Genomic DNA, 72089 nt, shown 5'->3' with positions numbered 1-72089 from the left:
GTAACAAAAGAAATACTTTTAAAATATGAAATCCCATATGTATATTGTAATAGGGTAATTTTCAACCTTGCCAAGTTTGGCCCCTTTATTAATTGATCTTAATAAGGGCGCCACTGGAAGATAAGACTCGGCCTTCCAGAACCGGAAATGTTAAATTTAGAAAATTCAGGGTCGTTGAATTTTACAAGAGTGAGAAAGGATGAGAAATTAAATTTATTACACAATACTTTTATTAATATAATTAACAATTTTATTTATCACACACAATTTTACCCCACCGGGTTTTACTTTACTTATAATTATTTTATTACTACGGAGTCCACCGGACTTTATTACATTAATTACTTAGTCCCCTGGACTTTATAAATTAAAATATTTACTTGGTCACTGGCCTGATCGCCTGGATCTTAATAAAACTGAGTCCCCTAGACTTATTACGATAAACTTGGCTACCGGCCTGATCCCCTGGATCTTAAATAAAATTAGTCCCCTGGACTTTATATAAATTTGGCCACCGGCCTGATCCCCTGGATCTATTTAACACTGAGTCCCCTGGACTTATTTATAATGGCCACTGGCCTGATCCCCTGGATCAATATTAAAACAAAATCGGCAACTTGCCAGATCCCCTGGATCTAATTATTTCAAAATAATTAATTAAAAATTTCCCTGGAATCATTTTATATCGCACACACACACACACAAGTTTTATTTAACCAATTTACTGTCCACTGGAAATAACTCACACACACACACACACACACACACACACACACACACACACACACACGCACGCACACACGCACACACGCACACACACACACACACACACACACACACACACAATTTAAATTTGCCAAATTACAAATTCCGATGTTTAGAGTTAAATTTAGTGACTACTAATTTTTCCTTTTTTTATAATCATTATATGATCAGTTATAGATCAAATTGAACGGAATATAGTATAGTGCCGGATAGCTCAACTGGTAGAGCACTCGGCGCGATACCGACATGGTCTGGGTTCGATTCCCAGTTCGGGCTATCTATATTTTCTCTCAATTTATCTATAAATTGTCTTATTGAGAAGGTTTGCATGTTTTAGGTTTCCACTATATTAAATTGGTGTAATACCGTACGATGGACGGTGTGGCTCAATAAGTTATAGATGAAATTGAACGGAATATAGTATAGTGCCGGATAGCTCAACTGGTAGAGCATAAATTGTCTTATTGAGAAGGTTTGCATGTTTTAGGTTTCCACTATATTAAATTGGTTCGTTTGGTATAGATGGATTATAATCATTTACTTTAATTCACAAAAATTTTCCAATAAAAATTTTCCATCAAGTAATAGATTTTCTGACTCGAGTAACTGACGCTATCCCACTCTACTTCACGCGTCTCAGTCTATCTCTCTCTATTTCGTGTCTTTCTTTCTTCGCGTTCAATTTCAATTTCTTGAAGAATTTGTAAATTTACTGACATCAATTTATTCTAATCAAATTTAATTAATTAAATTCTCAATCTTTTATCACGATTTCCACAGCACTTAATTTTCAGTCTTGTAAATTTTATCTTATTAAATTACCGATTGATTTATTATATAACAATGACTTAATAACTATTATAATTTCTGGCCTCCTGCCGAGAAATTTTACTCCTTAATTTACAATTAATAAATTCTGGCCTCGCTGCCAAGAATTAATTGACCAAACACGTGGATAATTATTATTCTATTTCTTTACAATAAATTCTGGCTTCCCCCGCCGAAAATTTATTCTATTGAAGACGCAAAGTTGCTAACACTCCTGATAACTTTATTCTCGATGTTAATTAATTTAATAATTCTGGCTTACCCGCCGAGGATTAATTTACGCCCAGCACTTCGATATTAACACTAAACTTTGCACTTATTCACCGGATGACACTATTGGCGTCTATCTAGCTTCCCTTGGTCTTTCCTTGCTTTCCGGTCTTCTGGATAAGGCTCACGGCAGATGGACGTCCGTTAAGCTTGTCGGCTCGACCGACTCTCTCCGATTTTGCTGCTGTCCTGTTGTTATATATTTTCAGCTCGGCCATTTTCGGTAACTTCCGGAAAATGGCCTCCCCACTTAATTAATTTTGGGACAGAAGTCCGAGTTTCTTCAATTGGCGCACCTGGCGACAAGTCGAAAAACTCTAATGGGTACTTATTTGGGGTTTCGGCTCGGGTAACTGACCAGCTGTGGGAAAACCACGATTTTCCTTGATGATAAATTAAATTTTACCCCGTTACAATATATATATATATATATATATATATATATATATATATATATATATATATATATATATATATATATATATATTAGAGTGCTTTTTTTCGCGGCTATTTTTTTTTCTTTCGCCCCCATCCCGAAATTTTATTGGAAATACGCCATAGAAAATTTTCTGAGAATTTGAGCCCTCAATATTAATATCAAGGACTTGACCACAGCGTGTGAAGATTTCCCATTCAAAATCCACGTAAACTTGGGTTTTTATTTTTTAAACTTTTATAACTCCGCGGCATTTTATGATATCATCTCGCCCAAAGTCGGAATTTCCTCAGAATTAAATGCTCCTTAAAAGTGTCCAGTGTTGCGAAGTCATAACTCATACGCGTGAGGTAGAACGGACCGCTCAACTGAATTTTTTCATTGAATTGCATGCCTTGAGCGCAAAGCGCTGAGGCTATGCTCTATACCCGCCTGAAAATGAAAATCTCGATTTCGTCATATTAAATTGTTTCTAAATTTATGAATACACTTAAATGATACAAAAAAATATATTGTTATAAAGAAAAATGATTAAACAACAGATTTTATACATTTTTACGTCGACTTATTACGATTTTTCTATAAATTTTCTGTTTTTAGTGACTTATAGCGTTAAATTACTCAGGAGTCATGGGCTAGTAAACACTATAACTTCCGAAAAATACAATTTTTCAACATAATTTTTTTTTTTTAATATCTTCGTATGGTTGATGCGAAGACTCCTTTTGAAAATGGCAGCTAAATATCGTATGGTTTAATTATAATTAATATTTTTAGATAGGCATCACACGACAATTTTTACCCTTTGAGCAGCCATATTACTTTTTTTTTCAAATATACATTTATTTCAAGAATGAACATGGCCAAGATTATTTTTTTGTAGTTTTTGTTTACTTATCGATTTTTATGTATCGATTATTTTTCGATAGTATTGATAGATGGCACGGGATATACCTATACTGAAGTATACATATTAGCAGCTGGCGTTTCTTAGGTAAAATGGCGGGCTCTTTAAAAACTTATAATCTAATTGTTTTTAATTAACAGTCGATACAAAAAAATATGTTAAAATTTAAAATAATATAACGGTTTTCAATGAAAAATTGTTGCATATGTAATAAACTTTTAACCCAACTGAGTATCATTCACATAAATGCTCAAGGCATGCACTTTTGGATTTTCCAAACTTTTCTTGGTTTTTATCTCAACAACCTAGACCTCAAGACCTACAGAAAAAATGTAAACGATAATTTTATAGGAAATTAAATTCTCTACAAAAAAGGTCCTTAGCACCGAATTACTCAGATTAATATGTTCTGCGATATTAGTCAAATAAAAAATCAATATTTTCTTAGCTTTGATTTGACATTTTATGGGAATTCAATGCTATGTAAAGTTTAATAATTAATGTCTCAGAAAATATCAATCTGAGTAATTCGGTACTAATGACCTTTTTTGTAGGAAATTAAATTTTCCACAAAATATTTACTTGCATTTTTTCTGTAGGTCTTCTTGTTTATGAGATAATGAGAGAAAAAACAAGAATTTTACGAAAAAATTCAGTTTAGCGGTCGGTACTACCCCACGTGTATGAGTTACGATTTCGCGACACTGGGCACTTTTGAGGAGCATTTAATTCTGAGGAAATCCCGACTTTGGGCGAGATGATATTATAAAATGCCGTGGAGTTAAAGAAGTTTAAAAAATAAAAACCCAAGTTTACGTGTATTTTAAATGCGAAATCTTCACACGCTGTGGTCGAGTACTTAATATTAAAATTAAGGGCTCAAACTCTCAGGTATTTTTGGGGGTATTTCCAACAAAATTTCAGGATGGGAGTGAAAGAAAAAAAAATAGTCGCGAAAAAAAAGCATCCTAATATATATACATACATGTTTTAGTTTTTAAGTTTGATTAAAAAAAATTTTTCTATTAAGAGTATGAGTCGTTACTACATTGACGCAGAATTGTCATCAATGATTGAAGAGCATCACCGTGAATATTTTATTTATGAGGTATTTCATTATTTATTAAACGAAGAAAATCAGTTAAATATAAGCAGTAGAAATTTTTTAGACATAACTCCTATCCTTATCATTTTGCCGTTATTAGTATTAAGACATCATTATTGTTAGTCTTGAATATAATTCATCGTACAAAAAAACGAAGATATTTTCACCTTTTTCACGAATTCTTTTCTCATTTATTTTATAAATTTTATGTGCACATTGTATTTTTAATCATGTTAAAAAAAAAAAAATATTTGCATTAAACTCAAAATTTCGATAAGTACATTTTTTTTCTAATATGGAGGTTTCGATAGTTTTTAATGTTTGAGTAAAGTTAAGACCATAATCAAAATAAGAGATTATGAGTATGAATAACGAGCCATGAAGAATCTACCGACAAAACTTTCTCTCTAATAAATGAGACTGAAAATTGGACAAAGGCTCTCGAAGTCCATTTAAAATTTGAGTACATGTACACATGCATATAAGCAATTTTTTTTTGAAAACCTGCATTGAAATGTTTTCAAAGTACTGAAAAAAGATGTGTGTAAAAACCAGACCTCTTAATTTTAATATTTAGAGGTCACGCATCACAAATTTCTATTTTCGATCTAAATACCATAGGAAAAAAAAATTTTTTTTATTTTAGAATTTTCTAGCTTGCAAACAAATCAACGAATTTTTATACGCAATTCATAATTTTGTAGAAAATTGAACGCTGTACAAAAAATGTCTCTTATCATTTTTAATAAATCCATCCTTTCAAAAGTTATTTGAACTTGAAGTCAAATTCATAGTAAATTTTGAGATCTTTTTACTTTTCCAGTGAAACTTTCAGTCTTATCACAAAACGTCAGAATCATTATTGTAGGTAATTTTATTTCTCAAGATATCTTTATTAAAGTTTTTTTCAGATTTTGCATTGTTCTCTAGTTATTTTCATTTTAATGTTGAGCTCTTAAAATCAATCAGAATACTATTTTATTTAAGAGCTTGACATTGAAATGAAAATAACAAGTAAACAATGCGGAATTTTACAAAAATTTATTCGTAATAACTTGTAAGGAATACAATGATCTATAAAAAGTTCCGATGACATTTTTTGATAAGATTGATAGTTTCGCCAGAAAAGTGAAAAAAACCCCAAATTTACTTTAAATTTGACTTGAAGCTTTCATTTTTTTTTTCAAACAAAGAAAATAATCGATTTTTTTTAAATCAACCTAATAGATATAGGGTACTCCATACCAAATCGACTACTTTTGAACCCGACCCCTTTCGGTTTGGCTGAAATTTTTAACTTCCCGCTAAGAAAATCGACGATTTTCAAAAATTTCGGGAAGTTTTTGTTTTCACCCCGATTTTCGAAAATCGAGTTTTCATCAGATGTCGACGTTTTGAGGTCCTAGGAAGCTATTCTGACTATTTTCAGAATAATGTCCGTGTGTGTGTGTGTGTGTGTGTGTGTGTGTGTGTGTGTGTGTGTGTGTGTGTGTGTGTGTGTGTGTGTGTGTATGTGTGTGTGTGTGTGTGTGTATGTATGTAAACTCTTCGTAACTTTTGAACTAATGAATCGATTTGGATGGTTGAGGTGGCAATCGAAAGAGCTTGTTGGCCATCAACTTTCCTGAAAATTTCAGATTATTTGATAGAATAGACTCGAAAATATTTGCGAATTACGAAAAAAAAAAAATTTTTTTTTAGTTTTTTATTGATTTCTCAAAAACGACTTACACGATCTACTTCAAAATCTAATCAGCTCTAGTAGTCAATAAAACGCGTCGATTGCCACCTCAAACATCAAAATCGGATAATTCGTTCGAGAGTTATCGCGGGAGAAAGAAATGGTGAAAAATGGTTTTTTCTAAATATTTTCGAAACGACTGACGCGATCGATTTCAAATTTTAATCAGCTCTAGAACTGAATAAAACGCGCCGATTGCCACGTCAACTATCAAAATCGATTGATTAGTTCAAAAGATATCGGCGTTGAAATATTAAAAAAATAACATTTTATGTTATTTTTTCCGGATAAATCATAATATAACGTACTAAAATGTGCCTGATATCATACCAACTCATCTTTTTTATGGTTTCTTTTGATCATATAATGTCATCGAACTTGGTTTTTAGTTTAAATCATATTATCAACAAAAAAATCGCTCTTTGAGGTCGAAAACAGCGGGAAGTTTTGGGGCTGGCCCGCAGGGTCAACCGACGCTCAGATTTTTTTTTCCTTTTCTACCCCATTAAAATCATTATTCAGGAAATTTGTCAATTTTCTTCGTAATGTCTAAAGATACAGAAAAAAACCTGAGTTCGGACTAGCCTGTCGTGTGGTACGTTATCGTGCCGCACGCTTATCCTTTATTCTATCCCATCTATTTCTGTACACTTATTTACGACGAATTTTTTTACCCATCTCATAAAAAGTTATGAGTTTTTCCAAAAAAAGGTTTTTATTCTTTCGAATCGCTATAACTTCTTCAAAAATGGACTAATTCGGACGTTTTTTTTTTTTTTTTACAAAATTTTTGTTTTTTTCTTTTATATTTTTTATTGTTTGAAAAAAAAAATTTCTCAGCTGGGCTTATTTCACAGAATATCACTCTAAAAATTTTTGAGGATTCATAGAAGACCCCAGATTTTGAATAATTGAGAAGAAAAAAAAATAATTAAAAGTGGTAATTCTCATAATCACCTCAGAATAATTTTTTTGTATTTTTAAACTTCCCGCTTAAAAAATCGGCGATTTTCATAAAATTCGGAACGTTATTAGCTTCAAAAATTGGGTTTTCATCATATGCCGACGTTTGAAGGTGCTAGGATGCTATTCTGACATTTTCGGAGATGTGTGTGTGTGTGTGTGGGGGGGGGGGGGGGGGGGGGTGTAAACCTCTCACATTTTTTTAATGAACGGACCGATTAAGATGGTTCTGGCGGCATTTGAAAGATTTCTTCTGAACTTAAATTTCTAGAAAATTTTAGTTCATTTAGCCAAAGAGACTCAGAGATATTTAAGAAATACCACAAAAAAATGTTTTTTTTTCGTTTTTTTGGATATTTTTAAAACAGTCGGATCGATCAATTCCAAAATCTAATGAGCTCTAGAACTTGATAAAAGCTTTCGATTGCCGTCAAGAAAGTCTCAGTCGGATGATCCGTTCGAAAGATATCGTTGTCGAAAGCATGAAAAAAAAAAACGTTTTTTAACTTCGATCCTGGCGGATTTAAATCACGGTGGGACCATGTTGGGTTTACCGTGAAATCACGGTGGGTATACCGTAGAATCACAGTGGTAAAATGGCACATACCCATCGTGTAACCACGGTGAATTCACGGTGGATCCACGGTTTTTTCACCGTGATTCAAAACTGCCAGGGGATTCCGCTAAGGAAATTGAAAGTTTTTAAAAATTCGGGAAGTTATTGGTTTCGGTCCGATTTTTGAAAATCGAAATTTATCAAATCTAGACGTTTCGAGGTTCTAGGAAGCTATTCTAACTAATTTCAAGATGGTGTCGGAGTGTATGTATGTAATAGGGCTGTGCGAATCTTGTTCGAATCGAATCGAGTCGAATATCGAATAGTTCGAAATTTTTTAAAATCTTCGGTAAATAATATTATTACATCTACGAAATTTAGTATTTATGGTTTTATTAAATCAAAAAACTATTAGAAGAACCTGGGGCACGAGGGCCCTCTTAAAAAATTAGGTAAATTTTTTTTTCATTTTCTATCAAGTTATGACCTCTAATGTTTTTATCATATTTTAGACTAATATATGGGGTAAAATGGATTACTCAAAAAAAAAAATTGCAACGAATAAATTATTTTTTTTATTTTCCGTTTAGTTAATTTTTTCGTTACAATTTTTTTAAGTGGTCCATTTTACCCCACATATTGGCCTTAAATATGATAAAAACATTATAGAGGTCATAACTTGACGGGAAATGAAAAAAAAGTTATTTTCTATATGTTTTTAGGGAGTTCTTTCGAGCTATTTGAACCTTTCGAACTAATCGAACCTTTCGAATTATTCGAATCTTTCGAACTATTCAAATCTCCCGAACTAATCGAATCTTTCGAATTATTCGAACCTTTTTAACTATTCGAATCCTTCGAACTATTCGAATCCTTCGAACTATTCGAATCCTTCGAACTATTCGAATCCTTCGAACTATTCGAATCCTTCGAACTATTCGAATCCTTCGAACTATTCGAATCCTTCGAACTATTCGGACCTTTCGAACTATTCGGACCCTTCGAACTGTTCGAACATCTCGAATATTCGAGGCGAATCTCGAGCATTCGCACACCCCTACTATAATTAATTAATGTAACGGGACGGTTAAGTCCACCTCCGTTTGACGGAAGGCCGATTCCTCACCCTTTTGGGCACACTTGCGCTGCGTAATCCCCTATCCTCTACCATAATATTATAAAATCGAAGTATGAACATAAGCTCACATTAGCTTACCCATTGGGCATGCAATGCATGAGGGTGCCTCACCAATAGCCACCACGAGATCGACCTCACTTGGACCCAAACACTCCTCCCATCTCAGGAAATAGAGAGACTCTGGTCGAAGCGGGGCTAGGAATGGGTCCCCCATGGTACCAATTCCATGTATTGGTAGACATGCTGTAGATTAGTGGTGAGCCGCAGCCTCCACTCATTACCCCAAAAAGGGTTTCTTCCATATTATGCTCACTCGAATTTTAGACAGCAGTTATATAAGCTTGCCCTCTGTCTTTGCCGAGTGATTATCACTGTATGCTAGTGATAGTGTTGTCTACGGGCTAGTATCCCTTAGAATTTTAAGACAGTCTGAAGAGTTGGTCTCACTTGCGCCGCGGTACCTATTGGCTTCCTGCAACTACGGAGTTGACGCATGTTACAAGGTGCAAAACATGCAGGCACCGCTAACGGTTGGAGTACTGGGCCCAGAACCCACGAAGAGGGTGGTACTCGCTAGTTTTGACGTCCCCTAGAGGGCGCCAAAACCACTTCTGGGATCAAAAGTACTTCTGGGAGTGTATGAATGTGTGCATGTACCTACGTAGGTATGTAAATATCTATAACTTTTAAACGGATGATGAACCGATTTTGATCGTCAAGGTGACACTTGACGCGGCTTGTAAATTTTTCTACAAGCTGTTCAAATTCAAGCTTGATCAGTAGGGTGTGTTTGGAGATATTCCAAAAATACATTTTTTTCAAAAATGTTTTTTTAGATAACTTTTAATTTACTCGATGAATTGATTCCAAAATTTAATCATCTCTAACTACATGAGCCCCGTCGAATGCCAGCTCAACCATCAAAATCGGCTCATTCGTTCAAGAGAAACTGTTAACGAAAGAATTAAAAAAAAAATTTTTTTTTAGTTTTTTTGAAATTTCTCAAAAATGACTAAATAAATCAATTTTAAAATCTAATCAGCTCTAGAACTCAATAAAACACGTCAATTGCCACCTCAACTGTCTCAATCGGTCAATTTATTTGAGAGAAATCGTTGCAGAAAAATAGTGAAAAACGTTTTTTTTTTTGAAAACAACGGCATACAGAAGTATTTTCGAAGTCGAAAATGTATTTACAACAATTTTTCGAGCTTAAGGAGCTCAAAAACAGCGGGAAGTTTTGGAGCGGGTCCGCAGGGTCAACCAATAGACAGATTTTTCTTTACACTACACCTAAAAACAAAGAGAATGAAAAAAAAATCCGGGCGTCGGTTGGCCCTGCGGGCCAGCCCCAAAACTTCCCGCTGTTTTCGAGCTCAAGGAACTCGAAAATATTAATGTAACTATATTTTCGAGCTCTTCGAGCTCGAAAATCGTCTTGCATGCGATTTTTTTTTATGAGGTTTTCAAACTCTAACAAGTTACGCTTTATGCTAAAGTTTAAAAGATCAAGAATCGAAAATCATTAATGAACAAGCGGTTTTTAAATTTTAATTTCCGATGATATTCAATAAACTAAACGTATTGAGGCAGAAATCAATGTCAGTGATCGAAATCAAGATTTAAATGAGTTTTGGCTTAGGTCAGAGCAATAATATGTAAAATATCTGGGAAAATTATTAAAAACTGGGTTTTTTCGATTTTTTCGTTGATAATATTGTAGTATTTCAACTTATAGTTAGTATCACTTATACTACAATGATAACACACCTATATTAGAAATAATAACACCACAATTAACAGCAGTAAAAGAATGCAAGAGCAATATATAGTTTATTGAATACAGATATGTTTGCTGTTAAGATGTCAATATAAGACTAACTGATAGTCGCTCATCTATAAAACAAAAGAAGAAGGCATTTGTTTTCTAGTTATTCAAATATTTTAAATCATCAATTTCACATTCGTTACACTACCCCCTTCTCAATAAATTATCGTCCCGATAAAGATTGTGTTGGGCGAATCGAACTTAATTGGAATTGAAATCATTTACAATTTTTGGTTCGATTTCCCTATGGTCCCAGCACACTCTATCTATCACCCTACAGGGAAAAAAACACCATAGCAGAAAAAACAACCCCGTAGGCTAACGCAAGGATAATAAAAAATTTTTAAAATAGTTTATAGTTTAATTGAGCTAAGAATTGATAAAAAAAATAAAATATTCTGCTAAGAAGTTAATCGACGCGCGTGACTCTATTTTCCTATTCAACGAATCAAAATAATAAAATTAAAAACTGTAAACCGCCGCTTGAATAATGGATCTTCAATGGGAATGGAAACCGGTACGGGATTGGAACAAGAACTCCTTCCTCTCCTCCTTGAAGGACTATGAATGGATTTCCGCCTTTTCCAATGAAATTGGAAATTTATCTGCACATAATAAAGAAAACAAAACGAGTATCTCTAACATTTTATTAAATTTTGTACTTAAACATATTTCATCGTTACATCTTATTATTTGTGAGTTGTTAATTTATAAACTTTCATTATGATCAATTCAATAATTTTCGATCTTACATGCTCAAGTTTCTACTGTTCGATTCATTCAGCTCATAAGCCGATATCGACGTTCTAATTAGCAAATTGCCTAACTTAATATTTTTCATTAGCTGATTCTGTGCGATTTTCAGATAGTAATAGTCAGAAAAAATATTATTTGAGTAATGTAGACAAAAATATTATGCATTTACTAGATATGGAATTGATTTTTAAGATTAATAGAAAATATATTATTGTGAACAGTTAATTACACTTAAATTAGAGTTTACCGTTTCCTAATCATATACATATATTAGGGTGCTCGTTTGAAATGGATATTTATTTTTTTTTTTTAGCTTCCCATTAAAAATCTTGTTCTACATGCTGAAATGAAAATTCAGTCTAATTTTAAGCTGTAACTATTTATTGTAATAACTGGATCAACGTCGTTGCAGTTTTTCTATGCTACAAGCATGTAAATCTCGATTTTTTTGTTTTTATTGAATAAAAATCAGCCTCATATTAACGTATCTTATTGGTTCAAAGTTTTATTTAGACAGAACTGTATGCTCTTCGAAAAAGCCACAATGTGCTTAGTAGTACCTTCAACTACAGTCCGTGTGGAAGCCTTGAAAGTTTGATTTCCTAAGAAATTGGTGGTTTTTTGTTAACTTATAACCGGTTAACTCTCAGGTAAAAAAGTACATTTTCTGTAGGAAATTTAATCTTCTACAAAAAAGTTCATAAAAGTTGAATTTCTAAAATCAATATTTAAAGAGATTTATGAACTTGAAGTAATTAAAATTCAAAATTTCAGCTATTAAATGTCAAGAGTCAATATTGCAAATTATTTTCATTTATTAACTTATGACAAATATTGATTGATATATTTTTGTAGAAAATATTAAATACTCATAATCATTTATTTAAATTATTTGGAAATACCCACCCATTTGCAATTCTTTTCGAAAAATCAATGATTAATAATTAGGTTTTAAGAATTTCCTTGAATTTTCAATTTCATTGAAAGCTAAAAAGTAAATTATGATCGAAAAACATGATTAATATGAATATTATATATTTATAAACCCGTTAATCTTCACATTTAGCTGAAATTTTTAATTTTAATTACTTAAAATTCATATGTCTCTTTAAATATTGATTTTAGAGTTTCGTTTAAAGCAAAGGGACCTGGTTCAGGCACTTTAAGAGTGACAGCTGAGGATATTCTATGATAACTAACATGAAATTTAATTTAAGTAAACAGTATTTTTTGTAATAAACGAGTAAAGAATTTTTAAATCAGGCCATAAGCGCAAAATCATTATTTGAAGCTAATTTATAATTTCAATTAATGTATTAAAAAATTATGCTTAAAGACCTAATTTCTGGCACTCAAAATTTCCTATGCTGTAGTTTTTGACACTGACGTTAGCCTAGTTTCTGACACTGATATTTAAAAATAAATTATTATTTGTTAAGTTTTGAGATGTTAAGTTTAAATAAACTAATATTATTGATTTCAAAAGATAATATTTTATTATGAACTAAACAATTTTTTTTTAACAACAACTTTTGTATCTTTTTTTCTCGGAGTTTTCTTTTTTTAATTTTTTTTTTTGGCTTATGTAATTGCTTCAATTTTCAATCTTTCTATGTTTTCCGTTCTTTATCATCTTCCAATTTCTGTCTCTTTACTTCTCTATTCTCGTAACAGGTTAGAATTTGAGGCCTATGAATGTGACGTACCTGGGGCATTCCACGCCAAATCGGACGGTTTTGAAAATTGATTTTTCCGATTTTCTTAATTTTTTGGTATTTTTTAGTACCCCTCAAAAGAGGTTTTCTGGTAAATTTTGAGATTTTTTTGATCAACGGTTTAAAAAGTATCGAATTTTCTAAAAAACTGCTCTTTTTATAGTTTTTTAACTTCCCGCTAAGAAAATCGACGATTTTCAAAAATTTCGGGAAGTTATTGTTTTCACCCCGATTTTCGAAAATCGAGTTTTCATCAGATGTCGACGTTTTGAGGTCCCAGGAAGCTATTCTGACTATTTTCAGAATGATGTCCGAGTGTGTGTGTGTATGTGTGTGTGTGTGTGTGTGTGTGTGTGTGTGTGTGTGTGTGTGTGTGTGTGTGTGTGTGTGTGTGTGTGTGTGTGTGTGTGTGTGTGTGTGTGTGTGTGTGTGTGTGTGTGTGTGTGTGTGTGTGTGTGTGTAAACTCTTCGTAACTTTTGAACTAATGAATCGATTTGGATGGTTGAGGTGGCAATCGAAAGAGCTTGTTGGCCATCAACTTTCCTGAAAATTTCAGATTATTTGATCGAATAGACTCGAAAATATTTGCGAATTACGAAAAAAAAAAAAATTTTTTTTTTAGTTTTTTATTGATTTCTCAAAAACGACTTATACGATCGACTTCAAGATCTAATCAGCTCTAGTACTCAATAAAACGCGTCGATTTCTACCTCAAACATCAAAATCGGATAATTCGTTCGAGAGTTATCGCGGGAGAAAGAAATGGTGAAAAACGGTTTTTTTTAAATATTTTCGAAACGACTGACGCGATCGATTTCAAATTTTAATCAGCTCTAGAATTCAATAAAACGCGCCGATTGCCACGTCAACTATCAAAATCGATTGATTAGTTCAAAAGATATCGGCGTTGAAAAGTTAAAAAAATAACATTTTATGTTATTTTTTTCGGATAAATCATAATATAACGTACTAAAATTTGCCTGATATCATACCAACTCATCTTTCTTATGGTTTCTTTTGATCATATAATGTCATCGAACTTGGTTTTTAGTTTAAATCATATTATCAACAAAAAAATCGATAAAACGTAGTTTTTAATATTTTTATCGGATATTTCATATTTTATTGTTTCTTACATGAGTCAAAACTTATTTAAATCTTGATTTTGATCCCTGACATTGATTTCTGCCTCAATACACTTGCTTTACTGAACATAATCAGGAACTAAATTTTAAAAACCGCTTCATTGATGATTTTCGATTCTTAAATTTTCAAACTTCAGCATAACAGGTAACTTGTTAGAGCTTGAAAAGATCGTAAAAAAACAATAGCATGTGATAGCATTTTCGAGCTCGAAGAGCTCGAAAATAGATCTACACTAATTTTTTCGAGCTCTTTGAGGTCGAAAACAGCGGAAAGTTTTGGGGCTGGCCCGCAGGGTCAACCGACGCTCAGATTTTTTATTGTAACTTTCGTAGTAATGGTCGAAATTCAATGATTTTTTTTTTTTCAAAATTTTCGTTCTTAGGTGGCCTTGACGGGAAAAAATACAAAACAAATATATGAAATGTTTTTAATCGATATTTTTGAATTTTAAATTTTCAACCGTGTTTTTAAAACTAGATGTATCCTTCGATTTTCTTGATAATTTTCTATCTAAAACTTCTATCCATCCTGCAACTTTTAAGTCTGGTCCGGTAATGGGCCTTCCACAGTTACTATTCTTTTTCGATTTTTGAAAATTGAAAAATTTTTTTTTTCGCTATAAATTATTATCAGTACCGACCCTGATGAAACGAAACGATTTGTGACGATTAAAACTGTTTTAATCGTTTCAAATCATCATGAATCGTCAATTAATGATTAAAGAGGATTAAAAACAATTAAAATTTTAAATCGTCATAAATCGTTTTTAATCTTCATGCAGGACCAAAAATTGCTATATATTATTTTACGATTAAAGACATATTCATGATGATTAAAAATTTCAAATCGTCATGAATCGTTTCTAATCTTCATGCAAAACCAGAAATTGCAATATTATTTTACGATTAAAGACGATTCATGACGATTTGAAAATTTTAATTGTCATAAATCGTCTTTAATCGTAAAATAATGTTACAATTCCTTGTCCCTTATGATGATTAAAGATGATTCGTGACGATTAAAAATTTCAAATCATAATGAATCGTCTTTAATCGTAAAAAATTTTTCAATTTCCGTTTCCGCATGACGATTAAAAACGATTTATGACGATTTGAAATTTTAATCGTCATTAATCGTTTTTAATCGTAAAATAATAAATCGTCTTTTGACGATTAAAGACGATTAAATCTTAAAAACCATGACGATTATGGCGATTAAAGACGATTAACGATGATTCAATTTTTAATCGTTTTTAATCGTCACAAATTGTTTTGTTTAATCGGGGGATTTTTAAGACTGTACACTTTTTTTTCTTGCATATTATAAATTGATTCCGATATTTTTTTGTTCTGAGTAGAGATTTAAAAGCAATAAGTAAAAGTTAATACTATTTATGAGCAGTCATAATAAATGTTTTTATTTATTAAGAAGCAACTATTTCGAAGCAAAAGAAACATTAAATTTGCTATGCAATACAGCTACAACCATAACCGGAGCTCAAAAATTTCATATAATTATTCGAAAAAGCGACGAAATTGTATTACAAACGTTTTCAATTCTTTCCGTGTTCTTTCGAAAATTTTACATTAACGATTGTTTTATGAACCATAGTACTCCCTAGTGAGTGTAGCTCCGTCGCTTTTTCGAATAATTATACGGAATTTTCGAGTTCCGGTAATGGTCTTAGCTGGATTGTATAGCAAATCTAATGTTTCTTTTGCTTTGAAATAGTTTCTTCTTATTAAATAAAAACATTTATAACTGCTCATAAATAGCATTAACTTTTACTTACTGCTTTTGAATCCCTACTCAGAACAAAAAAATATCGGAATCAATTTATAATATGCAATAAAAGCAAGTGTAGAGTGTTAAAAATCGGTACTGATAATTTATAGCGAAAAAAAAATTTTTTCAATTTTTAAAAATCGAAAAAGAATAGTAACTATGGAAGGCCTACTACCGGACCAGGCTTAAAAGTTGCAGAATGAATAGAAGTTTAAGACAGAAAATTTTCAAGAAAAACGAAGGATAAATCTTTTTTTAAAAACACGGTTGAAAACTCAAAATTCAAAAATCTCGATTAAAAACATTTCGTGTATTTGTTTTGTATTTTTTGCTGTAAAGGACATCTAAGAACGAAAACTTTGAAAAAAAAAAAAAAAAAAAAAAAAACATTGAATTTCAATAAAAACAAAAAAATCGAGATTTACATGCTTTTAGCATGGAAAAACTTCAACGACGTTGTTCCAGTTCTTACAATTAGTATGAAGCGTAAAATTAGACTGAATTTTTATTTCAGCATGTAGAATAAGATTTTCAATGGGGAACCAAAAAAAAAGAAATGTTCGTTTCAAACGGAGCACCCTAATATACATGTATAAGCAGGAAACGATAAACTCTTATTAAGGATATTAACTCTTCAAAAAGATATATTTTTTCTATTAATTTCAATTACACGTATTCTCCATTTTTTCTATCGTCATTGATTGCAGTTGATCCGCTTAAGAAATAAGCAATAGTTTTTTATTTATTAAATTTTTATCATTCTCAACCATTGTTAAAACCATTGTACTTACTCAATTGTAAATATCAGTCATTACCAATTAGTGTTTGATTTCTTAAACATGTAACTATTGAAGTTTTCGAATTCTTCCAGCTCAGAAACATTAGGATTTTTAGATTGCCTTACAAAATCAACTGTATTCCAGATTTTTTTTTATTTTGCTATGACCATTAGTACTAATATTATTTGTTTTAGTGCATGAAACTATTACTTATTTTAATATTTCTTAATCATTTTCAAGCTGAATTTCAGTATTGGCGTAATTTCCCTGACGGTTTTAAATCAGCCTGGAATCAGCCTGGAAACACGGTGGAATCACGGTGGATCCAGGGTGGTTACAGGGTGGGTTGGTGCCATTTTATCACCGTGTATACACGGTGGTTACATGGTGTTTCTACGATGGTAACACGGTGTACCCACCCTGATTCCACGGTGTATTCACCGAGATTCCACAGTGTATCCACGGTGATTACGCGGTGTACGTGGAATCACGGTAGGTACACCGTGTAACCACTGTGGAATCGCGGTGGATACACCGTGTAATCACGGTGAATACACCGTGTAATCACCGTGGAATCACGGTGATAAAATGACAAAATACCCACCGTGTAACCGCCGTGATTCCATCGTGTTTCCGGGGTGTTTCCAGGGTGAATCAAAACCGCGAGGGTTATATTCAACATTTTACTTTTTGCATATTTAACGATAAAATTTTTGCTTACTTCTTAGTGTTCATGGTATTGTTATGAACCAAAAATTCCTATTCATTTGATTCTCGTTTTTTTTTGATTCTAGGAAAATAAAACCAAGTCAATCGTCAGTGGAAGTTTTAAAGAAACAATTGAATTATTAGATGTTCAATTTACTGATGCCTTACATCGTTTATTAAATCGTATTATTACATTAGGATGTAATAATGACTTTGAAAAATTACTTAACGTTTTATGCAGGTATAGTTTATACTGAATTTTTGTGTGGAATATTGTAATAGTATTTGACTAACCCAAAAAAAAAATTATAAAATATTTACAGATTGGACTTTAATCTTTTTTATACTGATTCGATGGCTGATAAAAGTTCTGAGGTAACACAACAATATGAAATATCTGGCTGACAAATTAGAAAAAATTCTTTAATTATTAAAGATAAACGAACGTAACATAGCACTAAAAATTGCCGAAGATAATTTATTGTATTAATATTTTTATGGCAAAATTATTTTTTTAAATTACGTTTTTTATAAAGTATTAATAATAGTTATATTATACATGCTTAAATATACTATGCTGCAATAATATAAAAATAAATCCTCTGTTTGAACATCTATACTGTAATTTTATATTGATTTGCTTACTATTATATCTTATATCTTATATATATTATAAAAGAAGAGGTGTTTGTGCCTATGTCACGATTTGCAGTCAAAACTACACATCGCAAACGAATAGTGTTTGTTTGTGTGAGTAGCTATAAGTCTCCCGCTGTGCACTGGGATAGTTGGGAGTTGATGAGAGTGTAAAAGATACGAGGGTTCAAAAAAGATGAATTTTGGGAATGTGTCTATGATTAGTTGAGTGTTCTAGAAATTTCAGGAATAATCTACACTATAAAAAATAAGGTACTGACATCAAACTCCCTGAGAGTTTGACAAATTTCCTCTGTAGTGAAACCAAATTCGTTTGAACCAACGAAAACTATTTTATCTCGAGAAAATCATTTTTATTGAATTAAAATCTATTCCCGATTATGAGAAATTGCTTAAGCGTTTATGTTAAAGTTTTTAAGTTTGACCATAATTAAATTAACATTTGATTGAATAGTCAAATATATTTTTATTAAAGTTTAGATGTACTTGATTTAAAAATAAAAACTTGTTGAAGCAAACTTTTCAATTTTCAAAAATTTAACTGAAACTCTTGAAACATTAGGTTTGATAATTTCGTGTCAACCGACAAGTTTCTTGAGGAGAGAATCCGATGAGGTTGTAGAAATAATTTTACGCATTCACATTAAAACTGAAAAATATTCGACAAGAATATAAATGTATTCGTTACAATATATCGAAGGATATTTGAATGAAAGTCTTTATATTATCGATTCGATAGAAAAATTTATTTACAAAAAGAGGCACATATTTATCTCGTTTAGATCAATGTATTGGGAATCTTAACATGGGCGGAGCATAGTTTTTGAGCGCCTGGTGGTTTAAAGCGGAACTACTAATTGTAGGATAATTAAATCAGCTGATGTATCCTAGCACATGTAATTTTATTTTTAAAATATTTCAATCATATACATTTAAACAATTACACAATAAAAATGCATGTATCTATAAAAGAAATCTGTAAGTTTACATCTGGCACACCTACCAGTAGAAATTTTACTGGAGGAGTAAATATTATTGATAGTGGTCATGTGTTAAATTGTGGTAAAGTGGATGCGCATGGATGCGAGCGACACCAAAACGTCGGTCACTTTGTTCACGAAAGCGTCGACGTTTTAATAAAAAACGACGATGACTTAAAATATCAATAAATAAACTAAAAATAAAGAAGAATGTAGATGTACTGATTATAGGAATTGTTTTTGGTATAAGGAGAGGTATAAAATTCATATATGAATAGGTTAACAGTAAATAAAAAATGAAAACGATTAAACGCAAATGAGCGGATGTAAGTTATACTGAGCGTATAATATGTAGGATCGCATGACCGCTGACAAAGCCAACAGCGATATTATCGACACATAAGGGTACGACGATGAAATCAGAGATGGCGCAAGGACTTCGGAATTTCAGTCAAGAAAATATATATCAATTTAACATAAGATGTGCAAAGCTGTTAATCGATAGCGAGAAAAAAGCGCCGTCGTTTTATTGTGGGCGTCGAAAAAAACGTCGACTAACAATTATACTAATTTTTCATCTGTTAAATTTTCGTTTTTTTTTTTACTTTCTCTTGTCCTCTTCATTGAATATGCAATCTAGCTTCGAAATACCCGAAATGTTTAGGACTATAGACGTTATTATCTTGCAAAAATTGCAAAATAAAATTGTATCCAGAGCAAGAAAGGGAACTTCGTCGTTTTATTGAAAGCATAAAAAAAACGGCAAGTACAATTCCCAGTGAACACATGACCTTGTTTTTACGTCATACATAGGTCATAGAAATGTCACAGCATCTTATGTAAATTTGATTTCAATGTGACGTTTTACATGACTTTAATATGATGTAAAAACTTGACATCATATTGATGTAAGCTTGTCTCTTGTATGACGTCACAGTTATGACTTATGTATTACGTACGCTTGACATAAAATCTACATCACATTGTTATGTAGTAATAAAGTCATTACTGTATATCATAATGACGTAATTTTAAAATCATACATTTATGTCAGTAGCAAAGTCACGGTTATACGTAATGTTACGTCCAGCTCAAAAGCTGAACATTATTATTTCTCTTTTTTTTTATATATTTTACTTAAATTTATCCATTGAAAAAAAAAAATACGTGGCAACCAGATTTTATTTTTTTAATAACCCTAGAGTGATAAAAAATAATGTAGTTGTAAAATGTTTAGAATTAGTAAATTTGTTTGCTCTGACGCACGTAGAAATCCAAGAGCAAACAACCAAATGCATTTTTTTATGACCCCACGGGTCGCAATAGAATGAAGGCCCAAAGAACATTTAGAAACACTTTCATAAGAATTAACAAAAATATTTTATCAACAAAAGTGTGCTTAAAATATTTAAAAAAAAAGAAATTGAAGGTTTAACAATGACTCATTGTTAAATAAATAAAATAGATAAATAATATAATCTTTTAAGCCCTTAAATTTTTTAAGTGCATTTTTGTAGATAACATTTTTTGTGTGTCCACGTAAACGTAAAATTCAAATAAATGATAATTAAAGGAGAAAATTTTAAATATTACATAAATAATCGAATAAATTAATAAAATTCAAATAAGTGAAAATTAAGAGAGTAAATATAACATTTTACATAAATAATTAAATAAATTAATAAAACTCGAATAAATAAAAATTATAAGAGTAAATAAAAAATTCTTACATAAATAAATAAATTAATAAAATTTAAAGAAATAAAATTATGAAAGAAAAAAATTATATATCAGTAAATAATTAATCCAATATAAATAAAAAATTAAGATAAATAAATAAAAATAAATAGTCATAAGAAAAATTTATAAAATAGATATAATTATTATTATTAGAAATTAGTTACAATATTATAGAATATTGTGTATGTGGGTGTATGTGTGGATGCGCACGCACATAGGCCCGCATCGGGGTGGGCTTTTACCACTTCCCTAACGGAAAATCCTAGGGAAAGGAAAAGGACCCAAAGGAATTGTGGTCCGATTGGACACAGTTTTCCTCCAAACAATAGACAAAATAGAACAAAGAAGACACATAAAAAGGGCTGCAAAATAAAAAAGAATAGTTTTTGAGTTTTTTTCTGGGTAGCAGTTTTCTCAGTCAGAGTTTCAGTCTCAGTTCTCAGTCCTGGGTCAGTAAGGATGAGAAAATTTAAATACAAGTGTTCTCACACTTCTACACTAGTTCCGTACTAGTTATTTTATTTGCAAGTGTTTTCACTTTTTATTTTATTAATTATATCGCTAGCGTTTAGTAAATATTGTTTCAGTTAGTGAATAATTAAATTCGAAATATCAAGTTTACGTCAAACCAATTGTAACCGCGATTAGTACAGTACAGTAAACTCAGTGTAAACCAGAAAAATACTCCAATCTCCACAACTTCAGGTACCGTAATCTTTATGTATGTTAAAATATAGAACCATTTCCAACACACGGAAATATTATGAAGAACGTATTGTATTCAAAATTCTGTAGTCCTCTCTAGTATTTAAAATCAATTTAATCGTAACCATTTTATTGTAAATTAGAGTTGGCGGACTAGCCACCTAATACTTTTAATATCAAGTTTATTGTATTCACATCATCAAAATTTTCAATTGTATAATATATAGTAGTTAAATTCGTATATTCAACAGCTTTCATTTAAAAACCAACCTTCTAGATAATTACTCAGTGTGATCCCGGTCTATTGGTCAAAAGACTAGGGCTGAAAATAATGATTATAATAAATTGTCCAACATCACAGTACAAGCTACTAGTTGGACATAACAGTAATATGGATGTCACTCTTAAATTATATCTTTACATCAGTGGCAAGTCAGTATTTTGCGCAATGCTGATGTTATTTCTGAGTCATAGTGTTTTTATCATTTATTTATTAAAATAACACAATCATAGAATGAATTTTCAAAAATGTGTAAATGTGTAAAAATAACAACCAAATGTCGAATATTTTTGGGGCCAAAGTAATCGATAAACTCGGTAATAGATTTCAGACGTTTTAGATTAAAACATTAGCGTGAGCATGAAAAAATTAACTTTATATCTTTAGATGATATACCGAAAATATCATTGAGGATGAAAAAGAAAATGTAACGACAGTTCGAACTCTTTTGATATTAAGATTGTAAAGTGTAGTATTGTAATTTTTCAATCGATTAAATTTCATACAATTTTGTAAAATTATTGAATTTTTCACAACAGAAAATTGAAAAATTTGAAGAAACTTAATAAAATTTTTTATAATTATCGTCGAGGCCGACAAATATTGTTTTTATAAAATTTCATATAAGTTCATGGAGTTTTTTTAAATTTTGTAAAAATCCATCACAAAAATTTATGAACTCTGTCTCTACCGGCATTTCACTCTAAATACAACAATTAAGCACAAGACTTGAACTCTTGTGATGTGGACCAATGATCAACGTTCAGGACTACCAGCCAAGAGGAGCCGTGTTCGAACCCAGCAGACGCCCAGGATTTTTTCATCATTTACTGCTATTAAATCTTGTTTCCGAATTTGTAATGCGTTTGCGTGATAATAATCAAATCGAAAATTTGGTATTTAATTTTTTTCTTTTTTTTTTTTTTTTCAAAAATATTTTTTCCGGATTAATGACTTTGACATCACCCATATGTCATACTGACGTCATGAAGGTCACACAGACATCACATTTACGCCATGTATACGTCATTAGTTTTACATCATAATTGTAATGGGTCCACATGCTCAATTAATTAAGTTGTGGTCTTAATTAAACAAGGGTCCACACATATGTAAAACTTAAGGTGTTTTACGACCTTTGCTCAGCTAGTCAGCCTCAGGACAGGATTTTACTGTACTGGGCCACGCAGTATTAATTTTGGAAGAGAGAAATTATTATGAACTTATACTTATAGAAAAAAGGTTTAGGCAAATTTATTAAGTAAATATATGAAATTAAAATATGGAAAACTATGGCATTTATTTAGACGAAGTCGCCTTACAAACAAATGAATGAACGTGAACAATAAAATAAGATGGCTGACACAATTGACTATTCAGAATATTCAAAATAACTCTACTAGCTAGTTATTTAGTACTGACTCTACTGGTTTAATTAATCACAAATTACAAATGACTCGACCAATTTTTAATTAATGTTTTACAAAATGATTTTAACCAACAAGAACAACTCGACTCAATTTCAAATTTTATCAACTCCAACTATTCCGACCTTCTCTCGATCCAACGTCCTACAGTCCAATGACCTCCCAATCCTCCAAGACTCCTAATACAATTCCGCAATAATCTTAAATGTTCCAATAAATTATAAAATGACTAAACTTGACAATAAGCTTCCACACCAAGTGGGCTTATAGGCTCTTGGCTAATAAAAGGATATGGCGTATATCTATGTCAGTTGATGTTAAAGTAAAGTAGTAATAGTAGCAGTCCGGGAAAATGCGTCCGTCGCTGATGCGTGCCAGTCCCCAATAGTTAAGCTGGTTGCAATGACCAGGTAAAGCGTCCGTCCACCAGGGGCCGTTCACTCAATGCTTTTAGATGGGAGCGAATTTTGTCAGTCTGTCGACCACATCAGTACCAACTTCAAGTCATAAAATCTATAGTTTCTAGGTTTTATAGTAATTTCGTTTTAATATAGCAGTAACATCAGCAATGACGAGGTACTAGTGGCGCTACCTTTCAACTAAAGAATTTGAAAGATAATAGCGGCAAACTTTTGAATAGAGAAAAAAATTAAACAAAAATAAAAAACATTATTAATCAAAAATGAATTATTAATTAGTAACATAAAGAAAAACATATAATTGGTTTAATATTTGTTTAATATCAGATATCTTATACTGACTGCGGTTAAATGAACGATATGAATGGTTTTTTTTTGTTTTCATTGTAATTGATTTTTATCAAAATGAAACTGTAAGATATTTAATTTATTTTTTTCAATACAATAATTAAAGGTATTTAAAAAGTTGAAACAAAAATATGAATAAATTAATAAATGTTAATAAATTTTAAGTTTCTTGCGACATAAATGAAATAACATTGGTTGAGTCAATTTTATTTAAAGACACTTTATTTTTTAACCAAATATAACATAAAAAAATTAGTATTTTTAATTATAAGTAATATAATTTTATTATATCATTAATTTTTAAAAAATAAGTATAAATTTTCTACAAAGATTAGTACATTAAAAAGTGAACTATAAAACTAAATTATGTTAACAATTGCTATGACCTACATTAAAATAAAAAAAAATATAACAAGAAGTTGTAAAAACAAAATTGTTCCACAGAAAAAAATAAACTTTAAAAATTAGTGTTTGCAACTATAACCCGAAACCTGGGTATCAATATAAGAAATTAAGACATTCCAAACAATAAATAGAATTTTATAAGACGTGTCATACATTTTTTTAGTATCAATTACGATTTTTCAAAATTTCAACATAAATTTTTCTTGCAGGAATAATATTCCCACCAGAGTTCTCACTTTTGACTATTATTATTATTAGATGCACTGCTACCACTACAACGAAACTCGTTTGTTGAAACTTTTTATTTTATCACGTTGTTTACTTTCGGTCAACGGAATGACAAAATTGGGCATGGTAGGAGGTCAGAGTGAACGGCCCCTGCTGGTCGGGAAGCCGTAAACAGCCGAGAGAAACTGAAGCTGACAGGCAAACTAAGAGGAATATCATCCCTACCACGCATCCCGGAGAGGCATCACACGCACAGCTACGAACTGTTGGTGTGAATACTAAGAACCCGAATGCCGCCGAAGCCAACATCGGTTGCGCGGGAGAAAATGTACGCTTCAAATCTTTTTAACTTCCCGCTAAGAAAATCGACGATTTTCAAAAATTTCCGAAAGTTATTGTTTTCACTCCGATTTTCGAAAATCGAGTTTTCATCAGATGTCGACGTTTTGAGGTCCTAGGAAGCTATTCTGACTATTTTCAGAATGATGTCCGAGTGTGTGTGTGTGTGTGTGTGTGTGTGTGTGTGTGTGTGTGTGTGTGTGTGTGTGTGTGTGTGTGTGTGTGTGTGTGTGTGTGTGTGTGTGTGTGTGTGTGTGTGTGTGTGTGTGCATGTATGTAAACTCTTCGTAACTTTTGAACTAATGAATCGATTTGGATGGTTGAGGTGGCAATCGAAAGAGCTTGTTGGCCATCAACTTTCCTGAAAATTTCAGATTATTTGATCGAATAGACTCGAAAATATTTGCGAATTACGAAAAAAAAAAAAATTTTTTTTTTAGTTTTTTATTGATTTCTCAAAAACGACTTATACGATCGACTTCAAGATCTAATCAGCTCTAGTACTCAATAAAACGCGTCGATTTCTACCTCAAACATCAAAATCGGATAATTCGTTCGAGAGTTATCGCGGGAGAAAGAAATGGTGAAAAACGGTTTTACCTAAATATTTTCGAAACGACTGACGCGATCGACTTCAAATTTTAATCAGCTCTAGAATTCAATAAAAAGCGCCGATTGTCACGTCAACTATCAAAATCGATTGATTAGTTCAAAAAATATCGGCGTTGAAATGTTAAAAAAATAACATTTTATGTTATTTTTTCCGGATAAATCATAATATAACGTACTAAAATGTGTCTGATATCATACCAACTCATCTTTTTTATGGTTTCTTTTGATCATATAATGTCATCGAACTTGGTTTTTAGTTTAAATCATATTATCAACAAAAAAATCGATAAAACGTAGTTTTTAATATTTTTATCGGATATTTCATATTTTATTGTTTCTTACATGAGTCAAAACTTATTTAAATCTTGATTTTGATCCCTGACATTGATTTCTGCCTCAATACACTTATTTTACTAAACATAATCAGGATCTAAATTTTAAAAACCGCTTCATTGATGATTTTCGATTCTTAAATTTTCAAACTTCAGCATAACAGGTAACTTGTTAGAGCTTGAAAAGATCGTAAAAAAACAATTGCATGTGATAGCATTTTCGAGCTCGAAAATATATCTACACTAATGTTTTCGAGCTCTTTGAGGTCGAAAACAGCGGGAAGTTTTGGGGATGGCCCGCAGGGTCAACCGACGCCCAGATTTTTTTATGCATATTTCAGCCAGTAAATTTGTAAAATGTATAAATAATAATAATTATAATTATTAAATCTCAAATAGAATTTTTATATATGCTTTTATATTATTGTTTCAAGGCGCTCAGACAGACGCGCGACAAATCTTTTGCTCAAAACTCACTGAGTCGTGTATTCGAATTCACGACTGAGGCGATTTTTTTTTTTCATTTTCCAATGAAAAAAAAAACGAACTATAATTATCTTCTTCTAATTAAGTTATCATTGCTGATTTTCAAAAAAAATCCAATGTAAATTATTTCTAGTATATATAAAAACTAAACCCTCCGATTATGCGGTTGTCAATAAATAATATTTATGGCGTTATTCAATATTTTGATTACTCCGGATAATATTAATAATTTATTAACAATCATCATTAGTCTTAGTGGTTATTTGAAGTTCTAAATACAATTCTTGTATAAGCTTTTGTCTTATAGCTGTAACGTGTTACAATGGTCGCGCGCTAACTCTTTTGTATCAGACTCTCTAAGACGTCTGTTCGATTCCCCGATTTTTTTTTTTAAATTATATTGCTTTTTTTTAATAATTACTTACCTGTAATTCGATGTTACTACACCTGAAAATCTCACCATTTATATAAAAATTTAAATGCCCAAGGTTTTTTGAAGTGCGCATAATTGATAAATTATTATAATTTTAAGAATTCATTTACAATCATCATTAGTCTTAATTAGTTATTAGACTGAAGAGGAGAGCCCGTATATATTCTGTCAGCAAAAAATGTTTCGACGGTTTCTTACGTATTTTGGGCCGGGTATCACGAAAATCCAGACCATTTCCTTCACAAGTGATGGAAACGATTGTGAATAAAAATTGATTTATTTAAATAGGAATACATCCCGAATCGGTGATTTGATGGGGAAGCTTATTTGAAAAAAATTTAATAGAAAAAAAAAATACATAATGATATAAATAAATAGATGTTTTCTAAGTCCGAATTAAATAAAATTATCAAAAATAAGTTCTTCGGACTGTTACGTCCCAGCCTGTACGTCAGATGACGCGGGCATTTACTTCTCTAATTACCGACCTGAAATCTAACTAATTATATCGAATATCGATAACCAAGTAATTTCCATAGTATTTAATCGATTATATAAAATAATATAATATAATAATAGAATAACATTATTGAAGATATTCGAACGTTAAAGATATGAGTAATAATTGATAAAGTTATTTTTCTACATTTTATCAAATACAAATAAACGCTGACGCCTCGAGTCAATCCTCGAGACGTACAGCTGCACAAACATCTATTTTGTTCTAAGATAACTTTTGTTCATAGATAAGTGACACATTTGTTAATAACAAAAACGGAGAAAGCGTGAGAACGGAGAATGGATCATTGGAGAATATTGCTTATCACGATCCACCCCTCTATATCGAACGACGCGCGGGCCTGATGCCTAAGCGCCTCGTATTGATAAGAGACTTACTCTAGTTTTTCTCGATCAAGAGAAGTCAGTCTGAAATATAGAATCATAGAGAGCAGTCAGGCTCAATACTAAGTACTCAACTTCTTTCTCACCCTTTCGACGTTATTGTTAGACGAACTTTAACAATTTATAAATTGATTTAATTGTATATTTTCACATTATTGAAATTATTCTTTTACAATTGAATAAATCAAATTAAGATATAAAATAATAACCAGTTTATTTCAACCACCGAATGGTGGCTGTTCAACCCCTACTAAATAATTATTTATAATTATATGTAAGTTCTCATTACGTCCAATTCAAATCGACCGCTCAATCACGCCAGCGCCAAAACATCGACCAGGACGTAACAGGACGATACGTCAGAAAATCCTTTCAGACAAAATTCTGTCGATTGTTGGTATTGATATTTTGTCGATTTTTTTTTTCATTGTCTTTGATTTTTAATAGTTAGGGAAAGGGCAGGAGCAAAATGGGTCCCTAAGTGCTCAGAGGCCCATTTCGCCTCCAAGTCATTCGAAGAACTCAAAATTTTAGGGGGCCCATTTTGACCCCATTCCCCTAAATAAGATGTATCAAGCCGATTGGCATAAATAAATAAATAAATAAAAACGACAAAACCGAGCTTAAAGCTCTAAGTTTTTTTTTTATAAATAAATAAATCTCTGAACAAGAAGTGACATATAAAAAATAAAGTTTTTTTTTTTTTTAAGCTATTGCATAGCTTTTATCGCGGGCTTTGAGCGTGGCGACCGAATCAAGAAATTCCGTAACGAAAATAAAACCTAACACTCCCTTCTCCGCCTACTATGTAGCTCGGCCGAGCGTTCGCTTAACGTGTATGTATATGGTACGACTATACGAAGCTCGCACGGATTGAGTCGAACTGCTCCGAAATCGGACGAATACGTAAGCAGCTGTTTGTGAGAAAGCAGCCCTATCCAACGTTCCATCTAACCATGCACAAAAATTGAGATCACTATTGACCCTCGCCACCACGTGGCGCTAGTGTTTCTTTACCGTTGACAATATGGGTTAAAGAAAATACGCGGTTTCCAAGTTAGGTTTGAAAATATATATCGTACCGGCTATGCCATATTTAGCTATGAATTTTTTGAACTATAATATTAAATATCTCAACAACAATGAGTTTGAAAGGATTGGTATTACTTGTTAATATTATAATGCTCATAATTTTTAGTATCAGTTTATTTTCTGATAATTTTATACTATTTATTTAATGATTTTTTTTTTATTCAAATTATTTAATACAATTTTTCATTTACAAAATAATAATGTAGTATGAGGAATAAAATATTTATATATTTATGATTAAATTAAAATTTATATCGATAAATAACACACAAATTAAAATACAATCTTAATAAATATCACAAAATGCAGATCATTTTATCCATAATCACAGCTTTTTTGAAAAAAAAATCGAAACAAAGTGCAAATTTAAATTTTGAATTCGGTTGTTCTTATGTAGAATAAAATTTTGAAATTTTTTTCTTTTCTTGATTTTTTTTCTATGCTGGAAGTATTAATCGCAGTTGCAGTTTTATGCATTCTCAGTCGAATATAATTAAATATAATAGAAGTAAGTATATCAACAGCGTGATCTTTACATAAAAAATTTAATACATTCTTGTCAATTATTTATGTTAAATTATTTCATGTCAATTATTTCATGTAAAAGATTTTCCCAAATGGAATCACAACTATTCGATTTTTGAGAAATTTCTTCAAATACGAATTCGATTTTTTTTATCAGATTATAAAAACCTAAATTCGGATGCTGAAACAAATTTTTCTCTGAATTATTCAAAGCAACAAATGCATCTGATACAAAAGCTGTTGGCTCCGAATTCCAAATAGCATCGTGGCATTTAACGCACTTTACATTTTTTTAAATTTGATTAAAAATTTCTTCCGTCAAATAGTAAAGTACGCATTCAGCGATTTCCGGAGAGTTGTAGTCATGTTCGCAAAGTAAGTTTTCCGTTTGCCAATCATCACCAATCACAGCTTCTTTTAATGTTACTTTTACTTTATCCAACACACTTCTATTGTCGCTTCTATTATATATGTCTTTGAGGTCTGATAAGCGAATCAACTGCTTATCAGATGTAACTACACTACAATTACCAGCCATAGGGGGTTTGAAAACACTATGCAATGATAAAATACGGTAGATTTACAAAAATGTAGGAGCTATAGGTTGATCATTGGTGCTACCTGCTTGTCGTACTGAACCGAAAAAGCGCTAAAAGACATAAAATAAAATATTGGCATAACCTGAACACACGTTTGTTGTAACTTTTTTCTTTGTAAGTAGAAAATACCGTCAAACAATTTTAATTAATTAATAACGAGTTATACCTCAAGAGGATCTTGATTTATATTTCCGGTTGATAGACCAATATTTTTGCTATTGTATACATCGGTAATTAAGTCGACTGTAGACCGCAAAGTTACACGCAATCTATCTGCTGTATTTTTGGCGAGGAACAAAGATTCGCTTATTTTTTTTTTTCATTAATCTTTGTTTCCCAATCATCTGACTTCTTAAGCGATTCTTCAATAATCTACCAATTTGAAATATTCGTGTTACTTCATAGAAATTGTAAAAAATAAAAAAATTAAATACATAAAACTTTTTGTACTGACTTTGAAATTGTCATCACTAGGCTTTACTCCAATAAAATTGTGATTGAGGGCATTGAACAGTCTATTCATCCAACTACAAAATTCGATTGTAGCTGTGAAATTATTGGTTTTGATATGATGCCTTTTGCCATTGAATTACTAAATACCTAAATATATTATAACAATGATAAATCATATTTGCTAAACATAAAAAAAATTTAGTTAATATCTAAATAAAATTATTATTGTCTCACCTGTACCGTTAGACCAACTCTCATTTTAAATGAGTTGTTGAGTATCAGGTGATTAGGAGTAATTTTCGGACAAACTTTTAGGTGTAAAGGTTTTACATGATCTGCGTCGAAAACTTTTGAAAAATGGTTCCATTTGATAAGAGGCTGATTTTCATCCATCTAAACATATTACATAAATAAATAGCTGTATAAATAATATCAAAATGTTGTGGCTTACGTTTTCTTGTTATTTAAAATATTGAGAAACTTGTAATACACTAGAAAAATAGTTATTCAGAAAATTTGAGCACTATCATAAAATCAAGATAACGTTTATAATTTCAAAAAAAATTTTTTTTAACGCTCTACAAGTTTATCGATGTCTTATCCAAAATAAAAAAAAAACTCTAATTTTTCTCGACATAATATGGTAATAAATACATGAAACTAACCTGGAGGCTCTTCTTATCATATAATCTGTTCCTTGTTGTTTTCATTAAGTGAGGTGTATCAGAGAATACATTAACCTTTCGATCAGCGCTAGGATGCTTAAAATGTGTGTTTTAAATTGTTTTTTTGTGCGCTGATTCCCATCTCACTCCAAAATTTACGATTTGGAGTAGCACCATCAGTAACTATTCCCAAAACTCTAACGCCAGATCTTTCAATTATTATTAAAGCTTTTATAATCAGCTTCGCCAAAACAATGCCAGAAGTAGGGCCATGTGAAGCAAAGACAGCTATTGGCTGTGTAAATAAACCAGTCAATGATTGGAACATGAACACTAAACCATGATTCGCTTTTTCTGTTAGCGTCTTTTTATCGTCTATATCATCTTCTTCAAAGTCAGGAAGTCTGACGAAATTAAGGCGTTTCGAATCAACAGCTATGCTTTCACGAATCCCCATTTGATCAATAAGTAATAATCCATCTTTATCTGGATTATTTTCTATATATTTTGATCAAACTTCAAAAAAAGCCTCATCAAATCCACATGATATTGGAATCTTAGATAATTGCCTAAAGAAATTGAATAAATCAATAAAATATTAATATTAATAGATATACTATATAATATTTTAGTATACAACTAGAATATATAACATTTTTATATATAATTAATCATTGATAATTACTTTCTGATAGTGCTCGGACATGAAAGTGGTAAAATGTTATTGTCTCGTATGAATCTAAATGTTGTTGGAGATTTCATGTGTAGTAACATGCACATCATCCAGTCTTTTGAATAACGATGACCGTTACGAGATTTACATTTTGAAACGTTGATAATCTCTCGAATGGCGTTTTGTTGTTGTTCAGGCATTTTCTCAGCATTTTCAGTTAAAACATTATTTAATACATCGGTACTAATCTTTGTCATTTTTTCATAACATGTAGCTACCGAAGTTTTTAATTTTTTATTTGACTTTTGAAGGGAATTATTTTGCTTTTTAATTCTGGAATAATTTTTCTGTAATTTTATTCAATTTTTTTTTATTTCGAGCTTCTCAATATGTAATTTTATTCTACTTTTGATACCTGTATTACTTGCAGATTGTTTTTTTTTTTTTTACGTTCTAACACTTTTTTTACAGATTTACAGTCTTTACACTGCCCATTTTTACTAATTAATACACACTTTTTATGCCTAGTTATTTTAAAAATGTCAGTGTATGTAAACAAACTGTGATCTAAATTTTGTAAGTCATTATTTAATTTAACACCGTTACATACTTGTAATAAATGAAAACTAAAAATAATATTTTCAAGATTTGCTAAACTTTTCACTTTTTCACCATATTGTTCTCTTAAATTTATAAGTGATTCATTGACTTTAAATCGTACTTCTAGACTCTCAGTTATAACAACTTTTTTCGAATAAGTTATTGTTGCACTAGTCTTTTCTTCAAAATATGTATGGCTGAAAGCAATCATAAGTGTTCCATTAACATCATATTTTTTACGTTCCCATGAAAGTGGTAAATATAGTGTTTCATTCGAAATTATATCCTCGAAAGTCAATATACTGTTGTTTTCACTTGTTTCAATAAAAGATTTTTGTGATGTTCTTGCTTCCGTTACATTGATTGCACCAGTCAGTAAAAAATTTGGTTGGAGTTGATTATTTATATCTTCATGTGTTTCTTTTTGATTTTTTTTTTTTTATAATTATCATGAAGCTCATTCCACCAGAATTGAGAAGGAGTAATGTTTGGCGCTAACTGAGGTTTCTTATACGGTGACTAAAGTACAAAAAACAACAGAAAGTTTAGTTTAATTATAATTAAACTTATAGTGTAATATATACACTTTATATATTTAAAAATGATAGACAAAATTCCTGCAGAAATAAAATATTCGTAGCCATAGTAGATTATTCTTACAGAAGTGATATGACTATAAAAAGATGAAAAATATACTTACCACTCCTGGAATAGTACCATCTTTATCAGTAAGAATTTTTTCATGCCGAATTTCATCTTTCAAAAAATGTTTATCACAAACTTTTTGTCCACACTTGAATTCAACTTTTCGACGGATTGCAACTTGCCACTTTTCTCTTAAGTCCAGATCTTTGGGAACACCAAATAAATGTCTTTTTTCTTTACAACTTTTATACCCCGATTGACAACCAGTAACTATACAACTGGATATTTTAAATAAAATATTTTTAATTACAAATAAAAAAAAACTGTTAATAATTTATGCACAGGATTTTATATCACAATTTCGTGAATAAAAAATCTAATACTTAGTAGCGAAACCTAAATTACAAACTCCTGTAGATGTTCATTCGAGGACAGTATGACCACGACGGATGACTGATTGAAACGTTTCCAAATGCACTTTGACGAAGTTAAGTCAACTCACTTTAATAGTAATGAGCCTAAAAGTGGGAGTAGCAGTAATATTTATAATCCTTGCTTTATCTATTTTATATTTCACCTTCGACATTCGGTCGAGACGAAATTTTATTTTAAGTACAATAGTATAAAATTTAACAATTGACAGTTTGAAGAGGGTTAAAACTCACAGGATTTATTTTCAGTAGATGACCATAAAAGACAGAAATCAAACTCTTCAATTGTTATTTTTTAAACTTTGTGTAGAGTTTTAAATAGTTTATTCTTTTATTCTTAAATAAAGAAGAGAATGTTAGTACATAATAATTCTAAATGTAGCGACGTTTTATTTACCCATTACAAAAAAAAAATAAAAAAATGATTACCTATCAGAGTCAGGAATAGAACCCTGAGTAGCAAAATAAAAATCTGAACTTTTCTCCAAACACTACTCACAAGGTTATTATAAAATAAAGTTTTAAGTCCTATGAAAGTCATAGAAATAAAAATTTCCATTTGTTAAATCTCGAGTAGCTGAGATTGCTTGGACAGCGTTTGAAAAGTTTGAGAGTGTCGTTTAACTTGGTGAAGTCAGGTAAACGAATTCAGGTATAAAACCATTGTTATTTAACACTCTAAGTACTGTAGATACCGTGGGTACTGTAAGTGAAATAAATATGATAAACTACCCACTGGTTACGTTTGATTTACATTCTAAAATTTTTCATCATTTTCGATAGTTTATTTAAAAATGATAACTTAAAAATTGTAGTTTTTAAATAATATAAGATTAGAAAATTTTACTATTGTATTCGAGGGAAAAGAGGGGAAAGTAGGCATAATGAGTCTCTCAAGATAATTACAAACTTTATTTCACAAACAATTTTAGTTGGCCTGTCTGCGCTTCGTTTTGTTAATTTGAAAACTTGAATCGTTCGAGATGTATGGTGAGATGTAGACTTTAATCATAAATCTTGAACGAATTAGAATAGATTCGTCTTTAATAGTGTCAACTCAGTATTATAAATTATTATGATAAATAATATTTTATACTTGATGCGCGTTAAAAAAGTAAATTTTATGAATTTCGTAAAAGTAACATTGCTTTTGATACAAAAACTCGTAGTAGAATAAATTTACAGTGATATTTCATTATGTTGTTGACAAGATTCTAGTCCTACGTTTCAAATTACCATAATTTATTATATTACTGAAAAATACCATATTCATCATGACAATGAGATTATGCTAAAAGTCTTACACACAAATGAATTTTTTGAACTTATTTATGGGTTTGAGTATATTTTTAGAATTTTTATTAAACACCGAGAGAAAAACATTATAAATTCAAGAAAACTCTTTTATTAAAAGGAACGATTTTAAACGATTAGAAAAAATAAATTTTTTAAACTTTTGAATACTTTTGATACTTTGAATACTTCGTCATCGAGCTTCTTGTGGGCATTTAACATTACAAGTTGTTTCGAATCGTTTCTTTTAATCAGGGCTTGTTTACTTATAATTTATAATACTAAAAATAAAAAATTTTTACCACACTGAAGTATAAAATATCTTATTTCAATAACTATTGCTTCAATCCAATTATAAATTTCCAAGGGCAATGCATTTTTATGAAGAAATAAGAAAATTTTTCCTTGGCTCTATCCAAAAAAATAAAAATATGTACTTCAGTTAAGAATATTATTTTTAGAAACGAACATATTTTTCTTTCACTGCAGTATATAGTACGGATGGTTTATTTTTTATTGTAATTAATATTTTGTGGGCAATGTCTTGGAAACTTTTAGCGTATTCAAATTAGTTTTCAACTATTTTCAATAACCGTAAAAATGATTACATTTTTAAGAATTTATTAGAAAATAAAAGTATACATGTAATTATATAATTATATTTATAAATAATTTTTCAAAAGCCATAATCATAAAGTTTTAAAATTAGGACTTAATTTTTTTGAATTAAGTAAATTAATGAATGAAAAAAATGTATATATGCATTAAATGGGAAATTATTTAATAATATTTTACAACCGATTTTTCTTAAGAACGGTTTTCAGATAATTTTGTCCCAGCTTTTCTCTGAAATAAAAGCTCTAAACGCAAAATAAAGACACAGACCCGATGCTTTACTCTATGAACTAGCGAAGTGCACTTGAATTTTTTGATAACTTCCATTTGTTTACGAGAAAAGCTTGGACAAAGTTCCTATTTAATGTACAAGTGCAACAGAGATAGTACCGTTTATCCAGTTGAGTGCGAATAGAGAAACAAATGAAAACGCGTCTTAAGCTAAAAGCGTTTTGAAATACCCGCTTTTCAGAAACATTTTTGACTCATATGCTTTACGGTAAAGAAACACTATTGCCACCTACTGAATTAGTTCAAATGGAGTTTGTGACGGGGTGACCTGATATTCGACTGCTAGGTCAGCAAAAATTAAATTTCGCGCCATTTTTATTTTGCGCACTCGCCCTCGCGCCGGAAGTGTTTAATTTAGCGGCGTGACGGTAGGGGGTAGATCAGGAACACCTCGTCGCCAGACGCCAGACAAAAAAAAGAATTGCAACCTGGAAGCCGAGTCGAGCAGTCACTCAATCAACAGCACTTCTTTTTTGATTTAACTTGATAAGATTCATCGTCAGGCAGACGCCTTGTGGTTAAGTCAGTTTTTTTTGTGTGTGAAAATTTGGGTCGTCGTTTTCCACGGTGCAGACTAATCCAAGGGGAAACTTTGATCATGGCGAGACACCTGGGACAAGTCAACGTAAGTTCCTTGGCATAGAGGTTAAATTTATTTTACAACAATAATTTTGTCAAACACGTGGGTAATTTCCAAAACTACTTTTATCGTCTTTTATTAATTAATTTATTTATATATATCTTATTTCATTCATTTAATCTATTTAATCGCTGTGCATGCAGAAACTTTCAATTATTAAAACTTACTCATCGTCAGGACTTTCCTCGGCAATGACAAATTTTAATTAAATTCAAAGCCGTCATTAATAATGCAGAAGATTCATTTATAACAATAAAATTTAAGTGAAATTGAGGTTTGGAATCGCGGGTATCTGAGTAGAAATTTTCAGGCACTTGATGAAAGAGTGTCGCGCATGCGCAGTGGAATTCTGTTAAGTTTCTGTAATTATTAAATTTATGAATCATTTTTCCCAAAGACTTTTAACTTCAATTATTTATTATTAAATAAAAAAACAATTAATTGTAATAAATTAATTTTATTTACATTCATATTTATTCTTTAATTACTTCAACCAATTTTCCCTATCCAAAATCGAGCCGCGTACTCGGCTATATCAGGCATTCCCGAACCCGGTGCTCAACGTCCACACGAGCATTTTCAGAAGGGCTGTCCGAACATCCTAGTACGTGGAAGCTGGAGCCGACCCTTACAAGTCAGTAAGAATCTAAAAAAGTGGGGGAGTCGGAGAGGGCTGTGAGAAAGTATATCGCGTGCCAAAAGGTAAAAGGTCACATACCACTGCATGCGCCCTTTTAGCTTTGCAAAGCTAGAAGGGCGCATCAATTTTTTTTTTCATCGCAAATTTATTAGTAAACATTTTCTACGCTTGAAAATCCAACATTGTTTTCCCAAAGCTAAAAGGGTGTTGAAAATATGACTGATTTTTATAATATTGTATTTCGGCCATTTTTTGTAATTTTTATTTTATTCCAAATGTTTTTAAGATAACCATCGACGTTGAGAGCATAGCCAAATTTAATACCATTGTTTGATTATATTTTAGTTTTATGATTTAAGACCTTCTTTTTTTTCTGTATTGTAAAACTTTAAAATGTGAGTTTCTTTGAATTTGAGTTTAGATAATTTACAACTTAATCCTAAAATCCGCTTAAAAACTATTCCCAAGTAAAATTTAAACTTATTTTCCCAGACGACATCGTCCAGCTGAAATAAATTACTTTATTGCCTTTTTTCCTATAAACGCCTTTCGTCCCAAGCCTACGTGAATATCATATGGTGTCTCCAGTTTTTTCTAAATAATTTCTAGCCTTTCTAATATCTCGCTCTTTCCTCTTGCCTATCCTTTCTGACAGTGCCCCTTCCTACTTCAAGGGTTGTTACTCCTACAATTGCTGATTACCAATCACAAGGTCACCTTTCCCACCTTTTCTAAACAGTACGATTTTACTTACAGTTCAAGGTTCCTGAGGTACAAGGGCCCGTATGCAAGACAAAAATAATAAGTTAGTTATCACCAGGATCCCAAACCGTTTAGTTGAGACTTGCCTATGTCTCATCCGTACCAAAATTCAAAGAAAATTCCATTTTTTAGTTTTTACCGAATTTGTTCAGTCATAATAATATTTACCATTCTTTTGCAATTAAGTTATAGAAACGTTTTGTTCACTAATAAATCACATTAATTACGATATTGAAATCCAGAATAAATAAATATTAATAAGATATTAATTTAACTTATTAAATTATTACAATTGCATGAACAGTAACATCCCACCCGCGATTGTGATAAAAAACATGGTCCTTCGAGCCGAATTTTAATAAAGTGTTGTGCAACGTGAGATAATAGTGAAAATTTAAGTTGCAAAAAGTGGTGAAGCTTCATGTGCAGATACAATCAGTACCAGCAGCAGCAGCATCAAAGGTCGGTTGGTCTTTATTATTCACCTAAAAAAGTGGCCGAAAATTACTTTCCTTTGTTATATCACTAAACCACCGAAAGATCAGCAATTACCTTTCCTTATTTTGTACGTATCCCTGTATCAATTATAATCCAATATGGTTGAACACAGCCGACTTAAAAGACGACGCGGTCATATTCAAGCTACTATAACTGCCTTAAAAAATGCAGTTGACGCTGCAATAGCAGATCCAGAACACCGGAATATTCATTTCATACAAGCTACTTTGAATACTGCCGTAAAAGCTGTAACAGTACGTTCGACTTGAAAATCGAGCGCCAAAGTCTAATTTACCTATGGCCATCTATTTGAATAATTTTACATTAATTAACACTCTTTAGTCACCCGGGGCCAGGTCAGAGGCCCCCTAGATCGCATTCTATTGAGACAATAGTGGGGTAGTTTCCCACCCTCGGACTTTTCCTTTAAAATGGGCTAGCAAGTGGTTGCAGGGTGACTTAGGCCCTGGCTACCACCCAGAGTGGACCAGTAGGGTAGTGGACTGATGACGCTTAGCGAGGTTCCTACTCTACACCCAGAGCTCAATACAATTTACTTGAGCCGGCCTCACGATATGTCTCGTTACATCTAGTCATTTAGTCCAGTGATAATTTTATTTAATTTATTTTATATCTTGGAGTTATTTGTCCGTTATCAATAGCCGCCGTAATTATTTTAGAAATCATTTATTTGAATAACGTTTTAATTGACCACATTTTGAGTCAATTTTCTATACGCGGCTATTTAGTAAAGTTAAAGTTAATTTGAAATTGTGTCGTTAAAATTTGTGAGTGTTACCACACCATTGCCGTTCATTTTCTGCGATTTCCTATCACCGAAGATTTGGGCGCCAATATAACTGGTGTAGCCTGTTGGCTGGCTAGCTCTTGTCCAGGCCACGGTTACTTAATATTAACTAAATTTATTTAATCTTATGAGCTGGGGGGTTCGCCTCGGTCTCTTAAATTTGCGCTTATTAATTATTAAGGAAAAGGAAATGCCTGGTGGTTTATTCGGTAAAGAATTGGTTTTGTGAGGCCGGCTCAAGTAAATTGTATTGAGCTCTGGGTGTAGAGTAGGAACCTCGCTAAGCGTCATCAGTCCACTACCCTACTGGTCCACTCTGGGTGGTAGCCAGGGCCTAAGTCCTCAAGCAACTGCTTGCTAGCCCTTTTTAAAGGAAAAGTCTGAGGGTGGGAAACTACCCCACTATTGTCTCAATAGAATGCGATCTAGGGGGCCTCTGACCTGGCCCCGGGTGACTAAAGAGTGTTAATTAATGTAAAATTATTCAAATAGATGGCCATAGGTAAATTAGACTTTGGCGCTCGATTTTCAAGTCGAACGTACTGTTACAAAGCCTTCGAAAAAATCGACATTATTCAAACTGAATCGGAAGAGGTAGCCGAAGATGAGATTGACAACCGTATGTCGTATGTATCCAGTTTTGATGTAGAAACATCTCGTGCGCGAACTTTGATCCAAAGATTAACCCCAACTTCTGTGAATGCAGATAATTCACAGAGAGCAGTAGCTAGCGTAACCGAACCAAAAGCAGCGGTCACATTACCAACAATTCCATTACCGACTTTTGACGGAACTGTCGAAAAATGGTCAGCATTTTATAATTTATTTGCAACATTGATCGACCAAGAAGATTTATCACCGGTCAAAAAACTAAATTATTTGAGGTTGTCGCTTACTGGGAAGGCGGCGAGCGCGATTGAATCCCTAGAGCTTACAGATGACAACTATTCAGTCGCATTAGATATTTTGAAAGAAAAATATGAATCAGTCCGCCGAGTAACGCGTCGTCACTGGTCGTTGTTACGCGAATATCCAAAATTGCAAAAAGATTCAGCTGCGGCAATTAATCAACTTGTTGACACCTTCTACCAGCATATCAGAGCATTAGAAAATTTGAAAGCACCCGTCTCATCATGGGATATTCCTTTAGTAGATTTAATTTTATCGAAACTTAATTCAACAACCATATGGCATTGGGAGCTCACTTTGACCGATGAAAAAGTTCCATCGTATAAAAATCTATTAAAATTTTTAGAAAAGCGTGCTAGTTGTGGTGACACGTCTCGTTATAACGAAACACCATCTAATCCACCACCGAGAAAAGATAACCATCAGCATAGACCATTGACTCAGGCACTCCATGTTACAAACAACTCAAATCACCATTATACTAAGTTTTCGAACAATAAGATTGCCGACCCGGCTATTACCTGCCCTGTGTGCAACGAGCATCATTTGTTATATACCTGTGAAAAATTCCGAAATTTGTCCATAGAGGACCGACGTAAAGTAATTAAGGATACTAATCGCTGTTATAATTGTTTTGGAAAAAGGCACAGTATTAAGTCGTGTACATCAAAAGCATCATGTCAAATATGTTCAAAACGCTATAATACGTTGTTACATTTTCAAAGGGATGATAATTTGAGCCAAACTTCGAATGTTAATTATGCAACTACAAATAATGAAACACGAGCATGACAACATGATCAAAATATTCACACCAATGAAGCATCATCAGGAGAAGAAAAACAAGTTAGTTTAGTATTAAATACTGTGTCGAATGACATAATGGTTACCGCTGTCTTAAATATCTTAGACAAAGACCAGCAACCCATTAATTGTCGAGCCTTACTAGATACCTGTTTCACAACAAATTTTATGACTCAGAGTTTGGCAAGACTTTTAAAATTGAAAACAAGCACATGTCGTGTACCTGTCGGAGCACTGGATACCATGACCACCTATTGTAATGAAATAACCACAGCGGCAATTACATCCCGAGTAAATAAATACAAGAAAACACTTACCTTTCTGATTATACCGATGATTTCTCAGATAGTACCGGATCAACCTATTCATCAAGAAACATTGAAAATTCCATCTAACATTAAATTAGCCGATCCTTGGTTTTACAAGCCCGCACCAGTTGACCTGCTGATAGGTGCAGGTACTACTCTCTCACTGTTATGTATAGGTCAAATCAAAATCTCTTTACCTGCACAGCAAGAATTATTCCTTCAGAAAACATTGCTTGGTTGGATTATAGGTGGAGCAGCGCCTTCAAGTAAATACGTCACATCAGCAGCATGCCATATTACAAATATCAATGACTTTGACCTAAATAAATTTTGGGAAATTGAAGAATGTCCGAGCACTAAAAGATTTACTCCAGAGGAAGAAGAGTGTAAGCAGCATTTCCAAAAACATATTGCAAGAGATCCAACTGGTCGCTACGTCGTAGCACTGCTATTCAATCCACGTAGTCCAGCATTAGGAGACTCTTACCACTTAGCCCTTAAGAGATTGACAAACACCGAACAAAAATTAAAAAGAAATCCAAATTTGAAGACTCAATATCATCAAGTTTTACAAGAATATTTAGATTTAAATCATATGTCTCTAATTCACGACCAACCGACAGCCACCACCAGTTATTATCTCCCGCATCATGCCGTAATAAAGGAAACAAGCATGACCACCAAGGTTAGAGTTGTATTCGATGGTTCTGCAAATACAACCACAGGTACATCATTAAACGATAAATTGTTTACTGGACCTACTATTCAATCGGATCTTTTTTCACTTTTAATTCGTTTTCGAAAGCATCCAATCGTTTTAACAGGTGACATTGAAAAGATGTACCGACAATTTCTAGTGCGGAAAAAAGACAGAAAATTTCAACGGATATTATGGAATCATGGTAATAAAACACAATCCTATGAATTGAATACAGTAACCTTTGGACTTAGACCCGCACCATACCTGGCTATCCGTTGTTTACATCAACTGGCTCAAGATGAAGGTCATTCGTTTCCTATAGCAGCCAAAATTCTAACAGAGGACTTTTATGTAGATGATCTACTCACTGGAGCCCAAACCAAATTAGAAGCGATTCAAATGCAACAAGAAGTCTCCCATATACTTGCCAAAGCGGGTTTAATTATTCGTCAATGGGCATCAAATGACAGTGAGGTATTAAAAGATATTTCTAAAGAAAATATCAACCCTCATTTACAGTTGGGTGACACAACATTAAAAACTTCGGGTATCTGCTGGGAGTCAAAGACCGATAGCATAATGTACACAGTTAATGCTATTACCATTACAAACCAGACTAAGATCACAAAGAGAACTATTCTTTCAGAAGTCGCAAAAATTTTTGATCCTCTAGGACTATTAGCACCTGTTATTATCATAGCAAAAATTCTTCTACAGAGATTATGGTCCGAGAAACTCGATTGGGATGAATCTTTACCACTGGAACTTCACACGGAATGGAAAACCTACTGCGGCCAACTGCCGGTATTGAACCAGATATCTTTTCCCCGAACAATTATGTCATCAACAATAAAAAATATACGGCTACATGGATTTTCAGATGCAAGTGAAAAGGCATATGGTGCTTGCGTTTATTTGCGTGTACTTGATCATCAAGGGAAGACTCGAGTACAATTATTGTGTGCCAAATCAAGGGTCGCTCCATTAAAAACAATTACCATACCAAGATTAGAATTGTGCGGTGCACAACTTCTGGCAATATTAATTCCAGCCATAGTTTCAGCCATTAAGATTACATTTGATGGAATATATTGTTGGACCGATTCAACTATAGTTTTACATTGGCTCAATACATCACCTCATCACTTAAAAACGTTTGTTTCCAATCGGGTGGCAGACATTCAAAACAAAACGATTATTGACAACTGGCACCATGTACCCACAAAAGAAAATCCGGCAAATCTTGTGTCACGAGGGGTTCCACCTACTGACTTTCTTTCAATGAGCATTTGGAGAATGGGACCTCTATGGTTGAGCGAGCCCCAGAATAAGTGGCCAGTCACTAATTTACAGTTCAGTAAAGAAATACCTGAGCAACGGCGCGTCACTTGTCTGTTTACCAACCAAAAGGAATTTACAACGTTCGATAAGTTTTCGAATCTTGACCGGTTGATGCGTTCGTTGGCTTATTGCTTCAGATTTGTACGAGGGCGTCAAACAAAAGGCCCCTTAACAGTAAAAGAATTACAGGAAGTAGAGATTCGAGTACTTAAAACAGTTCAACGTCAAGCTTTTGCCGAAGACCTTAAAATTCTGAATAAATTGGACTGGTCGAAACAGAAAAATACTCAACTTTCAAAATTAACCCCAAGATTAGATGATAATGGGATAATGAGAGTCGGTGGTCGTCTATCCTTCTCTAATTTACCCTTCGATGCAAAATATCCTATTATCTTACCAAAAAATCACCATGTCACAAATCTGTTTATTCATCATACACATAGGATACATTTACACTGCGGAGTGCAACAAACATTGTACATTTTGCGGCGCAAATACTGGATTATTGAAGGTCGAAGCCAGGTATACAAAATTATCAACAAATGTGTACAGTGTTGTAAAGCTAGACCCCCGACAACTAATTATCTGATGGGTAATCTACCTAGGCCTCGAGTCAATCCCTCACGTCCATTTAGTCAAGTCGGCGTAGATTACTGTGGACCATTTCTCCTTAAGGAAAAGAAATTCCGCAATCGGGCACAAATCAAATCGTATGTTGCTGTCTTTGTGTGTCTTGCAGTGAAAGCAGTCCACCTTGAATTAATTACTGATTTGACATCCGACGGTTTCTTATCAGCATTAAGATGATTTATCTCACGACGTGGTTTGTGCCAAGATATATATAGTGACAATGGGACTAACTTTGTTGGTGCAAACAATATTTTACGAGAATTGACTGATGAACTTTCTACGGCTGAGGCTCAAGAGAAAATTCAAGGGTATCTTACTACCAAAGGCATTCAGTGGCATTTCATTCCCCCACAGGCCCCTCACGTTGGAGGTCTATGGGAAGCTGCAGTGAAAAGTTTTAAAAGGCTTCTACAACATGTGGCTGGACATGAGATGCTGTTTACATATGAACAATTTAACACATTGGTAATTGAAATCTAAGCCATCTTAAATTCAAGACCACTAACTCCTATTTCCTCAGATTCCAATGATCCCTTAGTCCTGACCCCCGGACATTTTTTAATTGGTGATTCACTGACCAACCTTCAAGGTCACGATATTACAAAGATTCAAACTAACCGCTTATCAGCCTGGGAACATATTCAGAAGGTAAAACAAGATTTCTGGAAGCGGTGGAGCTTAGAATATCTTAATGAACTCACTTGTAGAACTAAGTGGGACACACCTGAGCCTAATATTATTCAGGGAGCAGTCGTTCTTCTTCGAATGACAACTCTCCGCCAGCACAATGGGTGATGGGGCAAGTCATCGAATGTCATCCAGGTGATGATGGCATCATTCGTACGGTGACAGTGAAAACCGCAAGAAATACCTTTGTGCGAAATATTAAAAGACTTACAATTTTACCTGTGTGTGAAGATTCTAACCAAAACTAAAATTAACTATTTAAAGACATTAAGTTGCTCGGCTATGACCTCTCAACGGGGGGAGAATGTTGAAAGTTATGACTGATTTTTATAATATTGTATTTCGGCCATTTTTTGTAATTTTTATTTTATTCCAAATGTTTTTAAGATAACCATCGACGTTGAGAGCATAGCCAAATTTAATACCATTGTTTGATTATATTTTAGTTTTATGATTTAAGACCTTCTTTTTTTTCTGTATTGTAAAACTTTAAAATGTGAGTTTCTTTGAATTTGAGTTTAGATAATTTACAACTTAATCCTAAAATCCGCTTAAAAACTATTCCCAAGTAAAATTTAAACTTATTTTCCCAGACGACATCGTCCAGCTGAAATAAATTACTTTATTGCCTTTTTTCCTATAAACGCCTTTCGTCCCAAGCCTACGTGAATATCATATGGTGTCTCCAGTTTTTTCTAAATAATTTCTAGCCTTTCTAATATCTCGCTCTTTCCTCTTGCCTATCCTTTCTGACAGTGCCCCTTCCTACTTCAAGGGTTGTTACTCCTACAATTGCTGATTACCAATCACAAGGTCACCTTTCCCACCTTTTCTAAACAGTACGATTTTACTTACAGTTCAAGGTTCCTGAGGTACAAGGGCCCGTATGCAAGACAAAAATAATAAGTTAGTTATCACCAGGATCCCAAACCGTTTAGTTGAGACTTGCCTATGTCTCATCCGTACCAAAATTCAAAGAAAATTCCATTTTTTAGTTTTTACCGAATTTGTTCAGTCATAATAATATTTACCATTCTTTTGCAATTAAGTTATAGAAACGTTTTGTTCACTAATAAATCACATTAATTACGATATTGAAATCCAGAATAAATAAATATTAATAAGATATTAATTTAACTTATTAAATTATTACAATTGCATGAACAGTAACATCTCACCCGCGATTGTGATAAGAAACAAATGGCGTATGTCTTTAATTATGCGCCCTTTCAGCTTTAGAAATTCGAAAATTCTGTGACCCAAAGCTAAAAGGGCGTATAAATTTTTTTTCTTAAAAATTCATTAAAAAGGTTAGCCGAAGTCTAAAAATGAGAAAAAAAAAGCTGCAGTCGTAAAGGTATGTTCAAACTAATACTTTCTTTCAGTATTAACGTTAAAAATATGTCTACACAGAAAAAAAGGATTTCTTAGGGCAAAAAATTTTTTCTTGATCTAAAAAAATTTTTACTTGACCCAAGAAATTTTTTGTATTATAAAGTGAAATCAAAAATTTTCTTAGGGTGAAAAAAAATTTTCTTGAAACGAGAAAAAAATTTTTTAGGCGAGAAAAAAAATTCTTGAGCCAAAAAAAATTTTTGTCTTCAATTCATAATACAAATTATTTCTTGTGCCAAGAAATTCTCTTTTCTCGCGTAGGAAAAGAATTATTTCTTTATTATTAAGTACCTTGGATTTTTTTTTCTTCATATTATTCTGATTTATGATGGATCCATAATCCAAAACACTAATTGAAGAAAACGTCAGTAAATTTTTATTTTTTATAATCGTTATGAAAATTTTTTATTTAATTAAAAATTTGATATTTTCATTTTTTTTTAATAATTTCATTTTTAATAAATTTTGAAAAAACAAGTGTAGGTGACTGTTTTTTTCATCTAACTTGTTTTGTGAAATTATTTGTCAGTATTGTGTATTAAAACTTGAATTTTTTTTATGCGCCCTTTTAGCTTTAGGCACTACTTTTCAAAAGCTAAAATGACGTATGTCTTGAGGTACGCCCTTTTAGCTGAAAGATGCCCAAATTTTTTTTTTTGCAGATCTTGAAAAGATCTGTGATATTGAAAAAACACATCGATATCGTAATATCGATAGTTTTAGTTTTTTATCATCGAGTATCGATATATCTTGTCCAATAAATATCGACAGAAAACATCGATACTATACATAAAAAAACATTGATAGTTGTGTTACGTCCTGGTTGATGTTTTGGCGCTGGCGTGGTTGAGCGGTCGATTTGAATTGGACGTAATGAGAACTTACATATAATTATAAATAATTATTTAGTAGGGGTTGAACAGCCACCATTCGGTGGTTGAAATAAACTGGTTGTTATTTTATATCTTAATTTGATTTATTCAATTGTAAAAGAATAATTTCAATAATGTGAAAATATACAATTGAATCAATTTATAAATTGTTAAAGTTCGTCTAACAATAACTTCGAAAGGGTGAGAAAAAAGTTGAGTATTTAGTATTGAGCCTGACTGCTCTCTATGATTCTATATTTCAGACTGACTTCTCTCGATCGAGAAAAACTAGAGTAAGTCTCTTATCAATACGAGGCGCTTGGGCATCAGGCCCGCGCATCGTTCGATATAGAGGGGTGGATCGTGATAAGCAATATTCTCGAATGATCCATTCTCCGTTCTCACGCTTTCTCCGTTTTTATTATTAACAAATGAGTCACTTATCTATGAACAAAAGTTATCTTAGAACAAAATAGATGTTTGTGCAGCTGCACGTCTCGAGGATTTACTCGAGGCGTCAGCGTTTATTTATACATAACAAATATTAAGAGAAAAATAACTTTATCAATATGTTTCAAATATTCTAAATAATATCATATTATTTTATATTATTATGTTATGCTATATTATTACATTATATTATATCCTATAATATAGAGTAACTTATTAATTATGCAACTTGCTAAATTATCAATATACATCTTAATTAATTAGTTAGGTCTCAGATCGGTCTCTTAATAATTAGTATTTAAAAATAGTCAGAGACATCTGACGAGCAGGCTGGGACGTAACAGTTGAAGTATCGACAGATATCGCCTATTCCTACCCTGATAGCCACCCTAACCATAAGTTAACTACAAGCTACTGCCGTATCTTAAAGGTAACTTAAAGGAAAGTGTTGGAGAGCAAGCAGTTACCTTTAAGTTGACAGTAAATAGTCTGCAACTTTCTATTTAATTTGACGACAAGTACTAACGTCAGACGACGACGTTAAGTTGATTGAAAGTTTTACTTCAAATTGACGGCAAGTTTTTTCTGGCAAGTTACATTCAAGCTACTGCTGTATTCTGAAGCCAACTTAAAGGAAAGTATTATCCAGTCAAGTTTTGTCAGGAACTTTCTCGTTAAGTTAGCCGTAAATGTTGCAATGCAACACTTGTAGAGCAATGTCTGGTTATCAGGGTAATTGAAAAAAAATATCGATATCGTAACATCGATAGTTTTAGTTTTCTATTATCGAGTATCGATATATCGTCTCCAAAAAATATCAATACTTTAGAAAAAAAAACATCGATATTTGACATATCGATAGATCAATTTTGCTGATAAAAAATCAGAGCGGAAGACAACTTTTCTTTCGGAAAAATTGAATTTGAAAATGAATAATGATCCACAAGAAACCACAACAAAATAGAGGACCACCATTGGCGCGGTATTTTCCAGATATTTAGAGGATATTAAGTCTCAAACTTATGTTTCTTATTTCAGTTACCATAAACCTATAGTTTCAATGATAAAAATTCCTGAATAACCTACATGTATTGTAAGATAATAAAAATATTTTAAACGATATTAACTTCTCATTTATTCAATAAAAAAAAAAAAATTTGTTTTCTCATAGGTCACCATGCTGAAAAAGTGTAACTTGAATTAATATCAAAGAAAAAAAAATTGCATAAATAAAAAATGAATAAATAATTATAATTGCATAAGTTGATAAAAAATTCTATGCAATAGCTTTATCGCGGTAGTTCCCGAGTGCCACACGTCTTTTTTTTTTTTTTTTATTTGAACGGGAGTAAGGGGGGCAAATCTTCAAAAGACATCCGGAAGGATAGTGTCGGGTTTGCATCTGGCGCTAACCGACTAAAACCCCGCACCTGAGCGGTTGCCAACTTAATAGTTATGAACCTTAGAAAAGAAGAAAAGAATTAAAAGATCACCTAGAGCCCAAAGGCTTTGTAGCTAAAAAGGGAGAAGCGTGAAAGAGAAGTTTAGGACGTAGTAGAGATTATAATGCATAATCTTTTGAAGTGATAGGTTTTCTCGCACTAGTGCAATATATCAGCTGATATATAGTGCAGTATATATATAGTTAGGAGGCGTATTGATAGCAGGGTTTGGATAGGTTGCGATGGAATTATGAAGCTTTCAGATTTAGTATTGTTATACATAAAATAGATGAATAAAACTTCAAGCAATAAAGAAAATAAAAGAAACCAAACTGAGCTTAAAGCACTGGAACTTTGCCCGTTCTGACTGTAGTGACAATGGGTTTTATCTGTGGTTTCTCCTTGCCGCTATACTTCTACTGCAAAAATGTGGCGTAGAGGGCATCACATGATGATGTAAGTACAGCAGACATAAGTCAGGCCCCAGCTGCACAAAAGAGGAAGAAATAGAAGTCTGGCAATCGCGATTAAAAGCAAAAGAGTAAAGTACGGTCTTACAGTGACTATACATGGCAGTAATAATAAAAAAAAAACTGAGCTTTTCGCTTTAACTTATCTCTAACAAAGAATAAAATAATTAATTTTCAACAATAAATAAACTTAAATGTTGAGAAATAAAGCTTTATGTTTTAGTTTCTCTATTTAATAGATAGAATAAATACAATTAAATAGAAGAAACTGAGCTATAGCTGTAAGTTCTCCATAAAACAAATAAATCTAAGAAATAACATAAATTAAGCGAAATTTACAGCTTTAACGTCTTTATAAAATAAATTTAGTCCTTAACAATTGAAAAAGTGAACAATTATATGAAACGTCTTGAAGTTATCTACAGTGGAAGAGCTAAAAATAATCAAAACGATGAGAGGGAGTTACTTATATTCTGAACAGTCATTCATTTCGCATTCATCATAACAATCATACGCGAATAAATTCATTTTTTGCGACTGGAATTCTTTCTTCTCTGGATATAAGTTGCACGAAGTCATCATTTGAACATAACTTTTGTCGATGACCATCTCCGCTGGACTTTGATCCCATGATTTGGAGACAGATCTTACTACACATGGGGAATTCAGGGTTTCGTGACTCAGACAGTTTCTCTTCTTAGTCTTGGTGTCAGGTATGAAAGAAAAATCCCTCTCCGCCGGAGCGTTAGAATGAGGAAGTGCTCTTATCACACTTAACAGCAAGCGCAAAGTTGGAAACTTTACAATCCCATCTAAAGCAGTGAAGGTGCAAATTTCTTTCCACATGTCGTCGAATGATAATTGGCACCACCGTTCCTTCAGATTCGAATCGACGTCAAATAAGAAACGCCATTCTTCTTATAAGAGCTCTACCTGTGGAACGTTCAGTTCACGGCAGATGTTTTCTACTTGAGAAACCGATGATTCTCTATCAGAATCAAGAAGAGCGATTTCGCTTGTAAAAACGGTCAAATCAGACAAAAATTTATGATCAAACGGAAGTCTTTCGCGAATTTGTTCTGCAGCTATTACAAAGAATTTTAAACAATTACGATAAACCTAGTCAATGATCGATTCAGAAACCTCAGAGCTTAGTTCAGCCTGTAAGTAATCCTTACAATCGTCTCCAACATCTACTTTAAGTGCATCACGTTGATTCGTGATGGATCCAAAGTCAATGTTACGAGCCTCATTGTCAATGATTTCAGGCTTTAACAAAGCTGGTTTCATGAACTTTTGAAGAACATCAATGAGCAACTTCTTCGAAGAAGGTTGTAATTGATGAACTAAAGTTGCACTTCCTTGAAAATGAGCATTAGTCTTTTCTAAAGGGTCAATTGCAAATTTCAAGAAAAGCAGGTATACTTTTGTCATGGGATTATTCATGATTGCAAGCAAATCAACTGCACTTGCAACTTTTTCTACGACTTGATCAGTCGAAAATATACGTAAGTTTTCCCAATTGTCTAATATTCTCGTAATAGCGATTTGACGAGAGAGCCATCTTGTTGAGGCAAATCGTAAAAGCTTAGAAGGATGATCTTCAAAAGGACGCTGAAAAATATTGAAATTTGCCAACCGTTTCGGGCTACTATTGATGAAAGTAGGTATTTTAGAGATGAAGCTCTGGATTTCTTCTGGAATCGCAGAGCATGCTTCTTTAGCGATCAGCGCTAAAGAGTGACAAATGCATGGTAACGTCATAAGATGAGAAAGACGTTTGATCAAATGTGTTTTAAATGAATTATATTTTCCAACCATGACCGATGCATTGTCACACGCAAGTCCAATAAGTTGTTCGAGGGAAATCGCCTTTTTTTCCAAGGCTTTTTCAAATTCCTCGACAAGTCGTTTAGCCGAGCAGTCAGTCGCATCGACGTGAATTAGCTGTACCAACTTGGTTTTAGCCAACAAAGAATTCTGATCGACGTAGCGAACCATCAACGACATCCACTTGTCACTCCTGTAAAGTCATCAAACCAGTCAATTTTCGACAGACTGCATACAGAAGATCACTCTGCTGATTTAAATTCAGTTTTCCATGAAGAAGAAATCGATACCCTTACTAGAAGTATTTCTGGTAGAAGTTTAGATTTAAATGAAAATATTGACGGTAGTGTAAAATCCATTGAGCCTACTTCAAGCCAAGATATTGACAAAGGAGTACAATCTAAGGCCGAAAGTTCCATTAAAGATATTGACAGTAATGTGTCACGTAGCGATTCAAATTATTTAATTTTATTTAGTTTTAAGTTAATTATTTTAATTATAAATTTGAATTTGAATCGTTACGCGGGCTTTCCGCCATTTCGCCGATGAGACGGCAGTCCGTGCACGGTGCTTGCGCATGCGCGAAGGGTATGAAAGAGCACATGTGTGATTTAATTTTATTTTTATAATTTATGATTTAAGGCACCAACGCTTGACTTCTGGTTATTTTAAGTATTTATTTATAATTTTGAATTAGTTGGGATGCATAATTCGGCGTTATTTTATGCCCCAACAATTGTCAACATATTACTTTGCTTAAACTTGTCATCCAACTGATGACGTCAAGTGATGTTTATTAGTTGGGCTATTATTATTTAATTTATTTTCCGATACTAAAGATATCGATAAACAGATCATATATTTAATTAATTAATTATGTATCATTCAGATGTTTGAGGATTTACGTTTATATTTTATATTTTTAATTTAAGTGAGGCCCAGGGCTGACTAATGTAATTATAATAAAAATTAAGGGCGACGGTGGTGACATGTGTGCGACGACCAACAGGTGGAGGTTTAGATAATTAAGTCAGAAAGATACGGACTAGCACGGTGCACAGACGCAAAAACTAATCCACATTATTGTGTATTAAATATTTGGTTAGAAAGAAAGTTAAATTTTATTAAATTGATTTACTGGGCGAATTTGGTTGGCTTTCGTTCCAATTCTTATTTTTTTTGAGTCATTGGAGAGAACTTGAGTAAGTACTTTGTATTTATTTTGCTGGATAATATACTTTCACGTGTTAGCCTCCCCCGGTAGTTGTTGGTCGCCGCGGAGAAAATTATTTATTTGTATTTATTAATTACTTATCGAATGATATATGGGAGAATTAGTATTAATTATCATTAAATATTATTTCGTATGTTGGTGAAAACATTTGTTAATTAACTATATATATATATATATATATATATATATATATATATATATATATATATATATTGATAAAGCGTACGCAACGGCGTAAAGCGTTGCCGGTACGCACTTATATATATATATATATATATATATATATATATATATATATATATATATATATATATATTAGTACTATATATAGCTATACAACTCACGCGGTACTTAAAAATTCCTCAAGCACTGATGTCAGCACTCGGATGAAAAATTCCCGAGTTAATATAATTATTATTTTTCTATTTTTATTTAGAATATCTGTATAATATTATCAATTATTATTCACGTTTATTATTATTTAACATAATTGCATAGCATTATAATTATTTTATTTTGATTATATGTACCCCAGCGGTAAAAATTATTAACGAGATTTTATGCAAAAATTATTATTTAACTTTATATGTTATATATTTATAATTTGGTAGTACCGAGAAATTTATCCGTTTGGGTGTGAGTGAGGAAAAATTCCGTGTCTTTCTCTCTCTCAAGCGTGTTGAGAGATAAAATAAAGTAAGATTATTATTATTATTTTTTATTGTTGTCTGGAAAAATTTGAGTGAAAATAATTGGTTTCTTTTTATTTAATATTAAAATTACCAGTGTTAATTAAATTAAATTATATATATCTTGGGTTAAATTTATATAACGTTATTATTTTTTTTTTATAACCACCGAGTGTTATTATTGTGGTTAATTTAACAAAAATTATTTATTGTAAAGTATTATTAATTATATTGAGTACTGTTTCAATTAAAATACGGAAACCAACAGCTGTCGGGGAAAATTTAATATTTATTTTCCTGGATCTTTTCCCTATTGCTTTATTTAATTTTTCTGATTTATTTATTATTTGGCAATATAATTATTTATTATATATTTACTATTTTTCTTTTTTTTTCTTATTATTATTCATTTTATTTTATTTTCCCCAATTGTTTGTCCGCTTTGTCGTGTGTCACTTGCTCGGATTTTCCTCGCAGATTTTCCCCCTGAACTTAATTTTGTCCGTTTTGGGATAAACGGTCTGGCGCCTGCGTGCACTAACCCAGCCTGAGGAGCTGGTTCAGGCACTCCAAGAGTTCATTATTTATAATTTCATTATTGTTTATAACTTATTATTTATTTTAACTTGGAGGAAATATTTAAAATCATTTATTTATTATTATTTATTATTTTTATTTTCACACGTGGGTGACCGCATACGGTTTACCGGTTAATCCGCGTCTCCGTCGCGGATATTAATTACGGTTTACGTTATAAATGTGCAGTTTGTTGAGTTGTAACAGAGTGAAGATACAACCGTTATCGCCTCATCTTCTATATCAGAACCAGAGACTTCGTCAACTTTAGATAAGCCTTTAAAAAATAAAGTGCAGCATCCGATAATTCTCGAGTCTTGTGGAAACAAATGTCGCCGAAATTGTATGCAGTTTTCTGATGAAGAACGTAAAACTATTTGGTATATTTTTTGGGATTTAAATTATACATCTCGGCGTAATTGGCTATCTAAAACAATAAAGATAGAAGAAGTTAAAAGAAGAAAATCAAATGAAATTCCAGGTTGGCAAACAAGAGATGATAGCCGATATTTTTTTTTACCTAAAAATAATATCGATGTTCAAGTGTGTCGTTCATTCTTTCTAAAAACACTTGGATTTAAAAATGATTCTATTATTACTGAATTAAGTAAATCAATAAAACGTAAACAACTATGATCCGGTGTGAAAGAAAATAGAGGTGGAAAAAAGCCTAAAATTGAAAGGAACTTAATTGAAAATCACATAAATTCTTATCATTCGGCAATGAGTCATTACAGAAGATACAATTCTCCATTCATAAAATATTTGCCCTGATGTTTAACACCAGATTTAATGTTTCAAGACTTCAAAAACAAACATGCTGATTTTAAATGTAGCAAAGAAGTTTACAGGAAAACTTTAAAGGACATGAATATTTCTTTTCATCACCCTCAGAGTGATGAATGTTCTGAGTGTTTATTATTTAAAGAAGATGAAAAAAAATATTTAGCTACTAACGAAACAATTCCTGATGACTTCATAAATCGTTATGAAGATCATAAAACAAAAGCTAATTCAGCAATTGAATTCTACAAAAAAGATTCAGCACAAGAAAATACAGAAGATACAAAGTATTCTTCTATGGATTTACAAAAAGTGATTTTATTACCGATCAGCCATCAATCAAAGATGCATTTTTAACTTCCCGCTAAGAAAATCGACGATTTTCAAAAATTTCGGGAAGTTATTGCTTTCACCCCGATTTTCGAAAATCGAGTTTTCATCAGATGTCGACGTTTTGAGGTCCTAAGAAGCTATTCTGACTATTTTCAGAATGATGTCCGAGTGTGTGTGTGTGTGTGTGTGTGTATGTATGCATGTAAACTTTGTAACTTTTGAACTAATGAATCGATTTGGATGGTTGAGGTGGCAATCGAAAGAGCTTGTTGGCCATCAACTTTTTTGAAAATTTCAGATTATTTGATGGGATAGACTCGAAAATATTTGCGAATTACGAAAAAAAAAAATTTTTTTTTTTAGTTTTTTATTGATTTCTCAAAAACAACTCATACGATCGGCTTCAAAATCTAATCAGCTCTAGTACTCAATGAAACGCGTCGATTTCTACCTCAAACATCAAAATCGGATAATTCGTTCGAGAGTTATCGCGGGAGAAAGAAATGGTGAAAAACGGTTTTACCTAAATATTTTCGAAACGACTGACGCGATCGATTTCAAATTTTAATCAGCTCTAGAATTCAATAAAAAGCGCCGATTGTCACGTCAACTATCAAAATCGATTGATTAGTTCAAAAAATATCGGCGTTGAAATGTTAAAAAAATAACATTTTATGTTATTTTTTCTGGATAAATCATAATATAACGTACTAAAATGTGCCTGATATCATACCAACTCATCTTTTTTATGGTTTCTGTTGATCATATAATGTCATCGAACTTGGTTTTTAGTTTAAATCATATTATCAACAAAAAAATTAATAAAACCTAGTTTTTAATATTTTTATCGGATATTTCATATTTTATTGTTTCTTACATGAGTCAAAACTTACTTAAATCTTGATTTTGATCCCCGACATTGATTTCTGCCTCAATACACTTATTGTACTGAACATAATCAGGAACTAAATTTTAAAAACTGCTTCATTGATGATTTTCGATTCTTACATTTTCAAACTTCAGCATAACAGGTAACTTGTTAGAGCTTGAAAAGATCGTAAAAAAACAATTGCATGTGATACCATTTTCGAGCTTGAAGAGCTCAAAAATATATCTACACTAAGGTTTTCGAGCTCTTTGAGGTCGAAAACAGCGGGAAGTTTTGGGGCTGGCCCGCAGGGTCAACCGACGCCCAGATTTTTTTTAAGTCGATTGATAGCGTTTAATTTAACATTTGCATCTCTGAAAAAAAATGGTATCGGTAACTGCTGTGTTCTTTGGAATGAAGCGATGGCCGGTCGTGATGCTCAAAATATCGTCGATGCGATATTAACATTCATTGAGTCCAAAAGAGATGTCAAAAATTTCGTTTTGTGGGCAGATAATTGTACTGCACAAATAAAAATTGGATTTTATTCACAAGTTTAGTTAGCATAGTTAATAGACCGAATGATTTGGAATCTGTAACGATTAAATATATGACTGAAGGCCATACCCATATGTCTGAAAAAAACAAAAAATATTTACGATTTCGACGATTTAAAAGAAAATATAACTAAATCTCGAAAAATTTAAGTGTAGTCGAGGTTAAAAATTTTTATGATTGGCAAAAAAAAAACGTACCGCTCGGAAAACCGGTGATCCTTCAAAAACTTTTCTTTTTAACCCTATTGTAGAAGTTAAATTTGTCTCAGGTTCTCGTAACTAGTTGTACAAGAATAATTTTACCGATAACTATACTGAAATAAATTTTCTTCTGAAAAAATTTTGCACAACCGTACTTCCTGAAATGCATAATGAATTTCGAGGAATACCATTAGATAAGAAGAATAACATTATTAAAAAATTATATCCATTGATGCCAGACAATAGAAAAATTTTTTGGGAATCCCTGAAAATAAATGAAAAATCTAAAGACTTAATCGATAACAACGAGTCGATGGAAAGTATGGAAGCATAGGTTTGTTGTAACGATTGTTGTAAGCTTGCACAATTAATGATAATTTTTCACATCATTTGTTAATTTAAAATATATTCTAAAAGTATCCAACGGCCAAGTAATCTTATCTTTTCATGTAATTTGATTTTCATCATAATTATGAATTTTACAAAAAAAAAAAAAAACAATTTGATAATTGTATTAATTATTCGATATTAATAGCCGTTGTTTTATAAATATTTAATTCAATATAACATTACATGATATAGTATCATAGAATTATACTTAAAAAATAAATTAAAAGTAATGAATACAGTAATTTTCCATTAATTTATTTTTTCTGTTTATTGTTCAGTTATTGTTAACAACTTCAGATTATTCTAGTAAATAAAATTGAAAAATATATGTAATAACTTTTTTTCATTTAAAACCTCTATTTTACTTATTTGCAGTACTAATCTCAAATTAATAACTAAGTGCTCTTACTGTGTTTTGAATTGGCCGAATAAAATATCATTTTACGATTTTACATCTTTTAATGTAGTAAGTGCAATAAATTTAACAATAATAGTAAAAATAATATTTTTTTTTTCTATATATTATAATCTTAATATATTATGATAATCAACTGTTAATTTCTCATTTAAAAGTACCGTTCAGTGCGGCTAAAGAAAAATATGTTTTATTGGTTTCCTGGAAAATTTTATTTTTGTCAGTTACTGTGTTTTATAATTGGGCAGCCGAGAGAGTCTGATACAAAACAGTTAGCGTGCGACCATTGTAAGACGTTACAGCTATGAGACAAAAGCTTATACAAGAATTGAATTTAGAACTTCAAATAACCATTAAGACTAATGATGATTGTTAATAAATTATTAATATTATCCGGAGTAATCAAAATATTGAATAACGCCATAAATATTATTTATTGACAACCGCATAATCGGAGGATTTAGTTTTTATATATACTAGAAATAACTTACATTGGATTTTTTTTGAAAATCAGCAATGATTACTTAATTAGAACAAGATAATTATAGTTCGTTTTTTTTCATTGGAAAATGAAAAAAAAAAATCGCCTCAGTCGTGAATTCGAATACACGACTCAGTGAGTTTCGAGCAAAAGATTTGTCGCGCGTCTGTCTGAGCGCCTTGAAACAATACTATAAAAGCATATATAAAATTTCTATTTGAGATTTAATAATAATAATTATTATTATTTATACATTTTACAAATTTACTGGCTGAAATATGCATAAAAAAAGATTTGAGGCGTACATTTTCTCCCGCGCAACCGATGTTGGCTTCGGCGGCATTCGGGTTTTTAGTATTCACACCAACAGTTCGTAGCTGTGTGTGTGATGCCTCTCCGCGATACGTGGTAGGGATGCTATTCCCCTCAGTTTGCCTGTCAGCTTCGGTTTGTTTCGGCTGTTTAGGGCTTCCCAACACACATCGTTTTGGTTGTGTGCCACGCTCGAGTGGTTCTAGGGAAAGGGTACTTTTCGTCCGCGATCTGGCTGCACCTCGCAACCTCGAAGCCCTCGCACCCTCGAACCCTCACTCTCACACGTCTACCAACTTCTAAAACCTATAACTTCGTCGACACTCGACGGGAGCGACCCCAATGATAAGTAGGAGTTTACTCAAATACAAAAATTCCTACCCTGTTACATAATCTTATGTAAAAAAGTGTCAAATAATGAGTCACACCTGACTCATTCATGACGTATATCTTATGTAAATGATAACATAGTACAACGTCACTCTGACGTCAAATTTACATCACTGTGTTTACTGGGAAATTATACAGATTTTTTTTTCTGTTAAATTTTTGTTTTATTACTTTTTCTTTTCCTGGCCAATAAATGTGCAATCTACTATTGAAATACGCGGAATTTTCGTTATCGAGGACTTAATTAATTCGAACCAACTGCAACATTTAATTGCATCAAGAGTAAAACATCAAAACGTCGTCGTTTTCTAGTAGAGTAAAAAAAACGTCAGCGAAAAATTATACTAGTTTTTGTTCTGTAAAAGTTTTACTTTTTCTCGTCCTCGCCAATAAATATGAAATCGAGCTTTAAGGTACGCAAAATTATCGGGACCAGGGACGTTATTAATAAGCAAAAATTGCAAAATCGAATTGTATCCAGGGCGAAAAAAAAGGTCGTCGTTTTATTGTAAGCGTCGAAAATAACTACAAGTATACAATATACAAATTTTTTTTTTCTGTTAAATTTTTGTTTTATTACTTTTGCTTTTCCGCACCAATAAATATGAAATCTGTTTTCGAATATACCCGGAATTATTGGCACGACCGGACTTTATTATCTTCCGAAAATTGCGAAATCAAAGTGCATCCAGAGCAGGAAAAAAAGTCTTCGTTTTATTGTAAGCGTCGAAGAAAACGTCGGCTGAAAATTTTACCTGTTTTTTATCTGTTTAATTTTTTTTCATTACTTTTTTTTGCTCGCCAATAAATATGCAATCTATCTTCGAAATAACTGCAACTTTCGGCACTACGAATTCTATTATCTTGCGAAAATTCTAAAATCAAAATTGTATCGCAAGCGAGAAAAAAAAACGTCGTCGTTTTATGGTAAGCATCGAAAAAAACGTCGGCTAAAAATTATATGAACTATTTTAACTGTTGAATGTTTGTTTAATAACTTTTGCTTTAAATAATAAATATGCAATCTGTTTTCGAATATACCCGGAATTCTTGCACTACAGACTTTATTATCTTCTGAAAATTGCGAAATCAAATTGCATCCAGAGCAGGAAAAAAAAACGTCGTCGTTTTATTGTAAGTGTTACGTCCCAGCTTGCTCACCAGATGTCTCTGACTATTTTTAAATACTAATTATTAAGAGACCGATCTGAGACCTAACTAATTAATTAAGATGTATATTGATAATTTAGCAAGTGACATAATTATTGTCACCCTATATTATAGAACATAATATAATATAATAATATAACATAATACAATAATATAAAATAATCTATCTATATAAATAAAAATCAATTGCTGTTTGTTAGTCTCGCTAAAACTCGAGAATGGCTAAACCGATGTGGCTAATTTTGGTCTTGAATCATTTGTGGAAGTCCAAAAAAGGTTTGAAAGTTGAATAAATATGAGTTCAGAATAGTGCCAGATAGCTCAACGGGTAGAGCACTCGGTGCGATACCGACATGGTCTGGAATCGAATCCCCAGTTCGGGCTATCTATATTTTCTCAATTTATGTATAAATTGTCTTATTGAGTAGGTTTGCATGTTCAGGTTTCCACTATATTAAATTAGTTTCCATTATATAAAAAACCAATAACTTATTGAGCCACACCGTCCATCGTACGGCAATACACCAATATTATATCGTGGAAACCTAAACATGCAAACCTTCTCAGTAAGATAATTTATAGATAAATTAAGAAAAATATAGATAGCGTTTGAGGTAGTGCTCTACTCTCAACACGTTGAGGTCAAGCGATTTTCTGGCCTTAAAATTACTCTATTATGACGGGGTGACCTGGTATTCGACTGCCAGGTCAGCAAAAATTAAATTTCGCGCCATTTTTATTTTGCGCGACCGCCCTTGCGCCGGAAGTGTTTTAATTTAACGGCGTGACGATAGGGGGTAGATTAGACACACCTCGTCTTCAGACGCCAGATCAAAATTAATCGTAAGCTGGAAGCCGAGTCGAGCAGTCGCTCAGTCATCAGTAACTATCTTCAAATTTCAATAAAGTTTATTTATCAGGCAGACGCCTTTTGCCAAAAGTTAGTTTTTCTCTTTATGAACATTTGGGTCGTCGTTCTCCAGTCTAGCCTTTTGTCCAGAAGGAAGACCAGATATCGTGGCTAAGCATTTGGGTCAAGTTGATGTAAGTCCCTTGGCATAGAGGTTAAATTTATTTATAACAATGATTTTGTTAAACACGTGGGGTAATTTCCAAAGTTAATTTAATCGTTTTTTATAGAATTTATTTATTTATATTTAATTTATTTAATCGCTGTGCATGCAGAAACTTTTGATTATTAGAAAATACTTATCGTCAGGACTTTCCTCGTCATTGACGAATTTTTTAATTAACTTTGAAGCTGTAAATAACAAATTCAAAAACTAATTTATAATAATAAAACCAAATTGAAATTGAGGTTTGGAATCGCGGGTATTTGAGTGTTATGTTACGTCCTGGTCGATGTTTTGGCGCTGGCGTGGTTGAGCGGTCGATTTGAATTGGACGTAATGAGAACTTACATATAATTATAAATAATTATTTAGTAGGGGTTGAACAGCCACCATTCGGTGGTTGAAATAAACTGGTTATTATTTTATATCTCAATCCGATTTATTCAATTGTAAAAGAATAATTTCAATAATGTGAAAATATACAATTGAATCAATTTATAAATTGTTAAAGTTCGTCTAACAATAACTTCGAAAGGGTGAGAAAGAAGTTGAGTATTTAGTATTGAGCCTGACTGCTCTCTATGATTCTATATTTCAGACTGAATTCTCTTGATCGAGAAAAACTAGAGTAAGTCTCTTATCAATACGAGGCGCTTGGCTATCAGGCCCGCGCATCGTTCGATATAAAGGAGTGGATCGTGATAAGCAATATTCTCGAATGATCCATTCTCACGCTTTCTCCGTTTTTGTTATTAACAAATGAGTAACTTATCTATGAACAAAAGTTATCTTAGAACAAAATAGATGTTTGTGCAGCTGCACGTCTCGAGAATTTACTCGAGGCGTCAGCGTTTATTTGTACATAACAAATATTACAAGAAAAATAACTTCATCAATATGTTTCAAATATTCTAAATAATATTATATTATTTTACGTTCTATTATTTTATATTATTATGTTATGTTATATTATTATATTATATTATATCCTATAATATAGAGTGACTTATTAATTATGCAACTTGCTAAATTATCAATATACATCTTAATTAATTAGTTAGGTCTCAGATCGGTCTCTTAATAATTAGTATTTAAAAATACTCAGAGACATCTGATGAGCAAGCTGGGACGCAACAGTTACGTCCCAGCCTGTACGTCAGATGACGTGGGCATTTACTTCTCTAATTACCGACCGGAAATCTAACTAATTATATCGAATATTGATAACCAAGTAATTTCCATAGTATTTACTTAATTATATAAAATAATATAATATAATAATAGAATAATATTATTTAAGATATTTGAACGTTAAGGACATGAGTAATAGTTGATAAAGTTATTTTTCTTAATTTTATCAAATATAAGTAAGCGTTGACGCCTCGAGTAAATCCTCGAGACGTGCAGCTGCACAAACATCTATTTTGTTTAAGATAACTTTTGTTAATAGATAAGTGACTTATTTATTAGTAACAAAAGTGGAGAGATCGTGAGAATTAAGTATTTTCAATAAATATTAGAATGGAATATTCGAGAACATGCGTTATTTCAAATGACCCCTCCATATGAATCGATGCGCGGGTCTGATGCCCAAACATATTGAGAAGAGTTACTCTAGTTTTTCTCGACCAAGAGAAATCAGTCTGAAACATAGAATCATAGAGAGCAGTCAAGCTCAATAATAAACACTCAACTTCTTTCTCACCCTTTTGAAGTGATTGTTAAGAGTACATTAACAAATTTATAATTTGATTCAACTGTATATTTTCACATCACTTAAAGTTATTCCTTTACAATTGAATAAGTCAAATTTAGATATACAAAATAATATATATTGTAACATGATGAAAATTCGACATCGACTTGTAGTTTAGAATTATTTGAATATAAAAATAATTACCCGGTGAGAAAATTATGGTGACATCTAGAATCAAAAATTTCTACGGACGAGTCAAAGAAGCTAAAAAATCTTTAACGCAGCTCCAAAAAGCTAAAAAAAAAATAGAAGCTGCTGAAGAAAAAACGAAAAAAAAGAAGAAAAATCATAAAGAAGAAAAAGAAGTTACAGTGAAGAAAGGAGTAGCTCCGAAGAAAGATACCATTGATACCGAAAGCACCAAAGTTACCAAAAGTCTGACACTAACTAATAAATTAATGATCAAACATTGTACTTATTATGGCTTAGCTATTATGAGAAATGAAGACTCTGTTGAAAATATGAGAAAAGCTATATGGTCAACTTATTATCATTTGATATCAACTGATGAAGAGCCCCAGCATTCTTATTGCCCAGAGGGTCCCGATTCCTGGTGCAAGTATCAGAAATTGAGATTTGAAGGTCATGAAGATACATTTGTTCATTCACCTGTTTTCGATAAAGACACTGCAAATCTTTTGGAACCAATTTACGAAGTTCTGTCATCAGATGATTTTTTGGAAGGATGTTTAGGAAGAAACACACAGAATAATAACGAGGCTTTTAATCATTGCGTTTGGAGTTTTGCACCAAAACATATTTTTGTAGGCCAAAAAACGTTAGAAATTGCTGCATTCACTGCAGCATGTATATTTAACGAAGGATTTTTCCCAGTACTAAAAATGTTGGAAGTCATAGACGTTACGCTCGGCCCGTGCGCTGTTGCATTTGCAAAATCCTACAATAAATCTCGGATTGCAAAAGCGGAAAATGTCACAGCAATGTCGTCGAAAGAAGCCCGAGAGAGTCGAAGAGCAGACAAAGTTGCGGAGAATGATGTCTATGAAGAGAATGAAGGCATATTATACGCTTCAGGCATAGACGATTGACGTAAGTATAAGTTTACTTATGAAAATTTGTTGCTGAACTTTAAACGTGTTTTTTCCAAAACATTGTTTTTTTGGTCGGCCCGGGTCCTAATTTTTTTTCTACTGAACCGATTGCTTTCAAATTTTAACAGGCTGTTCTACACACTTATAGTTCTCGTCGGTACTAACGAGAATTTTTTTCACCGCTAACTTTTTATTTTACAACCCTTTCTTTGCTCAAATAAAAGGACTTTTTTTTTCAAAGTCCGCCATTTTGTTATTTACCCTTGAAATTTAACTTCAGTAGTTCCGACCAGAATGACATGTCTATAGATTAAGAATAATCAAGAATATTTGATTTCAGATAACATCAAGAGCCAAACTCACCCGGGCCACCCACGTGCATTTGTTTTGAGGTTCCAACTTCGAGTGACAATAATAATAGTAATAAACTATTAAATTTTTTCAAATAAATTTTTTTTTATATTTTCAATATGTAAATAAAAACACTCTAAATATTCAAGATAATTCATTTTTATTTTCCTATAAAAAACTACCCTCCAAAGAAGTCATGAATATAGGCATAAGTTACCAGACTACTACTTTAAAATAAAAGAATCGAATTTCGATTATCGATCTAGGACCCCCGGTTGCCTAGGCGTGGAGCGTCACAAGAACGAATTTTGAAATCGAGTCAGTGAGTGCTACTCAGTGCTGCCAGAACGTGCGATATTTTTACCCCTTCCCGGGCGCCGTGCGCGCGGTGCACACACGCAATTTTGTCTATCAGTGTGTCGGGAAACCGAAAGAAGCCGAGAGAAACCGAGCGCTGTAGACAAGCGAAGGAGAAATATTGATCCCACCATGCGTCGTTTCGTACCCGCTCAGAGTTGCGTGTTCAAATCCGCACTCGAATTTGATTTTTTTTTTTAATTATTTTTTAACGTAATAAATTTTTAAATATTTATTTGTTCAAATTTTTTAATTAACTGATAATTAAAACTTTTTTGAACAAATTTAAATGGCTGTAAAATGGATAAATAAATGTTAAAACATAATCCTCTCATTATATTTTCATTTAATAATAAATTTTAGATCATTAAATGTAATTTTAATAAATAATTATTATTAAAAGTTATTTATTATTAATATTAGTTATTAGTGTTAATTGTTACTCAAAGTTTCAAATACGACTTTTATATAAGCCGTTGCACGTGCGATAATGTTTTTGTTTCAGGAGCTTCGAGTCGTGGGTTCACAACCGCGACTGAGACGAATTTTTTTTTTTTTAACTAATTAATAATTAATTATTTTCTAATTATCTTAAATTAATTCTTACAAGAAAAGCTTATTAATATTATTTAAAACAATAACAAAACGCGATTCTTAAACTTTATTTATCGCTTTTTATCATTTTTATGCTACTACATGTAATTCTAATGATTAATTTATTATTATTAATAATGTTACATTATTTAAAATAATTATATATTATTTATAATAATTATTAGACTTAATTCTTACTTGAAGTCTAAAATACGATTTTTATATTACGTGCTATCCGTTTAGCCTCACGTTCGCAGAATCGCGTGTTCGATTCCACGACTGGATCAGATTTTTTTTTTAATTCGAATTTTTTTTTCTTTGATTTGATAATTTTAATGACACAGATTTCCACATCACCCATGAGGTACTGTGTATCGTGATGCGTTCCCATTTTTTTTATGGTGGGTCCCCCAGAGGCCTATCAACAATAATATAAACTCGAAAACTGAAAGAACGTTAACAATTTTTTTAAATGATAATAAAATTAATATTAAATTGCATAGCTTAAAGCTGTTGCTTTCTTATAAAATAAAAAAATTATTAAAGCTTTAAATAGCAGACTAGAATTGATTGTCAGAAGTAAAGCTGAATGCCCTAATTTCTTCTTAAAATAAATAAATTAATTAATTAAAGCTTTATAAATCAGACTAGATACAGGTAGAAGCAGAGCTGAAGACTCTAAATTCTTCTTAAAATAAATATATTAATTAAAGATTCAAATATTGCACTTGATACTTATGATATATCGGAGCTTAATAATCAAAATTGTATGCCGAAAAGAAGAAGCCCCAGTCCCAACAAATGAATGTACAGGCATATGATAGTGGCGACGATTGGGAAATGGATATATCGGAGCTTAAAGCTCTTACTTTATAATATAATATATAAAATAATTTTAGTTTTATTTATGGACGAATAATAATCCAAATAAAAATTTGAAATAAAAATTTTTCACAATGGAAAAAGCCGAAAAAAAGTCGACAATTAATATGGAAATAAAATAATTAAAATTTGATGAATACACGCGAATAAAAAATGAAAATAATAGTTTTCTACAGTGGAAAAAGCTGAAAAAAAGTCAACGATTAATATGATAATAAAAAAATTTTAATTTGATGAATAGACGCGAATAAATAATCAAAATAATAGTTATCCAGAGTGGAAAAAGCTGGAAAAAGTCGAAAATTTTCACGATTCATCCATTTCCGATAGACAAAATTGCGTGTGTGCACCGCGTGCACGGCACTCGGGAAGGGGTAAAAATATCGCACGTTCTGGCAGCACTGGTGCTACTCACAGATAGATCCGACAGAGATTTTGGTTAGGGGGTAATGACTGACTTTGATTATTTTCGTGGGTTTATATAGCAAGGGTTTAATAGAAAAGTGGGGCTGAATGATATCACATCATTGAGACAAAAAAATGGGTTAAGAAAAGGAGGAAAAATGAAATTGAAGAGTTTGAGATATTTTGGACAGCTGAGAGTGAAATATGCGGTTCGAAGGGTCACGGGATTCGATAGCGACCGGATGCAGATAGAAAAATGACTCCGCGGTGAAATGTGAGACACTTGACAACAATATCTCTTTGACAAATATATGATGGCATTTATTACCAATATTTTAGATGCCCTCAAAAATATTTTTTAAAAAAAACAAAAATCAAGAGGGAAAAATTTTGTGGTAAAAAGAGGTTTCGCGGGGGACCATGGGATAGGGTCTTCATATCAAGTATATGAAGTCTTTTATGGTCAATATATTATGTACTCTAAAAAAATATAATTTTTTAAAAAACAAAAATTGACAGGAAAAACTTTTAGTGATAGAAAAAGGCACAGAAAGGTTCCACAGGATACCGTGGGACTTGTTAGTTATAGTCGTAAAAATTTGAGTCGAACTAGATTAAGGAAATATCTTGATGAATTTATTTGACATTTACGATGACATTTACGATGATCAGAGGGACTCGCGGCGGACATCTGGAAAACATTGAGCTCATTGCAAAGGACCAGCCATGGCGGTGCATCTGTGCATAGAGTAGCACACAGTTTCCTTATTTAGTGACTCTTATTCTTCTTTCTCTCTTACTCTTTAATTTGACCATTCGTTTTCACATACTCTTTCGATGGGAATTCATAGCAAACTCAAAATGAGCTAGATGATCACACGTGTATAGAGCGATATACGTGTACATATGCTCTTACACACACATGTATTTTTTTTTTCATGATATTATTATATCATCATTTTGGGTGTGCTTTAAATTACCCACATTGATCTCAATTTAATAATTTTCAAAAGAAAATCCTTAAATCTAAGTATGGTGGAGTGGTGATTCAGATGTACCGATTGTTACAATTGAGACTTTTCTTTTTATACTAAACTAAATTATTAATTCGATCATAAGTGATATTTGTTTTATGTGAATTAATTAAATAAGGAGATTTCGCGACTCCTTCGTCTGATTAAAGAAAACCAAATTTGATTGCTAAGTAAGTGTGGTGGTTTGGTGTGCAACGTCTGCCCGAAGAGGATCAACATCGAATCCAATGAGCCCGTGAAGATTTACCGAAGAGGATCGACGTCGAGTCCAAGAAGCCCGTAACCAATCGAACACCGATATCACCAGTTTGCCCACGTGCAACCCGATAAGTGTCAACAAATTATTCACAAACCTTTTTCTCTCTCTTCAACGTAGCGTAATTTGAATTAATTATAAATCTTATTGCCCACGTCCAATAATTCTTTGTGCATTCTAATAATATATTAGTTCAATGCTGGACGCTAAATCTTAATTAATAAAGTAGTAAACAAAATTAATAAAAGGGGAAACTATTGTCTAAATAAAATTTGGGATTTGGTTAAATAAAATTAATAATATATAATTGAGTCTTGATAACAAATTTCTTTTATCACCAGCGTCACTTAGATTAAGTTATATTTCAGCCGCGTGTCCGGTCAGAACGAGTTTACCTACATCCTGAGATCTATTTCCGGTCTTTCCGAATCAGCAAGAAAACCATCTTAAATTTATATCCAAATTTAATAATTTAAAATTAATTAATCAAAATTATTAGGGAAATTTTAGTAACTGTGGTTCGTGGCTACTGGACACGACGCAGCCAGGGCCCACCGTTATAATATACACACACATACAAATTTGAACAACAACCCGCCAAATCTCCAAATTCTTAAAAGATATTTTTAATTCCAAATCAATTCCAAACATTTAACTTCCCTCTTTCCATTATCAATTAATATTATTTTCCATTTTATTTATTTTATTATTAAAATTATTATTAGTATTTGAATTAAATTTCCACGATGTATTTTGATAATTATTTGAATAAAATCAATGGTAAATTTCCCTATTAGGCGATGATAACCGATAAGCATCCAAATAATCGAGTCGATCGCGATTAAGATTATTTAAACACTAAACATCAGATGACTGAAGTCTCTGATACCTATAAATTAATCGAGGGCCGATCTTCTACCCTTCAGCCTTCCCTCAAATTAACTTCATCAGTGTTTAAAATCTTTAACAGAAAAACTGTAGGAATTATCAAGATTTAAAAAGATTTTAAAATATTTACAAATTAATTATTTACAGCACGATTAAAATTTCCGATCAAAATTATTTACAAAGTTATTATTTACAAAATTGCTACATACAAAATTACTATTTGCAAATTTACTAATTACAGCATTACTCTATACCGGATTATCATTTACAAAATTAGTTACCGATCCACTACCGTTGTTTCCAAATCTATTGTTATAAAAATTATTATCTAAATTCAAATTACTAAAATTATTTAGAATAAATATTTATTTTCGTGAAATCATTATTATCATTAGTTCGGTTTGCAAAATTTCCAAGATTTTATTCCTGATTTCCCAGCTGTAATTTCAATAATTATACCTCCGATAACATCACCATTGGTATTTTATGCGGAGCTGAAAGTAAGCACCAAGTCGCTTTCAGGCCCACTTGGTCTCGAACTGACAAAACGCACCAATTTTATTCTTATCACAATTATTATCCAAATTATCTTAATTTTTTATTATTAATTCAAACTATCTTTACTCGAATCATTCAAATTATTTAGCGTGGTGCGATTATTTATTTTAGTCATAGTATTATTATTATTATTATTATTATTATTATTATTATTATTATTATTATTATTATTATTATTATTATTCACTTTATTCTTTACAGTCAGTTTTGAGCTACTGGGGAATTTATTGTAAAATTGGGTAGTAATTTGAGGGAAAAGAATCCCTGGTAATGCTTTAGTTGAAGTCCAAGTGCCTAGTACAACGCTCCCCATCACCAAACTATCACTAGGGCATACAGGCATTTGCAGTATATTTGAATAAGTCATAATATTGCAACTAAAGTTCTCCTTTACCAAACTCCTGATCAGGCAGCGCAGAAACTGAAATAAAGCCAGGAAAAAACGGATCCTGCGCCAGCTGAATCTGGGGTTGGTATTCAGCCTCCAGTAAAGGGTTTGAATGAAACACGTCATCATGTACCAGATACTTAAAATAACTATAATTATTATTACTTTTATTCTTATTATTATTTCATTCATATACGGATAATAATTAAAATGAATTTACTTTAAAATTCTCCGTACTTATGCATGACTCACTCGATGACTAAAGTTTTCTTGATAAGTCGAAAATAGTTTGTGATTTTTTTTGGGCTTATTTAGCCCAGTGTTACTTGTTGTAATCTCTTTGAGCTTAAGGCTGACGTTAATTTAATAATAATAAAATAGTTTTATGTGCACAAGTATGAAGTCTTTTACAAATTTTTACATCGTATTGTATTTTCATTTGATAAATTTTTATTTCTTTATGTATATTATTTCTTTTTTACTTTCTAAATTCTATTATTTATTTATTTTTAGCTTCTTATATTTTTTGCACGTCGCAGTCTTGGTATCCCACTTGCACCACGCTCCGCAACCCTGAGTTGACTCTCAAGGTTTCCTCAATTCTCTTGAAGACCGTGCATAACTTTATGTCTATCTCTCCTTTTAATTTGGCTATCAATTTTTTTTCCACTTTTTTATTCTCTAGCCCTCTCCACTCTTCTAGCAGCTCGTTTTCCTTCTCCACCTCCTTATATATTTCTTCATATTTCAGTAGGTGTATCAACGTTTTCTCCTCTTGCCCACTCCCTCTACAACTCCAATCCGTGTACACTTTTTTACCTGCTCTTCCTATATTTCCACATCTTATCCTCGCCCACATCTCCTTGCCCTCCCCTCTTACATAATCTTTTCTCCAGTAATTATCTTCTTCCTTATCTAATCTTATTTTTTTGTACATTGCACTATAATGTTGGTTTGTTTATCGCGTCTTCGTCCTCCTTTTTCACTTTTTCTCTCATTTTCTTAATGCCATCGTTCAGCTTTTCCTCCATTTCCTCTACTCCCTCATCCCTGTAGATCATTTCTATCACCTCCTCGCATTCCATTTTTTTTAACGCTACCTTCACCATCTTACCCCATTTCGATGGAGATCTATTCATAATCCCCCTGATTTCTTCTTTCAGTGCTATCCTTGGCCACCTCTCTCTTTCCATCATCACACAATCCTTCATGTATCTTACTGCTCTCTCTTTTAATATTACTTCCATTTCTTCTACTCCCATCTTGTCCCTCCAAGTATATTCTGGTGTATCTCTTCTTACCTCTAATGCCATCTTGCAGAGCCTCCTATGCACCCTCTCAATTTCTTCCGACTTTTCCCACCCCCGGACCTTCCTACATAGCTACAGTCCTTGCCACAGTGTTCATCAGGTACATCCTGTCCCTCATGCTATTCTTTTTGCTCCTTCTTATCACTCCCCATACTGCATTTGTGGTATTTTGCGCTTTTTGTGCTAGTTCCTGTTTTTGTTTCCCTGCGCTATTCCTTGTGATGAAACGGTACCCAGGATATTTAAACTCTTTGACTTCGTCTACTTCTTTTCCTTTATACATCCACTTCTTTCCCTTCTTTTTCCTTCCTCCATTTCTAAATATTAGAATTTTTGTTTTTTCACGTTCACCTCCATCTTATTCTCTTCTGTGTATCTTTCCAGTTCTTTAAGCATCCCTCTTAGCTCTCCTTCTGTGTCCGCAACTAGCGCCACGTCATCCGCATATTTCATGGCATGTATTCGTTGGTTCCCAATCATTGTCCCTCCTCTCTTCTTCTCTTCCATCGTCTTTTCTAGGTCATCATTGATGACTCATCAATATCTATGTTATATACCGCTCCGCTCATCGCACACCCTTGTCTTACTCCTTTTCTTGTTATAAATTCTTTTGTCATTCTTCTTTTTTCCACTTTCACCTTACAGTATGTTTTTTTAAATATATTTCTCTTATCATTCTGTTCATTCTCCCTCTGACCCCCTTCCTCCATATCTTTCTCTTCATCTTTGATCCCCTGACTGTGTCAAACGCAGCTCTAACGTTTATGAACCCGATGCATAATTTCCCCCCTTCCTCTTCATTTTGTCGTTTATTAGACTGTTCAGCAGGAGTATATGGTCCCTTGTCCCTCTTTTTTTCCTAAACCCCGCCTGGCTTTCTCTCAAGATTTTCTCTTTTTCTATCCAGTTATTTAGCCTCTCCGTCATCATCGTTGTCAGCAACTTGTATCATGTGTTTAGTAGCGAAATTCCCCTGTAATTTTCTGTTTTTTCTTCGTCTCTTGCTTTGAAAATCGGGATACCTAGTATGACTGAGTACGCAGCCTGATTACAGGATAGAGGAAATGGTGTAATGAATTTATTTTATAATGTAATTCCTTTTATTATAATATTATTTTATTGATTTTATTAATGTTCTGATTATTTACAAACGTGATATACTTAATATATGTTTATTTACATTAGGAAGAGAACTAAACAAACTATTGTATTAATTAGTAAATGGAAGATCCTGGGTTGATCTCTAGAGTAATATAATCGATTTGAAAAATTTATTTTATAGGATATCACTATCTGCTAATTATGATTTCCAGCTTAACGATTTATTTTAATCATTTATAAACGAAATTCCAAGATTTATATATAATGTTCAACATATTAAAAGAGAAATAAAATTTTACAAAACTCTAAATATAAATAACTTCGCGTTTGGCAAACTTATAATTAACTGCATGAAGTCTTACATCGATGATTTCGTAAAATGCGTAGGACATCTTGAGCGTGAACTGCAACGTACTTGATTGACCCTTTGAAAAGACTGTTAGTGACGACTCGACCTTATGGCACTGATTTAATTACATAGATTGAAAATGAAGTTTATCAACTGACTAGATTTTTACAACAAAGAAACTGACTAGACTTTTTCAATAAATAAACGGACTTGGCAATAAATTAACGGACTTTACAATACAACAAATGGACTAGACTTGACTAGTACAAAATATTGAATAGCAATGTGTGCTCAGTGAGCTGGAGAGTGTAGAGTAAGGACCTCGCTAGGCGTCCTAAGCCCTTCTCTACACCTACCAGCTGATTGCTAGATGCTAAGCGAATGCTAACTGCAAGCTAATTGTGTGCTAACTGCATGCTAACTGAGTTCATTGCCAATTGCTAGCCCTTATATAGCCACAAAATTCAAGGAGGGGTCATCCATGTGACCTCGTCTGAACTTCCGTCTAGGATGTTTGGCATACTGACCCATGGGCCTCTATCGGAGT

The 72089-nt window shown here is 32.2% G+C and overlaps 5 protein-coding genes across 7 annotated transcripts in view; 3 read left to right on the top strand and 2 right to left on the bottom strand.

Annotated features, from left to right (window-relative positions):
* Positions 1-18258, top strand: part of LOC103572876 (gamma-tubulin complex component 2) — a 109347-nt gene extending 91089 nt beyond the window's left edge. Inside the window, exons 7-8 of one of the 3 annotated variants that reach the window (XM_014443396.2) lie at positions 17514-17668; positions 17751-18258. In XM_014443396.2, the coding sequence (XP_014298882.1) occupies positions 17514-17668; positions 17751-17832 (237 nt within the window). In that variant the 3' untranslated portion in view covers positions 17833-18258. The remainder of the gene's footprint in view (positions 1-17513; positions 17669-17750) is intronic. The other 2 variants (XM_014443394.2, XM_014443395.2) reach the window with 2 other exon arrangements.
* A 12006-nt stretch (positions 18259-30264) lies between these two features.
* Positions 30265-37816, bottom strand: LOC103572487 (uncharacterized). The gene is made up of 8 exons (XM_053741719.1): positions 37785-37816; positions 33046-33251; positions 32198-32748; positions 31741-31976; positions 31056-31624; positions 30625-30783; positions 30392-30537; positions 30265-30309 (listed from the first exon to the last, which is right to left on the bottom strand). The coding sequence occupies exons 1-5, from the start codon at positions 37814-37816 to the stop codon at positions 31567-31569; spliced, it is 1083 nt and encodes a 360-aa protein (XP_053597694.1). The 3' UTR covers positions 30265-30309; positions 30392-30537; positions 30625-30783; positions 31056-31566.
* A 425-nt stretch (positions 37817-38241) lies between these two features.
* On the top strand, positions 38242-40652 carry LOC106694116 (uncharacterized). Its single transcript, XM_053741718.1, has 2 exons — positions 38242-38397; positions 39444-40652. The coding sequence occupies exons 1-2, from the start codon at positions 38242-38244 to the stop codon at positions 40650-40652; spliced, it is 1365 nt and encodes a 454-aa protein (XP_053597693.1).
* Positions 40653-40742: 90 nt separating this feature from the next.
* LOC106694115 (uncharacterized) lies at positions 40743-43820 on the top strand. The gene has a single exon (XM_014444320.2). It carries the CDS (start codon positions 40743-40745, stop codon positions 43818-43820), a length of 3078 nt encoding a protein of 1025 aa, XP_014299806.2.
* Positions 43821-50078: 6258 nt separating this feature from the next.
* On the bottom strand, positions 50079-50969 carry LOC128668556 (uncharacterized). Its single transcript, XM_053741717.1, has one exon. It carries the CDS (start codon positions 50967-50969, stop codon positions 50079-50081), a length of 891 nt encoding a protein of 296 aa, XP_053597692.1.
* Positions 50970-72089: the final 21120 nt, after the last annotated feature.

Source organism: Microplitis demolitor, chromosome 9 (assembly GCF_026212275.2).
Source record: "Microplitis demolitor isolate Queensland-Clemson2020A chromosome 9, iyMicDemo2.1a, whole genome shotgun sequence".
Taxonomy (NCBI): domain Eukaryota; kingdom Metazoa; phylum Arthropoda; class Insecta; order Hymenoptera; family Braconidae; genus Microplitis; species Microplitis demolitor.
Note: the sequence above shows the minus strand (reverse complement) of the source record. Positions and strands in the feature narration are given on the sequence as shown.

Coding starts and splice junctions, on each gene's coding strand:
- LOC103572487 (XM_053741719.1), bottom strand. CDS start 37,816: ATGGTAAATATTATTATGACTGAACAAATTCG. Junction 31,977..32,197: donor AGTGTAAAGACTGTAAATCT/GTAAAAAAAGTG, acceptor AAAATGACAAAG/ATTAGTACCGATGTATTAAA. Junction 31,625..31,740: donor TGTCCGAGCACTATCAGAAA/GTAATTATCAAT, acceptor CAATTTCTTTAG/GCAATTATCTAAGATTCCAA.
- LOC106694116 (XM_053741718.1), top strand. CDS start 38,242: ATGGTTGAACACAGCCGACTTAAAAGACGACGCGGTCATATTCAAGCT. Junction 38,398..39,443: donor CTGCCGTAAAAGCTGTAACA/GTACGTTCGACT, acceptor TTATTCAAATAG/ATGGCCATAGGTAAATTAGA.
- LOC106694115 (XM_014444320.2), top strand. CDS start 40,743: ATGGTTACCGCTGTCTTAAATATCTTAGACAAAGACCAGCAACCCATT.
- LOC128668556 (XM_053741717.1), bottom strand. CDS start 50,969: ATGTCGTTGATGGTTCGCTACGTCGATCAGAATTCTTTGTTGGCTAAA.